The sequence below is a fragment of the Mchenga conophoros genome, linkage group LG14, assembly GCF_057382185.1.
Source record: "Mchenga conophoros isolate Kocher_MC1m ecotype Shallow Benthic linkage group LG14, M_conophoros_male_GT1.1, whole genome shotgun sequence".
Lineage (NCBI taxonomy): Eukaryota > Metazoa > Chordata > Actinopteri > Cichliformes > Cichlidae > Mchenga > Mchenga conophoros.
This window is the reverse complement of record NC_140539.1, coordinates 16,699,863-16,767,330: the sequence shown is the minus strand read 5'-3', so window position 1 is coordinate 16,767,330 and position 67,468 is coordinate 16,699,863. Positions and strand designations below refer to the sequence as shown.

Here is a 67,468-nt window from a genome sequence, read left to right as displayed (position 1 = left end):
AGCAAAGATGTACGATAGACTCTCATTTTGCTTTCTGGAGCTTTTTGAATCTTTTCTGTCTTTCTGTCCACACATAAGCTGTCAAAAGTCTGTTCAGTAATTTTTTTTTCTCTAAATCGTACATGACTCATAATTTTAACATCCAACTCTGATCTACTGAAGCCCATTACTTCAGCATAATTGAAACGTAAACATACTTCAATGCAGATTAAAAAGGCTAAGTTAGTGCTGCTACAGCAAAGACATGTCCCCCTGTTCAGATATTTTTAATACCCTGCTACACCACCCCCAAAACCAACTTTTTACGACCTGCTTCATAAATGAAACCATTCTCCGCAAATGTGCCTATGTCCTCTCCTGTGACCAGTAATAGCCCACAGGCTGATTGAGTGTGCCATAATGTAATTTGGACATTAGACTTGGTTAGCTGCATATGTACTGGCAGACCCTTTGGTCTCTGTGCTCAATTTGACCATGGGACTTAAGGATAATGTTTCCCTCCACCGCCATTAATTTCAATAGCTTTAAATACTGACGGGCTCTGACCAAGAAGTCATATTGGGCTACTTGGCACCTCTAGCCACTGACATTAAATTCTATTTATTATTCAATCTTTTATGCAGCCTTTTTAACGGTTTCCTTGGTAACATTGACTGTTTGGTAACATACTGACTAGAACTGTCTTTGAATCACCACTTTTCATAGGGACAGGTGTTGATAGAGTTTGGGTGGTTAGCAGCTATGCTAGTTGCATGGTCACACGAGTTTCAACGAGTTAGGCCATTGAAAAATGGGAAGCAGGATGAGCAGGAGCAACCAAATGTCAGCACTGTGCATCGTGTTTCTTGAGACGAGATTGCCAGACATCTAACATTCTGTGAAAAATGTTTAATTCAATTTTATTTTCAGCTTAATTAATTTTTCACTAGATGTGAGCGCATACTCAGTGAAGCGGTAAGGACTTTGCCGGTCTCAGTACTTCAGTATTGCCTCACACATTTAACCGTTGCCACTGTCTTGATTGAGCATATTGTGTTGTGACGAGCTGTTTCTGATAAAGTGATAAACATTTCACACAACAAAAAACAATTTAACTGTTTCATATCTTCGATGCTTTATCTCTTACATCATTGAACTTGTAAAATTTCCTCTTGTGAATGCACCCTGCAATCAGCATTCCTGGTTGCTGTGTAAACAGTTCCATTTCAGATGTGTGATTCATTTGATTGGTACTGTGCAATTCAGATTTGGAGTAGCCCTGCTTTAAACAATACTAGCCACCTTTCATGACAGCCGGATGCATTATGTGGGCATTATAACACCATAATTAAATTACTAAGGACAAAAAAACAGAAGGTGGAAGTTGTTTCACACCCATAATCCCCACCTTGCATCTTTTTATTTTCTCCAGGTCTGCATGCCACAGCAATCAGATTTGTCATTTAGCGTTTATGGAGAATGCACGGTTGACGCAAAGGTGTATAATTTATGAGGTGTGTGTTGATTTATTGCTTTGAGGATTGATGGTTTGATTGAATAGAGCACTGGTTGGCCTTTTGAATGGCATTATTGACAGTAACGAGTAATGTTTTTGCAATGTTTTTGTTTTGCTTGTTCCTTTCAGTTATGGGTTTCAGTTATGCAGTGGGGCTATGGTGACAAGGACAGCAGGTCTTAGACATACTAAACAGGTTACGATTTGAGACTGTGAACATTTAGGAACAGTCAAGAGTGAAACTAGGACCTGGCACCGGGAGACATGGGCGGAAAAGTGAGACAGAAAGCATTCTAATAGGTTGATAGCTACAGGCTTCATTGGGTTTTTGAAGAAAAATAGGAGAAGAAGTCAGTGATTGTTATAGTTCACCTGCTGCAAAGTTCCCCCCACCCCACCCACCCACCCACACACACACACACACACACACACCCACCCCAAAAACAAAGCTTCTCTCTAAACTCCTGCAGCTTGCTGAACTACTTAACCCACTATTACATCATCCTGGATGTATGCCAGACAATACTTGGCTACCAGCCAAGCTACGTTTTTTCTTCCATTCTCTCTCTTTTTTTTCTAGCACCACACACGGGATGAAAACAGCACTTTTAGTTCTTCTTATATACTTTGTGCTTTTCAACACCCGGCGTGCACGGCGCTTTGCCACTAGTTGCTGACAGCTGTTCTGTCCTCCTGGTAAGGTTGGCAGGTTTTCCTTTATTTATGCCACTGCTCACCTCGTGTATGCCACTTGAGAGACAGATGGACGTGTGGAACAACAGATTCTCCTGGATGGCAAATTGTATGTTTCTCCAAGTAATCCCTGCAGGAGAATGCATGCTGAAAGATTGCCTCCTCCTTATCAGTCAATGGGCATTAAGTCTATCAACAGCTAAGGCCTGCAGGAAAGTTGTTTTTTTTTTTTTTTTAAGTTAAAGTCATTCTTCATTTTATTTTTTTCATTAACCCTCTTCCCCAAGGCAGGTGCCCTTAAATCTCTGTCTGATGACCAGAACCAGCACTCCTAAGACAGAAGGACTGAGAGAAATAAACCTGCGTAAGAAACTATGAAATACTAAGCATTTCAGTGTTTTACTTAGTTTTGAATGCTGAAAGGCATCTTTGAAGGTCTTTGGACTCCACTGCTGCTTTTGACTTTCAGCTGCAAACATGGCTAAAACCCCCCAAAACAGATCATGCAAAGCATATCTGTAAAGTGCAATAAATTCTTTCTTTCTTACTACAGCAAAAGCATGTATTGATAATACAGTATTAATGATATTTCATATAGCCCTGAATTAGGCACTTTGCTAAGTATGACACAGTAAAATCTGGCAAACTACAAAAAAAAATAATGTTCAAAAGTCCTCTTTTGCAAATATTACTAAAGTTAGTAACTAAAATTAGCTACTTTCTCATTATTCCATAAAGTCACCTGAAACGAACTGTCTCGTAGTTACCAGTTAATGACATAAAACTCTAGGCTTCAGTCACACACACCAACCCAAATCCCTATGCTAATGAGGACACACAAAGTCGACTTGGCTAGCTTTTTGTTAGCATGCTGTCTGTGAAGCTTGCAAAAAGCCTTAGTTATGTTAGGAGTAAAATGCAGTTGTTTATGTGTCAGATACAGTTTGCACTTTAAAATTGTGTTCATGTCCTTTTGTGCCATAAAAATAAAAGTAATGTCCCTATCGCTGCTGCAGACTGCACCAGCATTTTCCTTCCCATCTGTGTTTTTTTCTCTCCATCTGCCCGACCTGCAGATAACTGAAGAACCTTTGTAATGTAAGTAATGATACAGTTACAACTGTAATATTGTTACTATACAGTAATGCTTTATATCACTGTGGTACTTAAAAAATGTAGTGTGATTACAGTGATGCATTACTTTGTAATGTTTTACACCGAACACTTCACACAAGTGTGCTCCCCTGGAAAAAATGTAATAGCATATTAAGTAAAAGTACTCATAATGTAGCAGAATGACAAGTGATTGTGATATCACAGAATTAATCAGTCTAGTATTGGAACAAAGAAATATTCAAAGGAATTAGTCTCAAGAATGTAAGTGGAAAAGTTTTCTTCTGCCTGATCCAGTAAGGGACTGGAAATTCTATAACTGGACCTTTTCCATTAATATGAAAAGTATATAATACATTTTTACAGCGATACTTAATACCATGTGTTTATTTAATCACTGTTATGCTTTTATTTTATCTGGTATTTACCAGTCACTTTTATTCATTCTAACAACCATTATAAATTATTCACTGTATTGTATTGTAAAGCAGTGTGATGATAAATGTCACTGCTGACTGCTGCAGTCTTTACTGTACACTGTTTGTATAGTTAGATGCATAAGTATAAATCTGTCCTCAATGGATCATTGAAACTTACCGTGAAATACATTTTAACTCTATCTACACTGGTATCAGAGAGTTCTAGTTATTCTCAACTATGCATATCTGTGCAAGGCAAATACTACACATTGTTTAGACAGGACCCCACTTAGGTCATATTTGTAAGTTTTCTTAACTTGTCAAGAAAAACAATGCCTGATGGCTCCAAGTGGAAATACTTGCAATGCTTGATTTATTAGCAATAACTCCTAAATTCCCATCACTCTTCCTGTCTTAAAAAGAAATGAGTGATGTGTATTAACGGGGAAAGATGGGATCCTGTGAATGCACTGGGAAAATTGGCATCACAGTAACAGTGAAAAATAACACTGAGCAGTGGAAAAAGACACAGTATACCTCTCTTGTAAAATAAAGACAACCTCTAATTCACCTGGTGAGAAAAGCATGTCCAGTCCTGAGTGTCAATGCCAATGCGGTGATCTCACCAGTCTGATCGAGCTTGTGGAAAACAGTTTATACTTGATAATAGGTGCCATAAGTGCCATAATCTTAATCTTTATTGATTTGAGATCAATTAAAAAGAAGTGAGGGATTACTGTAACTGTAAAGGAGGGAGAAAACAAGGGCAGCAGGAGTTCTTCCGTGCTAATATTTTGTAGGTGTCGTGAGGCAAAGCTCTGCCGTAAGCACAGAGAGGTTGATTTACAAACTGCTGCTCACACCCAGCATGATGTGTTGACAGCCATGTCAAAATGTCAAGCTTCGCACAGATGCACAAACCCTGTGTTTTGTCAACCAGTCGTATACTTGTTATTTAATTTATAGACATGCAATGCCTCAGAGGCAAGGCTGAAGCTGCAAACGCAGGCTGCAAGGAGCTTACAGACAGAATTTGACAAGGGGTTTTATGCATGACATTTTGCACGTATCACCCCAGCTGGGGATGACGGATGCTCCTGCTCATGTAGAAAACATATATATATATATGCGTATATCACATTACATTCAGGACAGGTGTATCCATCCCACTGATTACATCACATCAACATTTTTGTGCTGCTTAAGGAATTCATCCTAGGTCCTCAGACACATTTCTTTCTGTATATTTATGGGGGAGTCACCTGGAGGCCAAACAGTAATGCCACATTACAACTCTTACATTTTGTTTTGCATCGCTTTCAGTGTTAATATTTGCATTACTACACCCAAAACTAATTTAGCTTTGTTTTTGAGTAAAATGTGCATGATTATAGTCAATACACTGTGTATTTGTGTGTTTAGTAACTTCTGATCAAATATGATATGACTTAAGAACACAGTAGAAAATCTGCACCTGAACTTACCGTGTTCAGCAGAGCAGTTGCATGTGCTAGAGACACTTCAAGGACCCTGCAGAGGAGCTCAGCGAGCAGCGAAAGCTCCATTTGAAGGATACACCTGGGCCTTTAGGAAAGACTTGTCAACGATTTTCAAGTAGAGCCATGAAATCTCAAGGGACACTCTCTCGTCTGAATGGCTTTATTAGTGCCTCTGCAGTCATTTCGGCTTCTCTTAAATGGAGCAACACTTAGAAGTGCGATGAAGTAACTCGGGGCCCATTAGCTCACTTCGCAGCACAGCACCATGCCGCTGGTGCCGAGTGATATTGCCAGCAGCTGGGTTAACAACATCCAGCTCACATGAGGTTAGGAGTGATATGGAAAGAAAAGCAAGCGGCACACTTCCTTTTCTTGGTTTTTGAACACAGAGATATTAAAGTGTGACTTGTAACAGGTTAATTGAATTGATAAACAAACATGTATTCATGTCTGGGCTTGACTTTTTCTTTAACGTTTCCTGCACACCAGCTTTGATAAAAATCTTTTTGCTTCCCAGCCTATAAATAGCACACATTATCAGTGAGCATGCTTTTGTGATCACTAGAACCACGCGTTAGTTTGTAATCTGAGACTTAACTTCTTTGAAGTTTTATCTGTAAATGGGCAGATTCAAGATCAGAAAACAAAGTTGTTGTTTTTATTTTACAGTTGAAGATGACCCAGTTGAATATATTTGGATGTTAATACATGAAGTATAAGTTTCTTTTACTGACGTTATATAAGTGGTGGTTAATAAAGCATCTGTGTTTCAATGCAAAGAGGTGTGTGTGGTCATTTATGAACGCCTGTCACACTGTCACGATCCACATGTACTGTTTGTAAAAAAGAAAAAAAAACAGCCACTAAGCCTCCTCGAGGCCTTAACCATCTCTTCGTGCACATTTCACAGCTTAACATGTCAAGAGAAGAAACACATTACGAGATCTTGCTGCCTCTGTGGGTATAAATTAAGCTTGTGACAGGGGTGTGTGCAAGTATGTTTAAGAGTGCCCTGTTCATTTGAGGAATGTCCCCAGTCCATCCGGTCGAGCGGAACTCTCCAGCGAAACTGGAGAACAAGTATCACTTAAGTTGAGCAGAGATACCGAGAGGTTAAGAGCAGACACCTACACGTCGCGTGCTTTTCACTTTACCCGTTCAACTCTTCTGTCATCTGCTGGCGCAAGTTAAGCGAAAAGAAAATTACATGCTGCGAGATAAGAGCTGATGACTCGCGCAAAGTTCATGCGTTCTGCTGCGAGGCCGTTCTCAAATTTAAAAAGGATATCATATAGTTGTTTGAAGGGGTCAAATGAAATTGTTAACCTCCCACGTGCCGACGTGAAATGGTTTTGCTTTTAAACGCCCCAGAACGGGCTAAGTGAACAATAATTAAGATTTATGATTAAAATATGACAGGCTAATTTCAAGCTGCCACATTTCTTGAAGAAAGATTATTGCTGGAAAATAACTACATGGATTGGATGACTATATTTAGAAGCAAAACCCATCCCTTAATTGCACAGGCACATCATAAACTGCACTGTGCATCTTTTCCACTGATAAACTATTAAAAGTTTACACCCTCAAGCCAGCATGGGGGAAGTGATTAAGGACTCTTTTCCATAAACCACATTTTAAAAATATCAAATAAATGAAACTTATCATTACAGAAAAAATTGAAGAAATAATTATGCACTCTCATTTATAAGAGGAAATGATAACAAAGACTGATGGATATCAAGAAAAAGAGAACAATGGTGAGAAAGAAACAGGAAGAAATACTCAGCTAGGCCTTCCTTGAAACTGGCTCACTGCTTCAGTGACTGGGCCCTTGTCCCTTCAGGCTGATTTACACCCAACCACCTTTTGACTATGCTCTGTTTGTTTGCCAGTTCCTTAGCAACTGCCGGTTGTTTTCAGTATGTACTATTACCTGTCCTGTTTGTCTTTTGACAAGCAAGCTGGAATGTTTCATTTTATTTATTGCCCAATATCATTGTTGTTTGTGGGGACAGGACGACTGGTTACATCTCAGTGAAGAAAAAGCTTTTGTCTTTCTGCACTCGGACCATTTCTTTTAAAACACCCTTCCTAAACACTACATGTATTACAAGTGCACTTCTATTTAAGTAGTTGTTTGATTTGGGGTAATTGCAGTATTTCAGTTAACATATACCTTGTAATTTCGTGTTTTTATAAGCTTTAACGCTCAAATAACTGTGTCATATGCTTTTACTTCCTTATCAAAACAACGTAAAAAGAGCAGCTACGCTCTGATTGACAGGCTGTGGGGCTCGCTGATTCAGCCGCAGTGCTTTTGTGTTAAACCATTACGTGCTTGCACAACTCATCTTGGCATGAGTTAACCGTTGTCCATGTAAATACTTGGTTGGAGAGTAAAGTTTTTGCTAGGGGTAGGTGCGGTCATTCTGAGGTTGTGAAATCTACATTTGTAGAGAAGGAAGAAAGCATAAGGGTGTGTTCAGTGGCTTTACTTCTTGATCCTTTAATGCTGTTATTGTCTTGTTATTTAATCGCTAAATCTAATTTTTTATTCCAGCCATTAATTATCCTCTCTTCACCAAGCTCTCAGTGAGTAAGCACAACGTGAGTCCACTGAGTTAAGTCTGCTTTTCAGCGCTGATGTCGTTGATAGCCCACCGGCAGGAAGTTTTTGAAAACACGTTGAAATGAAACTGAAAAGATATTGAAGACTACTTGTGTTCTTAAAAAGTGAAAGGTTGTTGAAACATAGTTTTGATTATGCAGACGCCTGTACAAATAAGCTACCCGTGCAACACACAATGAAACACAACACAATGAGATGCATAATTTAAATGTAGACAGTCGGTGAGATAATGATTTGATTCTTTGAAGTTTACTTTGATAGGAACTATAAATGGACCATTAATTGCCCTCGGTCTGGAGCTCCATGCAAGATCTTCGCTCGTGCAATGAGGTTGATCATGAGAAAGACACTGGATCCCAAAATTACATGGGAGGAGCTTGTTAGTGATTTGAAGACAGTTCAGACCACAGTCACCAAGAATACGAGTGCTAACGCATCAAACCGTAATGGATTTGGAGCGAAAGGTTTTCCCTACACAAAAAGGCACATGTACAGGCCTGTTTACAGTTTTCGTTGAAAATCTAAATGATTCAGAGAAAGCTTGAGAGAAAGCACTGTGGTCAGAGGAAACCAAAACTGAGCTCTTTGGCATCGACTCAACTCGCTGTGTTTGGAGATGGAGAAATGCAGAGTATAACCCAAAGAACACCATCTCCACAGTTAAGCATGGTGGAAACATGCTTTGGGGCCGATAAGGGTACCCGAGGACTTGAGGAGCCAGTGCACGGGATTATATACCATAAAATCTTGGACTAGAACAGGGGTGGGAAACTCCAGGCCTCGAGGGCCGGTGTCCCTGCAGGTTTTAGATGTGTCCTTGAAACAACACAGCTGATTTAAATGGCTAAATTAGCTCCTGCAGTTCTCCGGAGGCCTAGTAATGAACTAATCATGTGATTCAGGTGTGTTGACCCAAGGTGAGATCTAAAACCTGCAGGACACCGGCCCTCGAGGCCTGGAATTGCCCACCCCTGGACTAGAACCTCCTTCCCTCTGAACACTGAAGATGGATCTCCCAGCAAGAAAATGGCCCGGAACCAAGACAATAAAAATTGAGACAGAGGAAGAAGCACATTAGCGTCATGGAGTGGCCTAGCCAGGCCATCCATCAGCTATCCATCAGCCAAGACACTTAAAAGATTTAGAGAATTTCTGTAAAGAGGAGTGTGCCAAAATCCATCCTGAGATGTGTGCAAACTTGACCATCTACAAGAAACATCTTTCCACTGTGTTTGCCAAGGGTTTTCTTGTCCAACTACCAAGTCACTTTTTCTCTGGGATCACATATTTATTTTAGTACGGGCATTCAAATCTTATACTTTTTTAATGAGTTTTTTTTCTGGAATTTTGGTTAACATTCTGTCTATGTCGGTTAATTCTGTTCATCTGGACGCAGTGTTTTAATCACTCATCCAAGTGACTTCTTCAGTCTCAGCTGACTGCAGGTTACTCCAACCTTCTAAACACTACATTGCACAATGACTGAAACTAGCACCACTGAATGAACAATGGGCTGTGAGGTCAGTTCTCCCACTGAAAACGTTACGTCCAAATGAACAGAATCAACCTTTCGGGATTTACTTACCTGGATGATTGAGCATGCATCAAGACATTCTGTCCCTCTCCATTAAAAGGAAACTGCCATGAAAAATTAGAGACTGGGGATCAAATAATTTTCCCCCTACTCTACATGACCCTTCTCTTCTTCTTCCCTTTCACCTGACTGATAGCTCCCTCTTGAGCATGCTTTGTCCAATATATCCACTATCCCTCCTTTGTACATTTCTTAACCTCCCCAACCTTTGCACTCTTAATTTGTCTTTGAAACGCTTGACCCGAGCTGTCCCTCTTATATACTAATTTCTTATCTTGTCTATCCTGGTTACTCCCAGTGAAAATCCTAGCATCTTCAACTTTGCCACCTTCAGCTCTATATTTATACAATGCCATCTGTGTCTGTGTACATGGAGTGAATGGACTGATCATGGCTAATTAAAATGTCAATCAAAGGTCATATTGGAAAGAATTCACATAGAACATAGAAAAGTAATGTGTGAGGTAAACATCTAATAAACTTAAATATAAATAAACTTTTTTCCTGAAGTTTTTTACTTTTTGATTTAAAAGGGGCACGTTTTTAAAGACCTTGACTGGCAGGCCAACGTCCATGGTCATGTGGTGCTTGATGGGTGGTACAAGATCAACTATTTCACGTACACAGTAATATGCCATTTTTCTTTATTCCCCAAAGATGCACGCATTTATAGGGCTTTGCGTGTTGCAAGTGCAAGTCGGCAGCACTTTTAAGAGAAGTAGTTAATCGTGAGCGCTTGCCACCGCCTCCCTTCCATTACAGCAGCATTAGCAGTCGTTATCCATGTAAATAACTCCTATTTTTATTAACTTTTCTTGACACCATTTTCTTGAAATTGCCTTTTTTATGGGCCTCTTTTTCAAGATAATTGCATTCAAGTGAATTACTGCACATACAGCTGGTTTTAAAGTGCTTGCAGGGACAATAAAGAACCTCTTGGGCCATGCACACATTCACATACTCTTGGAGGCATCTTTTGCCAGGGAATGAAGTAATGTTATAAAATCCAAAACACGTTTTGCATACAGCGTATTAAAGTACAATTGCTCCTTTGGAGAGGAAATATAAAAGGTTAAAGCAACACAGAATTTTATTATATGAATAATAAATTGAGGTTTTCTTGCTTTAAAATGTCCACAATATTTCCCAAAAATGGGACCTAAACTGTCCCTTTCCATATGGCTGTTGGGCAACAGGTGCGGCCCAGTGTCTCCACTGATGGATATGATAGCTGCTCTCTGGCTGGGATTCTTAGAGGCGGCATAATCCAAGCCTAATCTCCCTATAATTCAGGGAGTATTGGGTTCTTCAGATGAGCAAGTGGAAACCTTTGCCTGTGTGTGAGAGCTGAATGTCTAAACTGAGCTTAAATGAAAACCTGGCACAAGTTTTCTTTTTTCTTTCATGTCTTTATGGGTTGTTTTTAATCTGCTTTAGTCATGTTCGCTCAAAAGCCACATATGGGACTTTAGGTGTCAACTGCTGCTGTGTTGTTGCTACTTTCTTTGTCCTACTTCCTTCTTTTTCAGCCAATGCTCATATGTAAATATGCACTGATGAAAACGTCAGTGTCAATGATATAACTGAAAAACAAAAACTCCATGTTACAAACTCTATGTTAAACTCCAACTACATTTAATGGAAATGTTTTTTAATCTAATTACAACAGTAATAAAACTTTTTTCTTGTAGCAATTTTCAAAACAAGTAAACATAGTAAAAGAAAAAGTAAATAAAAACATGGCATAAAACAGCGAGAGAGAGAAAATATCGCTACAGGTAAAATAAAAAAAATTAAATTAGTAAAAATAAAGATAGATAAGGGAGGATGGAAGGATTTAGAGTAAAAATATGTTCAATTTAATTCAGTTATATATATATCACAAATCACAACAATCATTGCCTCAAACAATCATGTGACCACCTTTGAGCAAGCACTTTGGGGACTGTTTCCACAGAAGAAGGGGCTTGAAAGCTGAGGGCTCTACCTCCCATTCAACTTTTAAATACATTAGAAATTAAAAGTATTCACTGAGCAGCTACTCAGTTGCTCTGATAAAGAGGTCCACAGTTTTGGAGCATTTACCAAAAATGTCTGCCTTACTTTTATAAAGAGGTGGGATGTGTGAACCTTTAGGAGAGTATGAGGCGTAATCCTAAATATTGAATGTTATTGGGCAGCAAGCAAGATTGACAGCGCACAATGTGCTTTGAGGTAGCAGCCAAGAAGGGTGTAGTTTGTGTCTGTGAACACCCGTGTGTACATCTGTGTGGGGTGTGTGGGGAGCCATAGACCCCCGTACCCCCAGGGCATGAAGCAGGCATGGAGGAGATCCAGGCACCAGACATCCAAAGTCCCCAGAGAGTGAGAACCCAAGGAGGATCATCGGAGGAGGGGCAACTGTGCCACCCTCCTGGGAGGAGCTGAGGAGAGCCCCAGACGGGCCATGTAAGGCTTTAATGTAATACAAGTTTAAAATCAATTTTACATCTAAGAGGTAGGAAGTTTTTGCATTGAGAGTTATGTGGACTTAGACCTTTGAATTTATTATGAGGTCTAGAGACTGATGAAGGATTTTTGTCTGTGAACCAAGTAGAGGGAATTACAAAAGTCCAAAAGCGATGAGATGAAGGCATGGCTGACTTTTCTCCAAGATCAAATCAAATCAAATCAAATCACTTTTTATTGTCACATCACATGTGCAGGCACACTGGCACAGCACATGCGAGTGAAATTCTTGTGTGCGAGCCCCACAAGCAACAGAGATGTGCAAACACAACAACACAAACGAGCAAAATACAAGAATGGCCAACCTGAAACTAATAAATATATGTACAATATATAATAGTGTATGCATTTCTGGATGTGTATACTAAATATTTTCCTACGTGTGTGTGTGTGTGTGTGTGTGTGTGTGTGTGTACACATTTTTACAAATTAAATAGTAAAAAAATAAAATAAAATAATAATAATAATAATAATAATAATAATAAAATATATAAAATATACAGAGTTGAATATGTGCAAAAGATCTGCTTGATATTAGAAGTTTTAAACATAAATACATTATTCCAGCAATTTCGTTGCCACAGCAAAGCTTCGAGTCAAAGATGTCGTCCAGATCACAGATCATTTTTCCTTTGTTTTCCTTCCAAATTACAGATCAGTTTGATCTTCTTTCATTTTCTGAATAAAAGGAAATCAAATTTGGAATCATTGTGCTAACAGAGGTTTTGTGACACTTAACATCAGAATAGACAAACCAAATCTCCTTCTATAGCAACATCACTGCAGAGTTCAACTCTAGTTCATGTTTACTTTTTTATTTTATGTTTCATGTACTACTTGTTCGCTGTGATCTTCAAGAAATTATTTTTTGGATCAACATTTCACTATCACTGTGATAGTGAAACTGTAGCTATCTGGTTTAAAATTGTGAAATGATTTTGTTGGAACAAACATCTTTGTCATTCTAAGTATGTGCTACTTATGCCCAACTGTATGTTCAACCTCCTCAGTATGTGTCAGTAAGTCTTTACATAGTCGTAATGAATGCTGACGGAACAGGATGCTTTCAGCTGACATGTGTCACAGTGTCATCGGTGCTACTCACCCAGCAGGTTGCTGTCGGCACACAGGTGCCCAAACTAATTTCACGCTAACAAACACCAACATACAGCAAACGCATACACCTAAGTACACACACACACACACACACACAAACACTCAGATCAGCAAGGATTACTGTCAGAGCTGTTCGTACATCATGACTGAGCAATCCATGGACATGTGCCAACAATTTCCTTTCACCTGGGAAAGGAGAGGGGAGGAGAAGTAAGATAAAAAAAAATTACAGAAGATGATGGGGACGATACCATTTGTTTATTTATATGGAACATCTTTACTGAGGGGAAACGAGTGAAAGAAAAAAGGCTTGTATACCCTTCTGTATTGTAGAGATGATAGATTTACTGCCTCAATAAAATAAAGAATTTGTAACAAGGATCCCTTTCTAATAGCTATTGAGAAACTGAAGACCTTAAGAGATGGAAATCTGCAATGATACAGCTTGCTTTTTCCATTGCTTGGATGTGGGAGGTCTCCAAACTCACTTTGAGGTTTTAATCCAATTAAGAATACAATGATTTATGTCTGCATTGTACCAGGAAAGTCTGCAGGACCTTTGTTCTCAATAACTCAAGCCTAATGCTTCTTTTGCTCCTTTTATAAATCTTGACTGATTAAACTGCTGGAAAAAAAACACTTAAGCAACTGAACACAGTGTTGACTTATTCCTAGAATCCAGATACGAAGAGAAATTCAAGACAATCAAATATATTCAAATCTCGACAGTAAATAAAGAAATTTTGCTCTCTGTGTGGAAAGTGTGGAGTGTCAAGATGACGGTTAATGGAAAACGCAGAGGAGTCGGGTGTTTTTGTACTGTATCTTTTGGCTGCTGCTCTGTTTGTATAACCCCTGTGCATGGATAAAGACCTGCAATGACATGCATGGCTCCTCTATAAAGCCATAATACCAAATATGTACATTGAATATAATGCATGTGTTTGTTAATGCATATGCCTAGTGCGCATCATTAAAGGTCTGTTTGTGAAAAGCACGTACATCAGTCTGTACACAGTCGTACTGATTCAGAAAGTATATACAGAAATTTGCATAATATATATCTAGTAATGATGTGCAGATTTGTAAATGCAGACACAGTCTATTAAATCCACTGCGGTGTACTAAGAAAACAGCAAATTAGTTGGTCACAAATGAGCCAATCGGGTGAGAGAGAGAGCAATCTGCTAGCAAAAATAATGCGGAGCAGTGGTCGGCTTTGCTATTGTCTATAACAGCTATAGGATCCATAGAAGAAGAAAACGTTATTTACCGTCAGATCCTGGCTGATCCACCTGTTTGTGTGGCTGCTGCTGCTGTGCCTCATACTGCTCTCATTGTGTTCTGCATGTGGTGTGATAGTGAAGGGATTGATTAGAGTCCAAGAAAAGAAAATCTGTCTCACATTCAATTATATTCAGTTACACTGGAACAATATACACTACATGGACAAAAGTACTGGGCCACATACTCATTACACCTAAAGGAGCTTCTCGGCCATGAAAAAACATGCCATGAAGCTCCCGACACACAGTTTTTGTGCTGATGTTAATGGTAGAGGAACCTTGGATCTCTGCAGTTATTGAATCAGCTGAGCCAGTTTCTAAATGTTTCCATTTTCCAGTAATACTGCTTATAGTTGATGGGGGAATATCTAGGAGGGAAGACATTTCACACAAGTGCACGTTGAAATCTTATTACAATACCATGTGCTTTAGAATTAGAGGTGTGGCCTACCTTTGTCCGTATCGTGTATGTCCTTAACAGAAAAGCTTTTGGTTTAGGCATGTACACACACCCTGACCTGCCTCACTTAGCTCTTTCAAGCAGTGAACTATGACACAGAGGCATTAATTCATACTGTTACTTATGTTCAGAATTAGAACTTACACACTGTATATCCAAAAAAGAGGTTTATAAAGTAAGATGCACTGCAATAACGTTTTAACAATACAATAATGTGTATAATCCAATAGGCCACCTTTACAGGCTGCTTCAAACTACATCAAGGAGAGGTGAGGTGAGCATAATTAAAACCATAAGTGCATACTTGTGGCAATAGGACTGAAAAGACCTGAATTAAAAGATTAAGAGGTGTTACCCAATGCTTTTGTTCACATGGTTTATCACAGGATCCAGACATTTATTCTGACATGATTCAGATCTGCTTCAGTCATATTGATAGATGACACTGACATTTCAATATGTCATGTAATTGATCGTTCAACAGAAGTGAAAACCTCATTAAATAAATAACATCTTCGTGAGCTCACTGCTAAGTAAAACACAAGTGTTTGTGATCGCTGCGATTTCATTAAGGGTGCACCTCTGTGTAAAAATGCAGCTGATGCTGCAAAACACCCAGCTCACTGTAAAGCAACCTTTTTGTGTTCATAGCTTGAATGGATCTTGAATTGCTGAAGTATCCTGCCCTTGGTTTGAGATACAAATATACCAGTAGGACCAGAAATGTATGTGCCTGTCCTCTAAACATTAACGACTCAGTAAAGAACTATAGGTCAGTAGTCAGTCAAAGCGCCGAGGCATCCACCCATGTTTATGCACTCCTTCTTGTCCAAAACATAGGAAAGCTATGTTTGCATGATTAATTAAAATGCTGTTCACCAACAAATGTCCCTCATGAGGAAAAATCTTACACATGTATATACAACAGCACCATATTTAAAAGTAAGTCTCCCCACACATACCAGTCACCAAGCTGTCACTGCGTCATCAGACATGAATGAAACTACATTCATAAACTCTAACCGAGGAATGAGGCTACATTTTTCCCCGAAATATCTAGTCTGTTTGCATTACGATAGTAGCGGTGGAGAGCTTGTTGCACATGGGGAGAGCAGACGATGGTCCTAAATCTTCCATAGATATTTAATTGTACTGACATACTCATGAATCCATTCAATGAACCCTCAGGCCCTGTGGATGGGTTATCAGGGTCACCACTGTGTTGACCCTAACAATCACAGCAGTATAGCAGTTCAGGGTTCCAGTTTTCCCTTCAATTTTTCACTTAGCAGCATGAAAAGGTTACTCACTTCAATTGTTTTGCTGGTTTGTTACACTGCACAACTAGGGGTGCCCTGCCCTGGTATTTAAAGCTAAGTAAATCATTTATGTCTTACATATTTTGTCAGTCAACACAGAACATTGCCTTTCTTTGTGTGCGACCACTCAAGCTAACAGAAACTTACCAGTTGTGTTTTGAGGTATTGTTGATAAAAAATAGCAACCATTAGTCTGTATCCAAGGGCATCTTTGAACAATAGTCTCCATTGTGCGTACGACAGTCATCATGAGAGCCAGATAAAATGATGCATTATGACTGACAAGATGTAATGCTAAATTTGTTTGAATATCTTAGCAGATTAAATAAACATTAAATTATGACAATCAAACCAAAAGCGTAATTCTGACTACCAGGCCAGGCCACCTGTAGCGTACAGTTACAGTATTACAATGAGCATAAATCCATGTTTGCAGAATTAGGCAATTCTTTTTTCAGACCAGCCTTAGGATTGTTTTTAATTACTTACGCAAGCTAAACTGTGGTTGAAACTAAAATTATTTTATATGCAATCTTCACAAAGCATAGAAAAATAGATGAGGATTATGAAGAATATGATCGTCAATGACTGTCAGATGCAGTTCCTTTCTTATATGTGCATTAACTGAATTTGTTATGAGGTCTTGTTTGCATATCATTCACTGCTCCTGATGCAATAACAGTCTGCATAGAAATTTGCAGTTCTTTGTCTCATTATCTTTACTATGTATCAGCAACTGTGCTTATCTGGATGAAAGGGTGTGAGCCACAGAAACTGCGGTGTTGACAGCTAAACAGCAGGAAGTAGAGAGAAAAGAGATTCAAATACCAGGGGTTAAGAAATGTAAGAAAAGAAGAGACTTTTGTCCCCCTTTGGATAAACCTAAAAGTTGCAAATCCATCCATCAAAAACAAAAATGGGTATTTATTTTCAGACTCAGTGAAAAACAACCACAGTAGAGGTGAAGAGGGGTCAAAGCCACATTTAGACAACTACAAGTGACAAGCTGACCTTTGACTTGAGCACCCCGTAACTTCAACTGCTGGATGAGAAGTAAACCTAAGAAAACACTGTCCCCTACACCTTTCTGTTATTTTTGATCTCATTCTTCAGTCTAGCATGAAATCAGTTTGCCCCAGAGCCAACAGTCACAAATGCCTCTTGGATGAATCGTTGTGCATGTGTGTGTGCGTGTGCAAAGTTTTGTGTGTATACACTGGAGGGCCTGAAGGGTCATCGGTGTCTGCAGTCCCCTTTCTTCCCTCTCCGACATCCCAGAATGCCGTAGCACATGAGAGGACTGAGGATTAGAGAAAGTGTCCTCTCAGATGACTCGTCCATCTGTGCCCAGGATCGAGTTATAAGGAGTTGTGATATTGGGCCGATGCATTTCAATCAACAGCAGATCCAATTCAAATAAGCCCCTCAACTCCAAGGAAAATCCCTCCTGAGGCTGTGTTGCCGTGTTCCCTTAGTGGAAGAAAAATGTTGCAGTGACTTATTTTCTTCTCCCTTTCAAGCACTTTTTGTTTTTCATTTGTTGATTGGGTTGTGGATCAACAAGCCTGGTTCTGTCTTTGCTGTCTTTGCTTCCTCATTCTCACCCCCCCCCCCCCCCCACACACACACACACACACACACACACACACATCCCCACCCCCTCCAGTTTACTCACTAATCAGGAAGCACTTGGTCCCTATTTATCACGTAAATTGAATCATTACCACCCACACCACAGGAAAGAAAAACATCATCATCGCCTAATGCATTTTGTGGCTGCATTTATAGTGATTGCCATAATGCATTATAACAGATGTGAAGGTTTAATGATAATGTTTTGATCTTCTTCAAACGAGATGGCTTGTGATTTGACCTTTGAACTCTTTCATCATTTAACCCAAAAAACAGGGAAATCCCTGCATAGTATTATATCCTTCCAAACATGTGAAGAAAACTAATAAAAGGTATTATATAATATATTTATTATCCCTTATCACATGAAGCTCATTTGAATGTATAGCTTGTACGATCGGGGAGGTTTGTCTTCTTGTATCCTGAGCGGAAAATACTGTTTGTAACTGACCCCATTGATTCTTTAAACTATACATTACAAGAAAGACAAAATCAATAGAGACAATTAATTTTAGAGGCAGAAAGAAAGAAAGGTTCTGTATTCCTGACCAACAACAATTGATTCTGCATCTGAAACAGCAACTGTGTGGGACAGATGTTATCACCTATTTTGAAACAATTTCACACACTATTTAAAATGACTTACACGTGTCTTAAAATTATTTACAGCTTAATTAAATCTTCCCCCCCTGACTTACAGTAATCATTTACAGTATTATTTATGTTTTCTCTCGGACACTGTACACTCTTAAAATTACTTATGTACAATTTAAAAGTATTAACAGCCTAATTATATCTTATCTTGGTATCATTGTGGGGTCTTTACCTCACAATATAAATCGCCTTGAGACAATTGTTGTTGTGATTTGGCGCTATGTAAATAAAATTTAATTTTACTTCATCACCTATAAAAAGTTGAATCAATACCCCCTGATTGTAGTGTATGTACAAACATATACTTAGCTAAAAACTTACAGGTAAATGTAACTACATTGTAATTACACCCTTAGACATGAGCTGTCTTATAAAGTGTTACCAATATGTTTTAATATTATTGAAAAGTATGCTTATTTCAGGGTTTTACCTGTTTGTTTGTGGTTGGAAAATTCTGTGTGAAATATTATGTAACACTTCTCTCTGCCTTCCTTGCATTAGAAAAAATGAATACTTGGTGTCTTGGTCTTGTATTAACTGCCCATCACCATGTCTACTAAATGAAATCAGCACCAATTACTAGTATTTCAATGAGGAGTGACTCTTGGGAGCAGTGCTGTGGCTTTGTCTGGTGTAAAGCATGATTAAGTATATAAAACAGACAGATGAGCTAAAATTTGCTTGAGGCGACTTTAGGCTCCTCTGGGGGTCCACTGCTGATTCTACACTGGCTGTCAAGTGCAAGTCTTGGACCTTTGACGGATGTTTTCGTTCCTTCTGCCCAGTGCTGGGATGGGCCTCATCTCTAATGGTGGATTAAGGGGATTGACAGGGGAAAAAAATGAATGAACAAAAGGATTAAGCAAGTAGAAACTATGAATGAATGACTGCTGAACAGAGAATCGACACAGCCCAATACAGCAGTGTAGCAGCCTATATGAGGCTGCAAAAAAATAAAAAGAAAACAAAGCTGAAACACAAAGTAGGGGAGATTAGACCAACATATATATATATATAAAAAGAAGTAGTATTGTTTGGAGATGTGTTGAGTATTGTCAAGGTTTTTCTTTCACTTGCTTTTCCTTTTGGCACGAGTTGACACTATGATAAAGTGTGTCTGTCTTTATGTCAGTTACACCCCTATGTGTCTCTCTTCAAACTGCCATGCCCTCATGTTTCATCACCTTTAAGTGCTTATGAAATTATCTATATTCAGTGATGGCTCAGAGCCCGTTCCCTTTGCTTCACCAGCTAGCAATGTTGTTTGTTCAGTCAGTCCTGGGGGCAAAGAGAGCTCACCTTGTCAGAGCCAAGGACAGAGATACCACCTCTTCATCCATGCTGCACTCCCCCCATCGTATTTTCCGACTTTTCCCTCCACCTTCTTATGTACGCTTCCAACTCGCGAATGTACATTTTTTGCATGTCCGTGATGAAGTGCTCGTGAGTTTCAGCTTGTGCTTACAAACCCGTGTCCGTGGCGCAGCGCCAGATTCAGGCAGATAGCATCTCGAAGAAATTACAGTATTGCATACTCAATTCAAATTACTCAGATGTTTATAGCAACCAGTGCCACAACAGGTGGAGAGGGATGAACCTTTGGCAGGCTGGCAGGTCTTTTTCTTCATGGAGCTGTGGTTTCTGATGCCTTATGACAGCAAGTCGAGAAGAACTGACTCACCTGAGTGTAGCACGTATAAAGAAGTTTTTGTCTGCAGCAGAAAGAGAGAGAGAACTGAATGTGCACAATAAACTTGCCTTAATGCACACTCCCATATTACTTATGTATAATTTGTGTTTGCGAGCTTGTATTTATGCTCAAAACCGCACCTTGTAAAACAAATTGCACGTTGCTGTTGTTAAAACATCATTTTCATTGTTGTTTCGTCCGTTTCCTTCTTATTTGCCACTTGTTACTCATGGTGCATGCCTGGCTTTAAAAAAAAACTTATTACAGAACTTATGAAAACATCTAAGTGTGAATAATTTAACTTAAACTAATCATGATTTGTAATTTGCACTTGTCGTTTCTGACAGTCATGAGTAATATGTGGTATTATTTCTCTTTGAATAACCCACAGATTAGTCATGCCTGCTTCTGCCTTGCAAGTAGCTGCGTGTATGCGCCTTGCCATAAGCGCAGATGTTTTGGAACGTCTTGCCACAGCTCCGCAATTACCTCCACTGAATATAACTGATAATTAACAAGTAGATTTCATGAAATTATTTTGTTTTGTTTTGTTTTTATTTCATTCATAAAGCCACGTGTGTGATTCAGTAGCACTTAGCAAAAAGATGCCACTTTAACAGAGTAAATGAGGGGGCTCCACTCCTAGAGTTGACAGCTGACCCCTAGCTGCTCCCTGACATCAGCCAAGGCAGAAAAGCAGAGAGCCACTTCTCAGCATCACTGGCATGCTTTGCTGTCAGAGCGACTGACAGAGGAGAAGCTAAACATATTGAGAAAATAGCAGCTCCTCACAGCATGCCAATCACCAATACCATCATCTCTTGCTTTATTTATTTTTTCCCCAAGTGGAAATATTTGACGAGAGAACAGATCCCTCACCTGAGCTCATCGCCTGCCTGCCTGCGGTCCAACATTGCTCAGATAAAGTGACACTAAGTCCTTTTACAAACACACACACACATACACACACACACACACACACACACTTTTCTATGTATTAAAAGGACCTAAATATGAGCATTTAGATAGAAAAGAAAATCTGACTCTGTCAGCACAGGAAAGTGTGTGTTTTCTTGTTTTCTTGAGTCTTGTTTAAAGAAATTTGAACAGGGAGGAAGTTTTCCTTGCTGCTCTGTCAAAGAAGAAAAAGACAAACATGAGCCAGATAAACAGTGTCACAAAAAAAAGAATCGAACCAACTGCAGACACACACACACACACACACACACACACACATTTCCTTGGTTAACTTCATTTTACTTTGGTCAGGCACAGGCCTATGAAATGAGCTTTCAGCAAATACGTAATTGCTCAGTCATTCTGCCACTCGGCTGATCCCACATTACACAGCGACCGCTGTTGCACTTTTTCCCCCCAACTCTCGTTGACATTTCCTTGGCTTTCAGAGCGCCTTCCTTCATAAACTCCAGTCTTGGTGTAAAATGTGGATTACAAGCATACTGAGCTCAGTTTGTCATGTAGCCGAGATTAAAGTGCATTGAAATCTGCTTTTTATGAACAGGGGGCACACCGAGGGTGCAGGACGAGAGGGGAGAAAGGAGAGAAATGTAAAAGAAAGGTCGGAATAAGTAGGAAATGATCTTTTTGATCAAGAGGTCCTTACATATACAATATGTACAAAGAGGTCTGTGAAATACTTTTACATACTATTACTTACTATTACTTCATTGGTTGTGCAACAAACTAAATACCAGTCAGGTTCAAATCTTCCACATCGCTATTGAATTTTATTTCGGATAGTTTCAGCTTTCAAGTGACCGTTAAATCTGGGAGGTATGGAACAAAAAAACTCATATTCAGCATCAGAGTCACTCCCAGCTGTAAACAATCTCTCCTCTAAGCCATTTTTTTTTTAATCTGAAAGGTCTGATTTGTTACTGTAAAGCAAAGCAAGGAACAGCACCATAAAATCCCCTGTCTAAATGGCAAATGAGAGTATATCTCTCAAAGGCCAGACCAGGTCACAGTGGGGGGAAAAAGAGAGAGAGAAAAAAAAAGAACAGCAGGCTTTGCTGGATTTTGTATGGATGACTCCCATGTTCTCAGCTGTGCCTGAGAATGAGTTATGATCACAGTGAGAAACTCTGACAGTACCCACCACCCACATGGTGGCCCTCACTTTTTTTTTGTTTTTTTATTTGGCTTTTGATGTTTGCTTATATCTTGTCATGAATAAAATATAGAGAGACATGCTGTAAGTAAGGGAAAAATATGGCAACTGAAAAAACCTCGGGCACCAAGTTTATTGCTGATATATATCTGGAAAGCAGCAAACAACAGAGCATTTACAATATGTGGTTGGATGATGACAAATATCTGTGACAGTTTGATACACTGCTATCTAAATCTTTATTCTGATTATGATTGATTCTGATTATTACGTGAATCTGAAGAAACAAAATCTATAAATTCCCATGTACGTTGTGTGACTTTAGCCATTTTTAAAGAGCACATAGGGGATTAGTTAAAGACATTATCCAAAGTTGCCTTTTCTCTTAGGAGCTGGCCCACTGCTTTTTCTTGAGGGTGCTGCCTGTATAGATGTTAGTGCTGGAGGCGAGAAAAGCATCCACTCGGTCACTGTGAGTTCATCTGACTGTTACCTGTTCTATTAGGCACAATTGGACACACAGACTTTGCACTGTGTGAGTGAAGACCGTTAACGTTTATGTTGCGCAATTCCATTCTGATGTACCCGAGTCGGGTAATTTTTTTACAAAGGTTTCAGGGCAGAAGTGCATGCATAAAATGGCTCTGATCAAGTGGGAGTGGACGATTGTGCAAGATAATAAATAACATACAGTGACAGTATGTAATCCAAAGGATTCTATAAATCTTTCTCTCTATGGTGTGTGCACCTTGCATCAGCTGTATGGCTAAGATGTGGCTTTAGCTCGGCTTAGATATGAAAAACGTAGTTATTTTGCTGCTGGACCATTCACCAGCTTGTGCTTACCACAACCTTTATTTTTGTAGCACAGAGAGCACACTTCCTGCACGGGCATGCATTACTGGACGTAAACCAAGATGTGCACAACATTTCAACACAACTTCTTGGGAAAAAAGGTTGGTTTGAAAGCTCTGAATCATTAGTAGGTGAACACTTCACATAAACTGTCTTTAGTTTAAAAAGCTAAAAAAAGAAAAAAGAAAAAAAGAAAAAAAAAGAAATGTCGACATGCATTTGAAAATTTTTCAGCACAAAGCCAGTGGTTACAGGTTAACTCAGGTTTTCTTGAGTTTAACTATTCCACAGTGCAAAGTCCCCCAAATCCACACATTTCTAGGCTGTTTTCGGTGCTCATTATTGACGAGGATCTTCTCCAGGGCTTTTGGGCTAGTTTGCAGTCAGTTGGATATGGCAGCACTCAACAGCTCCTGGCCAAACCTGACAGTTCTATTACCATCTATTTCCTCAGTAGGCGGATATACAACACTGAGCCAGTGATTATGACTTCTATAACAGGCCCCTCAATATCCTTGCAGCAAAACACATATACGCACATGCTCAAAGGCTGATTTATGAGCTTGAGAGCCTGGAGGTGGGAGGCAGTGTGTCGTTACCCCAGACATGTTGACCAGAGCATGAGCTATTGAAAAGACAGGGAGGCGGGCAGCACTGTAATTAAGTCACTAAATACATTAGGCTGAAAGATCCCACAGTACATCAACAGGGGATGCATTGAGAAATGATTTCGGGCACTTATTCTTCTAGAATCTTTCTTACGGATGATTGTACAAATGACGGAAGTGATTTAAAGAAGAATTCTGACTCACGAGGTCCTGGCAACATTTGAAAGCTTCTTTGGGTCGTTTCCCAGTTTTGAATGCGGATGCTTTGAGGATGCTTCACTATCACAACAGATTTAGAGCGTTGTTGAAATCATCATTTATGATTTAAAAATGATTCATATCACCAGTTCTCTTAATGCACATTTGTGTGCACAAATGATGAAACAGGCTCTCGTGAAGTGCACGCACGTTGAGTCTTTTACTGACTGACACAACTCCACAGATCTAACATAGCAAAGCTCTCAAAGGCATCTAGATGTATAATCAGAGTCACGTCAAAGGAATGACAAGTGAAATGGAAAAAGCAAACAAGCAAAGAGCACACAATGCTCACTCAGTCCTTGTCCTTGCTGCGTATTGTATTTCTGAGAGGTGTGTGGCAAAAAAAATAAAAAATTTAAGTCAAACTTTGCCCCAACACAAAGTAGCATCTGCAGTAAGGCGGGGCAGCTGTCAGTCAACTAAGTCCTGGCACATAGTTGTGCTCCTACCGCCCATATTTCTTCAATTGTTGTGGCCAAAAGAAAAATCACTGACAACTTTAAGGTTAGAACAATCAACCGAGAAGTGTTTTTTATGTTTGATCAGCCTTTAGGTTCATAGATGTATCAATTAAAAAGGGTGTACTGAATGTTGTCTTCATAATGGGTTGGTCTGCTTTGTAAGAGATGTGTATGAGAGCATGTAATCATTAATACTTTCACATGGAAACATTACAGAGTTTCATAAATACAATTAATTTACTCATTTCTAAGCAAAGCATGTCTTTGGAAAATTGCTAACCCCTTTTTTACTCATCGGCGTTTCCAACGTGTTTTTATGTTGCTGGTGATTCTTCCTCTTTCTGTTACTGTTATTGAAATCCAGATACAAGATTAACTTTGAGAATTACACTGTAAAAACAATTACGTACTGAAGCATTTGTTTCCTTTTGTTTTCTATGAGAAGTAATTTGTGACACAAATGCAATAGCTTCTTACACAATATGAATCATAGCAGCAGCTACAGCTGTCTCTCGTGTGCACCTTAGAGAGGGAGGTGTCCTTCATCGCTGCAGAGGATGACTGGTTCTCTTCAACTGTTATGGAAGACAATGGGGAGCATTGTGCATGTCATATAAAGCATCCGCCTTTATTGACTTAGGTAAGTCTCGCTGTTGTTGCAAGCACTCAGCGTTCAGAGATAACTTCCTCTGTCAAAACACAAACGCTATGCCCACTCCACGTCTCACATCAGCTCGTGCTAATTACCTGAGCATACCCTGAGCTGACAGGTGAAGGTGTGCGATGGATGTCTTAGTGGGTGGGGGGGAAAGGGGCTGGTTAAGGTTGACACCACTCCGGTGACCTACAGCTGAACTTGGACCTGTGAGAAAATAACAGGTTTTCCAATTAGGCCCAAAGTGTCTCACCTCAGGCATTTTCTTTTCTGGAAGTCTTTCTTACCTCTCCACACAACAATTAGGACCGAGGAGCTCCCCAGCCTGTGGAGACCTGCATCCCTGCCTGCCTACCCGCCGGGGCCTCTGCTTTCACAAAGATATTCAACAGGAAAATGTTTCATACTCATACACTGCAATTAACGCAGTACCTGTTCCAAAAGCTTTTGTTGTTTTAGTCATAATTTAACCAGGTGGAGAAGCTGAGTCACAGCCCATTCCACATAGGCCTAGAAACTGGTATGACAAATTCTGAATGATCAGCACTGAGTTCATTCTGAACAAGTAACCATTGTGTGCACCAGCAGTTGTTTTCAGTTAATTAATTCTGACAGACTTAATGCAAGACTGGTTACCTCAACCATGCAGCTTGACTTGTTCAGTTAAAAATAAGCAATGATGGCGATTAAAGGCTAATAACAAATAAGACTAAAAAACAAAAATACAAAATAGAAATGGATTTTTTAGGGAAATCTATGCCCACTGTTTTCTTCTATTATTTTAGACATTCAGGAAGCTTTTTGTTTCAGTTACAGAGCTCATTAATAGTGGTAGTAATACTGATTAGCATGTTAACACATCCAAACTACTTTTTGCAGTGTTGATCTCTAATAAAGTTTGTAGTACTCCTAGAAAGACTATTATACCTGACAGATGTTTTAATTGATCCTAATTATCTTACATGTTGTTTAATCAGATTGCTTTGTTATTCTTGGATGAAAAGTAAATGAATATATAATCAATAATCATTTCTAAAATGTCAAAAAATAATGTGTAAGTATGAGTCATTTCCAAGGAAATGAAAGAAAACATTCACAGGAATGAAAAGAACTTGAGGTGTGTGTTTTGTGCTTAACTGACAAACAGCAGGAAAAACATGAATGATGAACCAAACAGAAACAGGAAGTTTCTATAACCATTGATTTTTTTTTAATCTTGTCTCTGATTTATGCAAATACTGCAAAAGTTACAAAGAAATTCAACAATACTTCCTTCTTCCATACTTCCTTGCCTTCTATAGATTAATAAGTACTATATGAAGCATGCTTAAGAGTGTTTACACAAGGCGTAAAAACCCAGTGTACATTACTCAATGTTAACCTGTGCTGTTGGCTTAAGAAATCACCCATGTCCGGTATCAGTCACTAAAAATACACTTAAGACTGTTCCTGACTCGCTCAGCGACAGAGAGGAGCCCTTAGGTGCACTACGGGCCATCGTGTTCTCTGTACAGATAAAAGATGATAAATGTCACAACACAGCGTTTAAATGCTTTGTTCGCTTGACTGTGATTTATGATGAACTTTGACTGCTTTTAATATATCTTCAAAAGCTCCAACAGTAATGGATCTGCCTGAACTTCAGTCTGACAAAGCTACTGTAACTGCTTGATTTAGACGTGCTTAACATGACGTGACGGTACGTTTAGAAACCGGATCCTCTGGGTGATTTTCATTTGTTTGATTTAACTTTATAAGAGATGCACCAAAACAAACAGCAGAACTCGTTTGTGGTTGCAAATATGTAAATAGAATAAAAACTTTAAAAGTGCATTACATTGTGCTGTTCTGGACTTTGGAATTGAAGGTTTAATCAAAAGATAAAAAATTTATTTTAAAACCCTTATAGCCCCACACGTGGGAAATTTTTGTAGCCCTCTGCATTTGATCCATTCACTCAATGAAACAGTGGGCAGCTGCCAAACTAGCACCCGGGGAGCAGTGTGTAGAGATGGCACCTTGCTCAAGGGCACCTCAGGGTAGCTGTTCGGTGGATTCAAACCCCTGACCTTCCTGTCATGGGGCAACCTCTCTACCTACAGAGCTCTCACCACCCATAATTATAAAAAACCTGTACCTCAGTAAGACCACACAAAGCTTGAACGATAGCTATTTTATTAAGTGCATTTACGTACATAAACACACACTTGTATATAGTAAAAATAATTTTACACAAACCTAAAAAAAAAACAAAAACAAACAACAAACAAGTTTACCAAACAAGCATTATATACATCGGAAAAATACTGCATGTTTCATCTTAAACAATGACAAATAAACGTAAATCTGCAAAACTCAACAGTCGAAACTCTGAAACATTTGAGATCTGTAACAGAACAGCGCAGAGTTTGATGTACATGGAGAAGTCACAGGCAGTTTAAAACTGTTATTTTAATTCAGGTCTAACGTACCAATTGGGGTAATCATGCAGAGCCTGCAGGCTGAAGACATATTGGAGACTTTATATGTGTGACGGGTATTGACGTGTGAGTCTAAACTGCTTTAGAGTTGTGGTTTCCTTGTGGTTGAAAATCATATGTACTTTCATTGAAAAAAAAAATCAGGAACAGCTGAAACATCACATATATATATATATATATATATATATATATATATATATATATATATATATACTATTTTTCATCCAATCCAATTAAAAAACAGCAGTTTATATACTTGTTCATACGTGTATATATTTGAAAGACCATATGTTTTCTACATGTTTCTATTGCATGATACAGTGTATGGCTTGGCAGAAACATTTCCTTTGATCTTTGAAAAAACAAAATAAAAATGCAAGCTTATATGAGCAAATAATAACCAGAGCTCTACAATCTGACTCCAAACTAAAAAATAGAGGTCTTCTTGTCTAAACTTTACAAATCCGTCTCGAAATATGGCACTTACAGTTAGAAATGATTATAAAAAATATACTGCATTTGATATTATTTTATTTAAAAAGCTTTCCTCTGAGACCAAGAAGGCACTGTAACCGTTTCATATTACAGAGTTTTGGCAGTGAAGTAATGTATAATACAAAGATTCATAGACACCTTTTTAATAAGGCATTGGTTGATATTTTGGCACCAACGATGACTGCTGAGATACACGTTAAGGCCAGACCGACCTTTTTTTTTTTTTTGATTACTACTCCTTACGCTGCAGGCTGAAGGCAAAAGGTTTACCAGTGCAATCAGTATTTATGGAGATTTGCTCTCAGTATGGCACAATTTCCAGTGAACGAAAAACTCAATGCTACACTGGGTAAAAGCTCTAGGCCACTAACGTGAAGCCGACGATATAGCTAAAGCAACTGGCTCTTAACACCACACAGGCTTTTTTACAGTGATCCTGAGGCACTATCTGTTTTCAGGTTGGCATTAGTCTTTGGTTTGTTCTTGCTTAGCTGGCTGTGTGAGTTTCTGACACAAGGAGTGGCAGCTCTCGCTCGGATCCCTCCACTGCTCCGGCTGGATTGTGACTTTCCGAACTGAGATCTTGAGGTTCCAGTTGGGGTGCTTCTCCTCCACTCTGCACCACCGCCGCTTTCTCAGCTAATCTCCTCATCCTCTCCTCTTCTTCAATTTTCAGTCGCCGCTCTTCAGCCTCTATTTCCTCCGTGGTGGGAATGGAGTTCTTCTTGGGTCTTCCCTTGGGCTTAGTCGGAGCCTCGTGACCTCCTTTGAGCACCTAGGATAACACACAGGCGGTCTTAGTGGACTCCTCTGGTGATAAATGGCAGCAGAAGTCAAAGGCAATGCTTGCTATTATAGTAATTAAGTGAAGACATATCGCTACTGGCTCCGCCTTGTGCACTCATTTATCTTTAACGATTTCAGGTCTTTTTTGTTCTCTCAGTTGTTGACCCTTCTACAAAAAGTGTTTGCTCTCGCTGCCGTCATCATCAGTCACACTACACTCTGCCTCTCCGCACCCTCCACTTCCTTCCATGTTGCTATATTTACTTAATATTGTAGCATAAAATAGTAGCAGCAAACATTTCTAAAACGGTGGTGTACAATGAAAACAAAATAATCCAAAATGAAAAGGAAGCAAAAAACAAATATTACTGGCCTGCATGCAAAAAGCATTCATAATAACACATTCAGTTTTTGTACTTAATTACAGATAATCCTTTTTCTCATAAAAGAATCAAACAACATTTAATCAAAATGCTTTTGTCCAAATAATCTGAATTTAGATTTGATTTACCCAAAACTAACATTGCCTTTGGCTTCAGTATTATTACTTTATTGGCTCATTTTGGCAAAGAAGATCATACACATTATTGCCAGTTGCAGTGTTAGTATAAGACGTTGTCATTTTTCCAATTCCACTACCGACGGCCTTTCCAGTTAAGAATATTTGTTGAATCTGACTTGTACAACTAAAAACACGTCAAGCTTTACTTCAGAACTTACCATTTTCTTCCACTTCATACGCCTGTTTTGATACCATGTCTTCACCTGAAGCTGTGTGAGACCAAGCGACTGTGCCAGGTCTAACCTGCAGAAGCACAAAAAAAACAAGATAAAGTTTACTTATGTATATATTTTAGTGTGCTTGTTCCAGTACAGTCCTGGAACCTATCCAGGACATATATCATTACTGTTGGCATGCTTTAAACATCAGTTTCTCTTCACACGAACACAAAAATGAAGAAATCTTGACACTAATTGTGCTCTGTGAATTATAGACTATGATTTCAACTATATAATGCAATTTCATGCCTAAAGGTTCGCAACACTGAAAACTTAAAAAGAGCATTAGGCCACACTCTGTTTAAGCATCTCACGCCAGAGATTATATGCCAGGAACTCCAGTCTGACACTGTACACCTGCAGCCATCTATGCCAACATCGGTAATCCCATCATAGCGCTCGTAGCTGGATAATTGAGACCGTCGGAGAAAATTCAGAATGCATCCACCACATGTGGTGATCCATGACTAATAGGGCTATTTGTTGGTGTGTAATATAAAACCTCAGGAAGGGCCAGATAAAGTGGACAAGGCATCCATTAGTAGAAAGAAAAGTTCTTTTTTTTCTTAAATGAGATTTCCTCTTCCCTGATCTTACTCCAGGTCTTTAACAGCCAGATGAAGGATTTTTCACGACCAGCACCCCCCAGGGACAGGAGCTGACTTTCATTTGATGGTGATAGTGAAAACCAAGACAGCAAAAAAGAGAGAACAAAATCTAAAAAACAGAGCTACAGAAAAACAAATCCCTGAGATTCATGGATCTATCTGCATTACCTTATACTAGACAAGAAGCATGTGTGTCCGTGCGTGCCAGTGTGTCTAAAAAGACAAGACATGAGGGCAATTGAGCTGTCCATCAGATTTCTATAGATGTAGAGTAAAAACTGGAGGCTAGAAACAGTAATTGCAAAAAAAGCAAAACACCCCAATTATTTATAGTCATTAGTTCTCAATGGGGAAAAACCACACGCACACAGCAGTACAAACAGTATCTGAGTCACTCCCTCCAGGCCACTGCAAGGCCGCCATTTTGTTCTGTTCTCACACTTTTCACGGGACTCCTGGGTGAAACTGAATACCTCTTAACAAGGGCGATGATGATAAAGATGACGATCATTAGAACACTTGTAATAATACTCGGAAGTGTAACAAAATCATTACCGCTCCGCGATATAAATACTTTAAAGTCGTTTTTTTTTTCAGGAATATTTTTGGTTTTGCTTCTGTCCGCCCCCGCGCATACTCTCAGTTCGAGACCGCAGAGATTCTCGGCCAAGAAAAGGGAAGAGGGAAGCTAAGTTGTCTTTGGATCATAACAAACCTAAGTGAGGCGCATGCCACACCTTTGATGTGGGGTTTTAAAAGGGGATTTTCTCTGTTGATGTTTTTCCACTACCTGGGTGTTTAATTAATTTTCAACACAGTGTCAGAATCGGATATTTTGACAGGACACAGTATTTTGGCACAGTATTTCATACGGGTAGTTGGTTTTTGATCACTCAGTTGTACTCTGCCTCGGGGCCTCTGCTTAAGATGAGGCATGGCACCTTTCCAGCAGCTCCAGGCAGGCAAAGATGTGATACATTAAATAATGCATCGTGGGAGTTTTCCCCATGGAGAGGATGTAAATGGAATGACAAATAAATCTGGTTTAATCCAGAAATGCTAATTTATTTTTAGATCGCACGTAGCACACAGTTACACTGCAATGAGTGCAACGAGGACGATGCGTTTGCAACATGTTCCTGCAAAGAGGAGCTATGTCAGTGTGTAAACAGGTGAACATGTTGCAGCAGTTATTTACGTTTTTATCACCACTCTCTATGCATATTAAAAAATGAATAAGGGGGAATAAGGGGGTACAGAGGTGCACGAAATCTCTACGTGAAGGTTCACAAGCAGCTTAAAATTCCTGCTGCACATGTGAAGCTGCTTGGAGCGCTTTAAACAACATTTATGGCAAAATGCTCTTCTGGCTTATAATGGAAAAGCAGCCTGCAGGCCAAATATAAAGTCGAGCTCTACAGTTTTAACTGGAAAAAATACGGTCCCAAAAATGACCCGTAGAATGGAACTTAAGACACAGATATTACTTCATCTTATTGTAGAAAGCTTAATGCACTTTATGTACACCTGCAGATGTGTGAAATGATTGGCAGTAAATCAGTGTAATACATTTCTGTTTGCTTGTGTTGGCCACTGTCCCTGTTTCACTGAATAAGGCAGTGTTTGGTTGCTGGGGCCTTTTGCTGTTCTAGAGCTCAGGGTTAAAACGTTACTCGTGTCTCAACTAGAACGCTGAGGTAATGCTTTGGCTTTGACGAATTCACATTACATGAGACATGCCCCACAGGATAAATCAAAACTTATGATGCTGGGTTAACCGCCACTTGATAATTGCATCTGTGGCTTTGTGGATGTGCTCGAGGGTGCGCACGTTATGCACTTTCAAATTTTGCTTCGTGTAAGTTCGCATGCAGGTTGTCAAAATGCTATGGCTGAGTTGCACTTATATCACACTTGCTGCTGGTGCATTCTCGTCAACTGCATGTAGAGGTTACCTCTGACGCTTCAGAGGTTTGATTTCTTTTATGCAAAATGTTGGTGCGGATGAGGCGAAATCGTGACTTTGTTTCGTTTATGGGCTTTTATGTTGTGTGTCGTTTCAGTCAGATTTTAGTGTCTGCACCATACTGACCTATCAGGAGTGGACAAGTACTTCTGCTTCTGGAACTTCTTCTCCAGGCCCATCAGTTGCAGCTCAGTAAAAATAGTACGGCTGCGACGTGGCTTCTTCAGGCGGGGTGTGCTGCGCTCAGTCTCCGACTCGCTGCTGATACTGAGGGGCGTCTGGCTGGGTGACAGCTCGGAGCCTCTGGGATGCTGTGGGGAAAGCAGTGGCAGATGTGGATGGGCAGCGCCCGGAGAGGACGGCTGCGGGACGTGAGCAGGCAGGTTGGGCGGCTGCCTCGTGATCACTGAGAGGAGCGGGTAGGCACGTAGTGACGAGGAGCCTGGACACAAACATAGAGAAATGCATTAAAGTCCAGTAGTTAGAATACACATCCTTCTGAATCACCGCAGCTTTCAAAGAGAGCTATTTTGGACTGCTCAGTCACCTCGGTTATACCATTATCGACCGCCTGTAATTGCTTAGACAGGTTCGTTTTTAATTGGCCAGCGTTTGCCGTGAAAAGTGTTTTGGTTGTGACCTTCCTCATGTAGAGGGCTGTGATCCCAATGACGCAGGCTGTGTTTTACACTGATCCTCTGAACCGCTCAAATGACTGATTATTTTTCAGAGGTTGTTAAGCGCTAACTGCTTCCCAACACAAAACAACCACATGCACACCCACACACAGAGACGAGTGCAGGCACAATAAGCTGTAATAAAATCTAAAAACTAAATCGGACACCACTCAAATAATAAACTTTTCCCCTCTCTTATGTTCTCTCCCACTCTTGCAAACTACACACACACACACTTTTGCTCTCTATCAGAGAAGACAGAAGCAGCAGACGCCAGAATCAATAAAAGCAGCACTTGTCTGGAGCCTATGGGGGAGAGATGGAGACCTGGAGGTTAGCACAGAGGATGCAGTGGGTCACGCAAAGCAAATATAATATCCGCCAGAGAAAAAAAATCTACACAGCTTTAAAGAGTAAAACCATTCCCTTAACCAGAAATCACACTCAATCTGAGCATGGTGCAGGCTGTAATGCACGGGCTGATAAGGAACAGTGGAAAGGGCACAAGTGGTATTATGGGAGTAGATGAGGAAGATACGGAGAGGGATAAAATGCTCCAGTGGCAAGGAAAAAATAGCCAGTTGTCACACACGGAAACGCCCAGCATGTGTGTTTCTGGGTGCCTGTGGCAGATTTGTCTTCTTTAGCTTCTCGTTAACCAATAGACAACCTCAACGCAGTGAAATATATATGCCAGAGCTGACAGAAAACATACTGTCTGAACTTTTTCTGTATGTTTTTTCAAGGTAGGTGAGAACAACATGAACCCAGAAAGAAAATGGAGCACACTTTCTGAATCTTATGGTTAAATGAGTCATACATACAGAGACTTAAGCTATAAAATGTGCATCAATTCAGTTAAACCTCTCTGTTTAATTATTAATTAACAGCAAGCATGCCACATTTAAATGCATATACGCACAGCCACTGTTGCCTTCCAAACGAAGAAAGGCACATACACACATGACACTCTGCCTCAGGCTCATCGTGACATCATGGTAAGACACTGAGGTCATCGCTAATCCTCCAATGTTAGATTGGTGGTATTGCAACAAGTCTAGACAAGAAGACCTCTCTTCTGTCCTTGTATGAGCTTGCCATATATTCATGTTTCTTTTACATGGTTTCTGTCTTTCGCTCTGTATCATATCTATGTTTGTTTGAGTGACTCATCAGAGATAATAAATACATCATACATATTTACTGAACTATAATTTACAGGAAAAGTGGACCGTGTCAGTCACGGCTGTCCGACAAAAGAACACACTTTTGTTTGTCTTCACAACTAAAGAAAATCTTGTGTCAACAAAACTAAACGGTGTCTACCGAGAGTCCCCCAGAGGTGAGACGACTAACAAAGAATGGAGCAAAGAATGCTAGCCCTCATGGTGACTTTCCACTGACAGTAAAGCCATCCCTCTGACATGCTGTTGACAAGTGCCAGTGTCCTGTCAATAGTCTACAAATAAACTGTTTGAGTAGTTGCAAGAGCGCAGTTCAGCTCCATGCAAAAGCACACTGATACTCTTGATAATCACAGTTGGAATGCAGGCACTGGTACAAATGCTTGTAGTAACCATTACAGAAGACATACTTGCTAAGAATAGATCAAGAAGAGCAGTTTGTTAAGCACTCCTTTTGATACCAGCTGTTTTCTCTATTGATAACATGGTTATTATGACATAACACTTACTGAAAAAAAACTTTATTTTGCACTCATTTTCATTGAGTGAAGAGCAAGCGTGTTATTTTTAGAACTACACGGAAAATAGTTTTAATGCCACAATTTTAATGTCACAACCTGGAACTGCCTGATGCCTATCATAACATCTACACTCCTTCTGTCACTTGTTTTCTTTCCTCAATGGTGAGGAAGTATGGGTGAGTCATTGCTTTGCTATGACAAGTGTACGTGAACATTTGACATGTTCTGCATATAAACTATCTGATGACATCTAGGATGTTGCTCAATTAATTGCCTTTCTTTTTTGCTTGTTTGCTTTTGTCCTCGCTCCTTGAAAACAAATCAAACACTGCTGGGACAACCTGATGTAGTTTCTCTGTTTTTCCTCAGCCACAAATATTTAATTTCCGTTAAATTCCTCTAATCCTGACTGATCATAGGAATTTAATGGTCCTTCTCGGAATGTACCAGAGAAAAAATTTCTTGTATCTTATTGAGCGTAACTGTGTAAAAGTGTTTTTGCTCTAAGAGAGTCAGCCCATCTATCAAAAAGCATCGCGTTAAACGTGCTAAGCATTTAGCCTGAAACCCGATCTACAGAGGTGGCAGCAGAAATTAGCCCGTAGCATCAACTACTTTTAGAGACAACTTATTACTTATCCTTTTTAGAAACAGAAAAATCTCATGGCTATGCAGGAATGACAAGGAGATGACAAGCTGTCAAACATTATCCTTAACGGAAAATTGAAGACGTGTGTGCATTTTCTCTTTGTGTGTATGCATACTCGCCTGTGTGTGCCGACATGGGTGTAATCATACTGCTTAACTTGACTTTATGCTTAATGGGAGACTTTATTGTCTGCAGCAGATTAAGTTTTAAGATGGGATAAAAACCCTTTTGCTCACTTGGATTTCTCCTATAAGCCCTCAGCCAGTGCTAAACCAGTATGCAGCAGCCCTTGGGCTTCACACTACTCTTTTTTTCATTATGTTGTCAGGTGAGATTACACCACAGTTGATCTTAATCTCTCTCACCTCTTCCAGAAAACACCACTAAAAGCCCTACCCTAGGTCCTGCTGAGAGATGGAAAGCCAAATGAAATATTGTAAGCTGCCATTCTGCTGCTCACTGCTCAGCACCAGGTCAAGGCTCATTATCTCAGATCCCTCTGTAACTCACATGGAACAAATTCTATGAATACTGTACACCATTAAAAGCTCAGTTTATTTAACATTGGGAGGGGGGGTGAAGATAAAAACAACAACAACTCTCAGAATAAATGCACTGAGAACATTAAGGTGGTATGTTTAACTAACACTGGAGCAATTAGAAAAACAAAAAAAACACAGTAAACTAACATCTCATTTGTCATCCTGCAGTCAACATTGATGGCATCACTGTCTTTCAGCGGCCTCAACTGGCAGCAGGAGGCTATAACATCTTTTCCTTCACAGAATGAAGAAATCAACTTTCACTGTTAGGGGGCCATTCAGCAGCCAGCCACCTCTCTTTGGCCCAGGACCTCTAAGCCTGCCAGCTTCCATATCAAGCTCTAAAAGCCATTGATGTTGGAGAATATACTGTGTCTAACACCCCCACAGCTACAAATAAGTAGTGGGCACAGTGTTCTGATATGCAGGGCGGGTTACACTATCCATCCGAACAGAGGGGTGCCAAAGCCCAGTCATAGTGCCTTCTAGCATACACCAACCATATCAGAGGGATGAGGGAATCGTTCCCCCTATTTTTATCCCCCCCATCGCTGTCATCATCAAATTGCAGTGGCTATTATTTCAGGCTCTAGAGCAATTATCCTAATGGTTACCAGAGCGTGCAGTAGCCTTTGAGTTGTTGTGATTCAGTGGAAAATACAAGTTAAGAGTCAACAAAAAAGTTGTGTTTTTGTGAAAGGTAACATGGTGTACCATGAGATCTGTCAAACTGTAGTTTGGTTCAGCGACTACAAGACACATTTAAGGGGCTGTTTTCAAACTGACTTCAAATCAATGGTCTGTCTATCTATCTATCTATCTATCTATCTATCTATCTATCTATCTATCTATCTATCTATCTATCTATCTATCTATCTATCTATCTATCTATCTATCTATCATCTATCTATCTATCTATCTATCTATCTATCTATCTATCTATCTATCTCATTTCAGCAGCATGAGCATGAAATACTAAAACACACTAAATAACCTCAAAAAGAGCCACGGTTATTCGTTTAAGTCATATAATTTAGCTCTATATTTCCTTCAGTATTGGTCTAAACACACCAGTACACTGTATTATTATTATTATTATTATTATTATTATTATTATTATTATTATTATTATTATTATTATCATCATTAGTGTTTTGTTTCCTACAACTTTTTCCATGTTACTACATCTATATTTCTAGCAACACATAATCATTTATCATCATTTAATCTGTAAATACCCACCGCGTAAGGGACATTGAGGGCAGCATTTGGCAAGCCAGAAAACTCATATTCATCAAAACAAATGAGATAAAATAGACTGAAGGTTGGCGCTTAGTTATGACGGGTTTCTAGCGTTAGATTTTTCTTTATCGTTTACTTTATCTGCTGCGCTCTTCGTTGACCTATCAGTTCAATCATTTATCCGCTCGATAAAAAAAAGTTCTTAAGCATCATTGAAATTCACTGACGAATGGACTTGAGTTTCAACACCAAACACTTAGCTGATATGAAACGATTTATCATGTAAAGTTTAGAATGATGAAGATGAAGTCACTGTTGTAGCAATAATAGAAAGTCCAGACTAACTGTGATTAAACGACACTAGAAAACAAATATGCAAGCCTTCAAAGAGATATGAAATCTGGCAATGCAATAATGTTTATATATATTTTTTTATTTGTACTATCGTATCAAATCAATTATCTATCTATCTATGATCATTAAAATAATAATAGAGTAACTGAACACAATGTGGAGCTACGTTACCATATTGTTCTGTCAACACAGACGCATAATCCTCATCACCATTGAGTGTATGTCGAGTTGTACCTGCCTAATATACCTCAGCCTGTGTACAGGAAATAACAATTCACCAATCACGCGACATTTAAATATATCATATTATTCTGATTATTATTTAAATTTAAAAAATCGATTACAGTACTGAAATACTATGTAAGTGTTTCCATTTTATGCGTAAAATTATCTGCAACCTACTAATGAGTGCGTCTCACATATATTTTAAAAATATCTGTTTACTTTATTTCTTTCCCAAGTAGACGGGAGAAACGTCTTACCCGAACACGAATGAAGAGGCTTTGGTCGAACAATGAGTGAAGGACACACCGAGTAGAGAGAGAGTTTCTCAAAATAATCACATGTCTCCTTCGAGAGGATCTCGTCAATCATGAAAGTCTTGTAGCGCCGCCTGGCAGCTTTCAGCTGCCCAGGGGAGGAGAGCCTCAACTCGGCTTGACAGTGCATGATCTGTCCCTGTGCGTCGTGCGCAATCGTCGCTGCACAAAGTCTTCAGTAATTTCTAAGCATATGAAGCTTCAACCGTCTTTAAAGCCGACTGTTGGAGTTCATGCGTTAAAACAGCTCATTGCTTATCTTTAAAAATGAAGTTTAGCTTTCCCTGAAGTGTCCCGGTGAGGATCGCTAGCCTTTAACTTGAGCTGCGCAGAGCGGTGCAGCGGTAATGAACTCACTACAATCTGTGCTCACACCCACTGCTATATAAACCATCCCTTAACACAACTCTGCTGCTCTCTCTCTCTCTCTGTCTCTCTCTCTCTCTCTCTCACACACACACACACACACACACACACGTACTGTACATACAATACCTCATGCCCGCATAAAAACTTGTTTCTCTCTCAGCTTTATTTTGCGGACTAGCCCACAACTTAGAGCGCAAGAGTAAAACCACAGTTTCCAGAACAGAAACTAATATTATCATTAGAGCTATACTATTAAAATAATATTAATATACCTATCAAACTCATACATTTAATATTATTAGCAGTGTTTCAGGTCAAGTAGACCTCGGTTTTCAGGCTAAGATTATTTATTAACACAAAACTGGTGGCGCTTCATGATTCACATGAAATCATTTGTAATTGTCTTTAGCTGTAGACTAGTGCGTAAGGATCTGTCCGAGAAACCGCATGCGGTGTAGTCTATTCGATAGTTTGTTTTATTCACTCTATCACAGGCTATAACCTCGGAGAACCATAAGTTCATTTATGTGGGAATGTCGGGATAACTTCTTTCTTTCTTTCTTTCTTTCTACATTATACGTTTTATACAACATACAGTTATGTGGTTTGTTATTTCTTTAAAACTATTTAATTATTTATATACACCGCAAAATCATTTTAATTTTTAACAAAACAACAGCATCAACAACAACCGTAATAATAATAATAATAATAATAATAATAATAATAATGATAATAGCACATAAAAGATATTTTACTTTAAAACGGTAAACACAAGAATTTATGCTATAACGGACCCCAAATCTTTTGTGGTTACAGGCCATGTCAGTTGACTTATAGTCATTATTCATATCGCAAACAAGCTGCGGCAGGTGTAATTTATCACAAATCAGCATGCATGGCAGGATCATACACAAAAAGTCTTATTAACAGTCACTTTTCAACAAAATTGGCTTCCACAGAATAAAAACATCCTTGTTCCTGCTTGGCACAGAATTCGTTTGGTTCAACGGTGAAATCTATTTTAAGAGAAGTATCTGTCATTAAGCTCGAATAAAGGTAGGATGAGTGTCAGCCACGAGCTGACAGCTCTGGCATTAATGCGTGGAAGGCTATAGGCACGTCCAACTCGCACAAACTAATCTCTGTATATTTTCTCAGTGTTTTATTTCCCTGTAATCTTCATTTTAGAATTGTTATCACACAGAAAAGAAAAGACAAAATCTAATTTTTGGCTACTCTTTTGTTTTTAAGTCCACTAACGAATAACTGTTTAAAAGAAATAAGTTTAAGAGTGCTTGCTGCATAATTTGATTTGGTTTTTATTTTCATTTTTTTTTTTTTTGTGTGTGTGTACGTTATGATTGTAATAAAGTGAACAACAGTCTTCTGGCGAGAAAGGCTAGTACAGATAGTTTCAAACTGTCCGAAAAACGTCGAAAAGTCGGTGTCCGGGGGAAACAATTATCACAACAGGAAATAAACTGAACCCGGTGGCAACTCGCACCTCCACAGCCGCCGTGTCCAAAGTGTGGAGGGGGGAAATGTGGGACCTCTGCACGGGAAGCTCAGCTTTCTTTTTCAGAGGGTTGATGGCTTGATCAAAGAGGAGATGGAAACAACTGCTGAGGTGTCCGCAGAACACGTTTTACTTTTTAAGTCGTTGATGCACGAAAGAAAGAAGAAAAGTATTCTCTGGTGATATAATTTCTGAATATTTAAATGTATTTAACTTTACTTGTGATTGCAAATAACAACAGTAATATTAAAGTCAAATGAGATTCAATACATTGAAGGGAGTGGAGGTAGATTTAGTCCCCGGTGAACCCAGCAACCTGAGGTGGTGCCAAGCTCCTGCAGTCACGGCTGCAGGCATCTTGTCAGATGAGGCGGGGCACGGCTACAGGGGAGGCAGAGTCCCTTGGTGTTTGCAAGCGGATCATTTCAGGAGGCACGCTTCTATATAAGTCCACACAGCAGCGGCTACCGAGCGGCCTCTAATCCGCCCGCTCCAGAGCTGGAGACGCCAGGCAGATCAACCAATTAGAAGAGTTATGCCGCAGCCCGAAGCGTAATAAAGGCCTTCCTAGTACTGACACCGAACAGAGGATACTCTCTATTAGAGCGATTTGGGAGCATCAGGATGCAATCAGACGATAGGTAGATTACAAGCAAGTCAGAGCTTAGTTCAGAGGGTGCAAATACAGCTCTACTTTTGGACTCTGGGAGATTTACTGAGGGATCTAGTTGTCGATATTGCACGGGAGCCGCTGTTAGTGGCATAAGCGCTTTCGGAAGGGTAATTATGACATCTATACAGACATTAAGTGATTTGACGACCTCTGCACGAGAAACAGACCGGGACACAAAGCCTGATCGCACCGTAAGATGGTAGGGATCGAAGTCCTGCTAATTTTAAGTTGGAACAATGAACTACCTTTCGTTTCTGCGAAGTCGCACAAACCTAAACCTGTGCCACTTGCTAACGGTGAACAAGAACCGGTTACGTGGGACTCTAGCGAATAAGCAGTAAACCCAAACATAACTGAATGTAGTCAAGAGTACAGAATGAGTGTCAAACCTATGTATAGACTTGAAAGCATCATGAACTGAAAGGTCAAATAGGAGCTGATCATGTGGCTCAGTTATATTTACCACCTTAATTGATTCAATAAAAGGATGTGTGTGGCGCCACCTGTAGATTACTTCATAACCCACTGCACAAGCATATTAGTTACACGAGGTCCATTTATAGGTGCAGATAAGGCCTTGTGTGCATTCATTACAGCATGTAGCATCAACATACAATAGCCTACTTACTTAACTTAGCTGCATACACAAAGAGCTGTAAATAGGTTCACGATGTAGAGCCAAGAGCCTAAAGTATTTGAGTTGTAGCCAGATGAAAGACAAGGCAGCAGTCAAATGAAAAGGGCTTTATAATAATAATGCAAATGTTCATTTTAAAACAGTCTTACACATAAGAGTAAAAAAAAATTCTGGAAAAGAGCAAGGTTAGACGATGTTACAATCAGAAAAAGTCAGTGCCCTGTTGTAGTAAGTGGTGCTGGTGGAATCTGAAAGTTATTGTTCTTTTTTTGCAAAGTACCTGAAGATTTTCGTTTTTAACTATGGCAGCACCGTTTAAATATTATCTGCATAACATAAAAAAACTGCCCAATTTCTTTTTTTAATACTTTCCCCCCTCGTATTCTAAAAATCGCTACTAATTATAGCTTTTGTCCTTGCTCTCATGACAAAATGACACCCTACAAAATATCTGCAACGTCTGTGATGAAAAGCTCACACGAAAGAAGAGTACAAATTTTAAAATGCCTTAAAAGTAAAATAAAAATAATTAAAAAAATGTGTCTAAGGCATGAGTTATTAAATCTTAAAACTGATAGGATCATTACAAACAACCTGAGTATACACAATAATGTTTTTCTACATAGTTCATCATCTTTAGAAAAGTGTCCTCAAATCTGAAGAACTTAAGTCTGTACAGAATTTTTTTTTTTTTTTTTTACATCTCAGTATCGTTGCCATCTACTGTCTTGGTAGCCACGGTTGCTACCCCTATCATCATATGGTCTATTGCCGCCTCTGTTGTCATAGTGACGGTTGCCACTCCTGTTGCTCTGGTGTTGATGATGGTGGTGGTGGCTCTCTCGGCCGTGGCCGTGTTGCTGATGACGGCCAGAGCCCGGCTCCTCCGCGTAGCGCTGGCTTCTGCCAGTGCTGTTATTCTGGGATGCGTGATGCCGATAGGGAGTATTGTCATGATGCCGTGAGTCACCACTGGTGGACTTTCCACCTCCAAACGTCTGCCGCTGCGGAGGTTTTAAGGAGCCGTTTAACTGGTCCATTTGCTTCATGTGAGTCTGCCACATCATGTTGTTCATCTACAAATGGAGGGAAAATAAAAAGTCCTGTTTTACACACGGCTTACATATTGACTTATTTGTTACACAATAACAGAGCTAGTTGAACATAAAAGAAGCCAAGTGCAATCCTTGAATAACGCATATGAATTCTGTCCATTATGGCAATACAGTATTGTTTTTTGAAATAGAAACTTACCATGGCATGCTTCTGCAGATTATCGGGAGAAGAAAAGGATCTCTGTATTTGGTGTGGAGGAGTATATGGTGGAGAGCTGAATTGGGCTGGGGTTCTGTAGGAGTGTGGAAATAGCAATTTATAAGGGTCTTCAAATAAGATCAACATTAAGTTTTTATTAGAACTTTTTCTATTTTGCTTTTCTACTTTGAGCACTTAAAGCCCTTTTTACTACAAGCCTCATTCACCTATTCACACACAAATTCATGAGTGCTTTGGTCCTAACTAAGCAACACACACTCTGGATGCATTGGGGGAAGCTCAGTGCTTAGTGTTTTGCCCAAGGACACTTGAAGACTTGAGTAGCTGGTGATTGAACCGTCGACCTTTGGATTTCCAGATGACCCGCTCTATCTCCTAATCCACAGCTGCCCCAACAACTTACAGTAACTATTGTAGTTGAAGGGACCAGTGACTGAGGAGAGCTTCAGTGTCTACGTAAACTTCAAACTACTAGAAGGTTCTACCAAAGCTGCTAGTTACTGCAAGGCTATAGGACAGCACCCATGACCACATAAGTTATTTTTAACATCATTATATTATATTATTATAATTTATTATAACTAGTTTTGCAGGATGAGCCAAAAATTATATTGGAGTACTTCACTGACACACTAATATAAAAATCAATCTACCTCTAACAACAAAATAACAAAAAAAACCTACAAAACATTTCGCAATTTATAATTTACTTTTCTTTTAGAAAAAGATTGCGGAAAGAAAATTTCACTAGTTGACTAATTTTAAATTAACAAAATATTTAAATTGAAAATTGAAATTAACAAAATATTTCAAATTGACCAAAATCTGATGCATGAGGTTAAAAACTGGTTTTAAAAGTAGTGCAAAAGTATGCAACAGCCATTTGAAACAGCTAGCTTCCTTCTTTAATGATTACATCACACTTCAAATGCTGCCGAAGTGTGTGACACTTTGTGCCACAATACACACCCACAATATCGGATTAATTTGCCAAGTGTGGGTAATGTTGGCAGTGCCAGCACCAGCCCCTCCCATTGCACACTAGCACTGACACACCTGTGCAGAATATCATTAAACATCACTCCAGTTTAGTGGCTATGCCTGCTTACTCAGATGCAGCCTGCATACAAACATTTTCACTCATTTTCTATGTAATCCAGACGTACACCAGTTTGCTCAGCTGTCATCTGTGTACTTTGCACCTTGCTTATTAACAACATCTCATAGAGAGACAGATGGGGAGAGAGAGAGGCTGATGTCTAATGGGAATCAAAGCAAATGACACAGTACGTTGATTAAATAAGAACATACTTGTTTCTGGCACCAACAGCAATATGTAAATGTCTACTAACTTAGTCGTGTGCACTCCTGTTTTCGTCTTCTCCAAGTGTAATAAAAATTATAAAGTTATGTGACTGGCTGGGACAATTCTCAGAATATTTGGGTCATTTTCTCATTTCCATTATCTACTCACAAACGTGTTTTCCTGAAGTGATGTAATGGAATAAGGCAACAACGACCAGTTCATGGTTTCCATGTGTTTACATCTGCACTTTGACAGACCTGTGCCAATGACTATATTCGTGTCACATGGACCACGGGGCATACATTTAGAGTTTAAATATGACTATTATCTTGAGGAAATTTTCGCCTCTACTACCATGGAAGGATATATTTGTGACAGATTAGAAATTATCTGGTGACTGTGATATCCAAAAGAACTAGGCATCACAAACATGAGCTTAACTCCATTTTCATTTCACTTTACAACTGAAAGATGCTGCTTTCACCAAACTAGCTTTAACTTGCTAATCAGCATAGGAAGAAATTTTAATGACTATTATTCATTCCATTTTACAGCCATACAAAAAGCAAAAGGGTCGTAAATCTTATATACACTTATGATTGGATAATGTTTTTGAATTCTTTAGTCCAACAGTCAGCCTGTTTTGAACAGCCTACACAATTTTTATTCATTTATTCATTAACTTTATAATTCAAAGCTCAGGTGCTATAGTAATGGTGACTTGAAGCACCTGACTTAATTCTACTACATCACAACTGTAGTTAAGTGTGACTCCAAAGTACTGATTTGTTTTGGGGGGGTTTGGTGACATATTACCACAGTCTCAATGGACTTTATTTTTTTAATGAATATTTTAATACTTCACAGTGAAACTTGTTAGTCTTTCCTCTTATTAACAGCATGTGAGCATCTTAATTGGTACAATAAGATGATAACTTTTGATGCTGTGAGACACTCTCTTACCTCTGGCCATGGGGATTTGGGGTACTTGCAGGACTTGAATTCTGTGAGTTCCCTGGATTGCTGCAATGACTGCTGCCTATGAGCGAGCAAAACAAAATTTATATTAAAAAGAAGAAAGCATATATATACTTGATCCATACCAAATGATATGACAAACACACACTCTTTAAGAAAAAGAAATATCATTGCAGTAATCTTAATATATTAGTAATATAGCAAATGCATGTATGCCATTAGGTTACTATTGTTGTTTTGTTGCTATATAAAAAAAATTAAACTTAAAATGAATTGAATTAAACTCTTTCCCCTAGCTCCTCCTACAAGTGTTAATTAATCTAGATGAAAATGATAAGAAAAACTACCAAGGATACCAAGACTATAAACATCTATATAGCCGTTGGGAATTATTTTTAAAATACTTAAATCCTTACAAATCATATATATTACATATAGTAGCTGACTCAAAATGAATGGCTAAATTATGGCTATGTTACGTGCATGTTTTTGTTTGTAAATCAATTTTAAGTGCAGTGACATTTTTGAGGTCACTGGAACGTGTTATTACGCATATATGTAAATAACTGTTGATCAAAATGTGACACCTATAGTGTCTGCAATTGACTACTTTGTCTTATACAATGACTCACAAAGCAGAAGAGCAATAAATATATAGGATATAATTCACATAGAATTAATAATATTGATCATAATAAAAATATAAAGTTAACATATGTCTGTGTTTTCATACATGAGCAAAGCACCAGACACTAGTTGACACTAATTCATGCAATTATATAAAAATCATTTTAAATGACCCTAAACACTGACAAGCACAGAAAACTAACTATACTTTATACACACACTACCCCGTAGCTTTTAATGATATAGCATATTGTATTACTAGATTTACAATTAAATTATGTGAACACCTAACTCTCCAAAATACTTAACCAAAGCTTTAAAATAAATCTTTGTGGTGTAAATGCCACTAACATTTTCTTTTTTGTCATCAGCCTTTTAACGAGTGTTGGGGAGTAACAGAATACATGTACTGGCATTATGTATTTAAAATACAAAATATGAGTAACTGTATTGCGTTACAGTTACCGTTTAAAAGGGTGGTATTCAGAATACATTTACTTTGTTGAAATAAATGGATTACACAGCGGTCTTTTCCTGTTTCATATGTTAGGCTATGCCCTCTCTAGTTTTGCTAATTCCACACCGGCGGAAACCCAAACAAAACATGCATTAAGAGGCTCTAATGTCTGTGTCTCAATCCCGCGGCCCATGTCACCTCTACTTGCTGCCCGCACAATAGGGCTGTCACGATTAGTTGACTAGTCATGATTACGTCGACTATCAAAATCGTCGACGACTAATTTAATAGTCGACGCGTCGTTTGAAGCTTTGTAAGATCACAAAAGGCGCAGGAATAAGTAGTAGGATTTAAGAGTGGCAGCACGGTGGCAAGGTGGTTAGCACTGTTGCCGCACAGCAAGAAGGTCCTGAGTTCAATTCCACCATCAGGCCGGGGTCTTTCTGTGTGGAGTTTGCATGTTCTCCCCGTGTTTGCGTGGGTTCTCTCCGGGTACTCCGGCTTCCTCCCACAGTCCAAAGACATGCACAGCTTGTGGGGATAGGTTAATCGGATAATCCAAATTGCCACTAGGTGTGAATGTGCGAGTGAATGTGAGTGCGAATGGTTGTCTGTCCCTGTGTGTAAGCCCTGCGACAGACTGGCGACCTGTCCAGGGTGTACCCCGCCTCTCGCCCTATGACAGCTGAGATAGGCTCCAGCGCCCCCCGCGACCCTGAAAAAGGATAAGCGGAAGCGGATGGATGGATTTAAGAGTGTAATAACGGACTGAAACAGAAGATGGCAGCACTGCATGTACAAGGATGCCAGCTGCCGTTAAACCCCGAAGAAGAAGTAGCTCTGTCCCAGAATTCAAAGCGCAGCCCTGCTCAGTTTCTAACAATGGCGGCAGCTAGTTAGTTTTAATATTACTCTTATTATTCTTTATGGGTCACAAAATAAACGTTTAACATATTTTCAGGCGAGAATGTAGCTGTGTAAATCTCAAATATCTGCTCAGTTTATCAAGACACCACATATTTTCAAAAGCGCTCCGACGTTTTCAGAGATGTCTGTTACCCACTAGCTCGATAGCTAGCCGGGGGCAAAGCTCACTAGAGCCGGTGTGAACACCGGACTCCCGGCAAATCGTTTTCAAACCCACCACCGTCTTTCGCTACTCAGGTTAAACATATAGAAGTCACTTAGAGAACTTTAAAATGTTATTGTTTGGCTTTTTTTTAGTATTTTATTTGTTCCTGAGTAAATCGGTTTGGCTGAGATTAAAGTTGTAGTTTTTACACAGCTGAATAAACGTCAAGCAGACAACTGATTATCAGAAGCGTGAGATGCTCGAGAATATACTCCGGTGTCCCGTTATATTTTAGATAGCAAGGAGCTTATTAAACTTCACCGAAACAATCTGCAAATTTCATTAAAATTTAATAAACTATCATCTTGTCTTTATTTTAAGTTAGCACATACCTTAAACACTTAAAGCTGTAAGCTAATGATAGTTATATAAGAGCAGATGCTGCTGGTGCAATAAGCTGTACGTTTTACACCCAATGGATGCATGATCTGATTAGTCGACTAATCGCAAAAATAATCGGTGACTAGTCGACTATCAAAATAATCGTTTGTAGCAGCCCTACCGCACAATGACGTAAATATTTTAAAAAATTATTATTCAAAAAATAATTGAATATACAGGCGTAGCCATAAAGAATGTAGCCTCATGGGCAGTGTAGTCCGTGCTGCAGGGAGAATGGACTGCCGTACCCGTTATGTGTCTGTGAGCGAGGGAGGGAGAAAAAGGAGAGTCGAAAAGTACGAGTTGTCACCGAGCAGAAACGTGAAATGGAAGCATGTAAATATAATAATAACCACTGAAGCCAAAAAGAGTGCCTGACGAGCCCAGTTGTAAATAAGCTATTTAGACTCAACTGTACACTGTGTTCACATTTTCCTCCGAAACAATAAGTTCAGTTGGAGCAGCCTTTCAACGCCTCTCTCTGTCTCTCGCTAGCAAAAGTTGACGCAGACAACAAAGTAAAGATAGTTTTCGGCTACGAGCCCAACACACAACCCAACGTATTAGCCAGAGGTCCCTTTACTATGGTTTGGAGCCGCGGACCTGTTTTATATACGCGCGGAATAGTTTTCTATATGAGATTGCTACTAAAAGTGCAGCCTTACCTAATGTCCACCCTACTGTTATTCATTTTATATTAAGATTTAAATCTAGTTGGTATTGGTATGGCAAGCAACCTTCAGTAATAGTAATAAATCACACAGCAATAGTACATTGTACAGTGTAGTTGTAAAAAGCATGATAATATATTAAGTAATCCAAAGCCTGTTTGCTTTACATGTGAAATTGAAGTTATATTTGAACAGGCCCAAACGGGCTACTGGCTTGACAGCTAACATGTTTTTTTACTGGTCCTTGGCCGTCAGGCATTTGGTTAAGTCGCAAAGGTTTTGGAAAATTGGGTTGGGTCACACACTTCACTAACACTGCCAATAAATATCTGATGTGCCAAGAGGAAATACATTTTTTCCATGTGAAGTAATATTTTAAAGGGACAGGTTTGTCTTTGCTCTGGGCTTTAGAGGCAGTTACGCATCTAAATAATATTGGTTCTTGTTGCCTAGTTTTGCAGACATCTGCATAAAAAATGTATGGCTTCTTATGAGCACAATCAAAGTAAACACCACTTGAAATTGTGGTGCTTTACATGCAACATACCACATGTGGAAAGCACAGTGTGTGAGCAGTTTTAGACAGGAACTGACTCTACCTTTGCTCATTTTTTTAAACTTAAAATTTAAAAAAAATAAAGAAATAGTAAAATAGTTTACCCGCGTTTAGTCTTGTGCATTTGTATTCCTTCAATTAATTGTAATGAAACAATCACAAGTGATGTTGGCTACCATGTTTATTGCCAACTATGTTTAGAGGAGTTAACTACCCAAAATGCTACAGCTACACTATCTAGTAAAATAGTTCCATACCCAAGTGCTGATTTACATGGTTAAATATAAATGTATACTAAAAATTACTTTCTGGAGGAAAACTTTGCAAACAAGGCAGGCTGCATTTCAGAGTGAGGTAGAATTATATAAGTCAGACAATGCAGTGAAAAAGAAGTGATACAACTTTTAACTATACTGTCTCATCCTAGTACCTTGTCTGAAAAGACATATCTTTATATGTTAAAAAGTCAATGCACAATCCATTCTAAGACTGAAACCCTTTGGTTTTCCGTAGACTTGAGTGATTTAATTCAACTACTAAGTCGCTCAAGGTTTTGTCTCACTTCTATTCCTTTTGACCTACTATGCACACCGACAACTGTGCACAACACCGAAACCAAAGAATCCCTATCGGGTGTAGGGTGTGGTGGTTACTGTACATGGGTCATTGCTTTTCAGTAACACTAACAGTAGTTTACTCAAGTACTGACGTCTACTTCTTTGCGTGAAATATGATGGTCGCAGCTTTGTCTGTGATAGCTTTTTAGTTACTTATTTCTGGATAGTCAAACATTAACTGAAACGTTCAGTGTTGAAACCACATAAATGCACAAAACACGTTGAAATATTTACGTCATAATTCAAAGCAACAAAAATGCCAGCTCACCTGATCTGAACTGCACATGGATATTTCTCCCATTCAGCATGGTTCCGTTTAGTAGTTGCACGGCGTAGGGCACGGACACGTCATGTTTGTATACGGCAAAGCCAAACGTCTTCTGTCTCCCATCCGAGTCCTTTGGAATTTTGGTTTTGACAAGAGGTCCTGCCTGCAGAAAGGATCAACGAATTTCGTAAACAAAAGCTTGTGATCAACGGCTAAAGCTAACGACAGCTAACTAGCTAGCTACTGTGATTCGGGGGTGAAAAACCACTACACACAACGCATGTGTAAAACACCAAAAGACATGTAAACGAGACACATTTGTTACCGCACAATACAGCTTACAGCTCCACGTGTTAGTACATTCCGGTGACTTTATTTGTAAGCGGTTTCTGTGCCACTAGCTAGCTATTATGCTACCAACAGTTTCTAGTTTTGTGCACAAAGTGGCGAAAGCAGCACCTGTAAAAACAACTCGAACAAAAGCTCCTCCGTCACTTTAGTATCTAGGTTTCTTATGAAGACGGTGCGGTCCGTTTCCTCCTCTATTCCCATTGTATTTAAGCAAATCCCAAACCACTGTTAGCAACACAAACGCAAAAGTCCAGCCAAATTCCACTGCGACACACAAAAAGCGGAAGGCCAATCTTGCCGTAAAGTAAAACGCGTTATCCTTTCAACGGCTCTTTCACGACATCCACATACTTTTAATTTCGGGCCTTCACAACGTATATTTAAAAACATGCTATATTCTAAATTAATATACATAATAAAATTTTAAATGTAATGTATTATATGGCACTTCTCAACAAAAACACACACCAGGAGAGCTGCTGAATTAATGACAGATTTTATACAAAATTAAATCGCTGCACGTTAAATTATAATCGATTTGTTTGACAGCCAAATTTGTAGTCATGCAATATTGTCGCACGTCACTGACCACGTCACTAGGTTGGTTGTGGATTTAAAGAGGACAAGAAACACTACATGTCGCAGAAGCCTAAATTTATTTGAATATGTTTTTTTTTAATCTTTGCATGTTCAGTTACAATTATTCTTTTACTTATCTTAGAACTGTAATAGGAGGCTAGGGTTCACATTGGTATCACAAGCTAAATCCGATACATTATGTTAATAAAATGCAGAAATATAATCATCAAAACACGTGAATTTTACTGCTCACATAGTGGTTACTTAATAGCTATACTTGACCACGCAATATTAATAGTAGATGACTATTATCTAATTTTATTCATGCTTCTGTGAGACAGAATATGTTGTCAGTTTTATACCAGTTATTATTAATATTATTATAAGTAGTATTTACTTTAAATCTTGAGATAAAAAAAAAAAAAACTAAGCTGTTTAAATTCTAATCTGCAGTTGCAGGACCTCCTAAAATTGAAAAACCTTTATTAAAAAACAGATATGGTGGTGTGCTGTTCAACCCTTTTTTTCTGAGCCGACTTTGGGACTTATGACGGCAGGAGAAACACAGCTATCACTGACAGTGTTGACACTGTTAATAGAGAACCAGCATGAAAAATGACCTTGAAAGTGTGACATTAAAATTAGTTATTTAATTAGCTAAATATTTAATTAACTGCTATTAATAGGCCTTTGTCACAGTAGGAACAACATTGACATTCATTATTGAGTTATTCACATACTGTGACATATTCAATTTTCTTCAGTGAAATCGACAGAATACTGAATACTAAGAATACAGTTGGCCTGCAGATTGAAATGATTAGCTCCCACAAATGACTATCATATTTGCAGACATCATTTTCACCTGTTCTTTTTACCAAATCATTTTAAGTCTTTCTAACTAATTTATTTTTTTTATTAAAAAATCTGTAGGTCATTGGTACATGCTCTCGAAATAAGTGCATCTGATGGTGGTGATCTTGTTATAGTGGAGGTCAGGCAAGCAGCATGACAGGCTTTACTCTCATCTTAATCAGATAATTTTACAGTCAATGCCAGTCCTCCATATTAATTAGACCAGTTTAAAATATAATGACTTTCTCCTTCATGCCCCGGGAAGCTTTTCACAATTTCTGGTATGATTAAGCTTGAGTGGCAGAAGCAGGGATGGTCTATCATTCGCAATTGGAAAAGCAGCCACCCACCCACCTTTTGATTTTGTATATAGGAAATTTGTGGACTGCACACTAAAAAAAAATAATAATCCATACCTCCATTCATGTATCTGTGAGACATTGTATGTAAGGTGGTGTTTCCATCACTTCTGTTACTCATTTGGCAATAAACACTGCAATTTAACACCAAATCTTGGCTGTCATCGGGTCTCGGGGGATCAGTGCTGTGTTGCATAGCTGTAAATGCTTGATGTGTTCGGTACACTCCAACAAAATGCTTATGATTTATAGTACTGCAAGGTTGCAATGGAAGCAATAAAAAAGAGCCTAGACCATAAAACTACACCTGTGCAGTATGCTATTTGATGACTAAAGCCCTTGAATCTATTTTTGGATCCAACATTGCCATTACCCCATACATCTCCCTGATGCTATCCCACCCCTACCCAACACTATTGGAAGGAATTCAAGAAACCACTGCAAGAATAAAACACAGGACAAAGTGCGCAGTGATGAGGGAAATGGATAAATGAAGAGCAAGATGAAACAGGCACACCCGCTAAATCTGTAAAAAAGCTCATTAGAAACCCAGTGGGAAAAAATGCATGCTTTCTAAACCGAATTAGATATGATTTAAATAATTAACATTGCCTGAAAACAACCATTTCAGTAATTAGACAGCACTAAATACTGTAATGAGCTGTATCCTGACAAGTGTGGAAGTGTAGCAGTAGATGGCAGCATTGATCCAGTGATAGTGGGTTGACAGAGCTGCTTTTTATCTGCAGGCATGTGAGAGGGTTCCTGTGCTTCATAGAAAGGAAGGAAAAAAAGAAAGGGGAAAAAACAATGCCAAGAGAGTTTCTTTTTCTTTTTTAAGTGGAGGACTTTAAATCTATTGTCATAGGAATACTCTCTTTTATGTTTCTCCTTTAGCCTGCAGCCCACTTTCAGGTTTCTTCTAACTTTAAAGGTTTCTAAATGGGCTGATATTTCCATCACAGAAGCATTTTTCTACATTTTCAGGAACGTTGCATTATGTGGATACCAGAAGACTTTTTCTATTGTTGATTTAAGTATAAGAAAGGTTCACTATCGTGTTTGCCAGTCTGTACATATGGCATGATGGTCAGCAAAACTAAAATTTAAAATCAGGAAAGCAAGGTCCCAATTTGAAATCATGATATTTAACTTAAATCCATCACCTCATACCTTTACCAACATTAAGGTTAATGCATTCATTTCTTTTTATATGACTAGGTTTATGCCTTTATGTTAGACTTGGCTGCATTGGTTTAATTAATAGGGGAAGAAGAAAAACATGACAAAATGGGAACAATGCTCAAGGGCAAGACAAAATCCAAATGTGCAGTTGCCAAGGGGGAAAGTCACAGCAGGATCCCAGAAATAGGCCATCAGCAGCCACCCATGGTCTGGTCATATATGGGTGAAATCTTAAGGCCATTTAGCCACACAAGGCTAATTCTGCATCTGACCTCTGCCCTGGAGCGTTTGTTGTGACTGTGAAGCGATTGACTGGTGGCTGCGCACATCCTTGTGTAACACCAATCTTTCCTTTAGGCAGAGCATATACACAGCACACCCTTTCGCTGCCCTTCCCCCTGTTCATTAATATTCATAATTCATGTGGAATAAAGTGATTCTGGATAATTAAATAGGCATGAATATTTGTGGGATGAAAGTTTAGCTGAGCCATCCCTCTTCGGCAGCGTGATGTCACAGAGCGGCTTCAATGGATTCAGCACACACACACACACACACACACACACACACACACACACACACACACACACACACACACACACACACACACACAGCTTAATGGCCTCTACCTTTTAAAGTGCAACTCAGAGCTTATCCAGCAGTAGCTCCCACCTATATGTAATCTTATTTTACACCTCCTGATCCGAGATTTAGCAGAATCAATGGACAGAGATGGTGTTTGTGTGACTCCTGTACTGCCAGTAACAATGTATGGATCAATTACACTTAAATCCACAGAGCAAGGAGAACCGGTTTTGTGCTAGATGCCATTTATTATTCAGGAGTGCAGAACAACAGTAGTGGTGCTGTACTTTGTGGAGACCACGTAGAATGCAAATGTGCTATGCGTGTATGATCCTGCATGGAGGTGACTCAAAGATTGATGGATTACAGCACATTAGAGCGGCAGAAAAGCTGCAGTGCGTATAGTCAGCCAAACAAGTTAAGCATTAGTCAGTCTATTCATTTCTGCAGGATTGTTTCAAGTATTAGGTGCAAGTCTTCGGGTATCCTGTCCTTACCTTGAGACATGCATCTGAGTCTCTCTGTTACACACACGCAGAGAAGATCTGAAAACTGGCAGCATGCCACCCCGTTTCAGCAGCCTTCTAAAACAAATGGATTCAAAAAGCTTTGGATGGGGTGTCCAAGCCGCTTTGTTACTTCACAGCTTTCTCTGTCTCTGCAACATGCTTGTTATCGCAATATCAGAGCTGCATGTTGCTGCCGCCCTGACATGCTGCGACATCATTTTCATTTCTGTGATTCCCTACTCATGGTCTCCCTCTCTCTCTCTCTCTCTCTCAAATAGGCCCACATTAAGGGAGATCCATCCCTTTGCTACAGTGCTGCAGTGCTGAGAAACAGTATCAGAAAAAAGGAAATGTCTAGCAACCCACACACACACACACACACACACACACACACACACACACACACACACACACACACACACACACACACAAAGTGCTGTGGAAGGGCATCCAAAATTCTTTTTCCATTTCCACTGCTTCATTCAAAAAGCCCCTCTTATTCTTCAGTTTCCCGCATTATGATGACTAATATTAACTTACAGTATATTATTAAGTGCAGAAACAACCCTCTGTTTTATTAAAGGGGAAAAAGCGGGACATTTCATTTGGATCCACTAATCATTCAACCCCAATCCCATCATTACCACTATTTCCTTTAACTGTTCCAGGAAGTGAGGTGTCAGCACATTTCAGATAGCAAGGGTCACCCTGAAGCCTGTCTGTTGGGGAGCAGAATAATTCTCTTTGCTAAAGGTACCATATGTAGGGCGTTTATTAGCTAGGGAACTGAGGAAAATATGGTCCTGGTGGAATAATTAAGAAATGGATCACTACTGTTAAGTTCTTCACAAATATCCAACCTTTCTATATATCCCATCGCCAACTCCTCCCCTTCTTCTTCTCTCTCGGCTGCTGCTTTTTAAAGCTTCGAACACCTTCAGAGAGGATAATGAGCTCTGTCAGAAAGAGACTGCTTCTTTTTTCCCCCTCTTCCCAAAGTAAGCTTTTGCCTTTTTCCCCCCCGCAACTTCATTATAATCAACAGTGGAGTGTTCCATATTCCTGCTGCTGAGCAGAACATGCCCTCAGAGACAGTCAATATTGCAGCTTATAACCTGTAACTCTGAGTTCAACCCCCCCGAAGAAGAAAGTTTTCCCTTTGAAGAGTCTCATCACTATGGTAATCAGCTGATCAGAGGATGCTATGCCAACTCCTTGTGATGCAAATATTTGTTTTACATGCAAAACTGCCAGATTAAAACCCTTTCTCTAATTCGCACTTGAGTTTTAGGCTAACAATCTGGCTCTTGTCACTGATGTAATTTTGCTGAGGGAATTACACTCACTGGATAAAGAACCCAGCAGTCAGTCAGACCACCATCTGTAATGTCCGTATATTTAAGAAATTATACTGATTTGAATTCATAAGGAAATTCCTCCACTTAGACAAGATAACACAGCTGTTCTGAAACAGGACTTCTGCTCTATCAAACGGCACTCGAGATCCCATAACTCCGCCGTAACGACGCTGGCATCGTTCTTGTATATTTACTATGGGTTTAAAAAAACTGCAGAAAGTAGACTGTATAAACCACGCATGGCTGTCACACAGTTAAGAGGCTGTTTAACTAGCCAAGGCTTGGGCTAAAATTGCCACCCTCCATGAAGCCAATGATGCAAATGAAATAAAATTTAATTTAGCCTTGTCATTTCATGGATAAGCTTTGCGAGTGGTTACAGAGAGCAAAGGAAGGTCAATTCTTTTTCAGTGCAATGCTCAGGGTGTTCATTAATTGCTTGCTGTGGCTTTGTGGACCACTTGAAGCAAATGCCAGCCTTACATTGGCATAAAACTGTGGCGCTAACCTTCATATTCACAGAAAGCTCTCTGGAGACCTGCGCGTTGTTTATCCACCCCCCAACCCCCACCAAGCCCAGGCCCTTTATCGTCACTGTCAGGGTAAAGCACATTACTTCAAACCCATGCAGGAGCTGCTCTAGGCGGTACTGTGTTCCTCACCACAAAATAATAGAAAGAAAAGTTCAAGAGGAGTTTGACAGATCTGGCAAGAAGGGACCATGTCAAATCTATTGAAGGCCGTTCCAGGGGTTTGGATCTGTCATTGTCACAACTAATATTATGCAGTCCTTCTGTCCTTGGCTTGTGGGTTTTCTCTGTGCAAAAACATGCAGCATTTGCATTGGCATTCAGCTAATTGATAACGATGACAGAGAATTTTAGCTATGAAACTACGAACTGAGAAAAACAAAATGACGGGCAGGTATTGTGTGGCTGCTTATGTGTAAATATGCTTGAAACTTTTCTGTCTCTGTAACTTGTGACAGAAAGGAAACGAGCCTGAGTGGGATTTTTGTGATTAAAAATGGCCAGAAAATACCATATTTCATTTGTAAGTATAGTCAGCTGATTTTAGTAAGTGTGTTCTCCAAGTGCAAAACTAATTTACATTTGCTTTAGTCTTCTCCTTTTAAAAAACACTAATTAAAAACACATTTTCCTGGTCAGCTTTTAGATCTTTGCCTTTTCTGTAATTGTCCATTTTGAGTGTCCATTCTGGATTCCATGGATGGTTGTGGGCCTCCAGGCAACCCTCTGGGCACATGCCCCAGGACCTGCAGGTAGAAGACAAATGTCACAGAGGCACAGAGAGCTCATGGTAATTTCTGCTCATTAATCTTTAAAAACATGGTCTTTGTACATCTTAATTACAGAATTGAGTAAAAACCAGCTGGAGCTCGGCTGAAATCCTTTTCAAAATCTGGGTGTGAAATTCTGTTATATTCCAAATTAGGCTACACACAGTTTAGTTAGGAATTGGTTGCATTCACCTGTCAGCCACAGCTGACAAATGTAAATAACTAATAATACTGATAATCTCTTTACAATATTAAATGATCAGTCCTGTAATGGAACCCAATCTGAAACATATTGAATTGATACAGCAAAATCTTCATAATCTAACTAGTAGCTGAAAGAGATTCACTGCACTTCTCAACTAATTTGCAGTCAGTTCTCTTCCACATATAATTTTGATGCTGTATGATAGGTTTAGATAAATACTTGTGCTGATTAAACACAGTCATGTGCATGTTAGATGTGGTCATACACACACTGATACACAGCAAAATGGGACATTACGCTCTTTTGCTTTCACCGCACTGACGCATGCAACACTGCATTAGCTGGCTGCCCCATAGATTAGAAGAAATAACTAACAGTAAAACAGTATCAACACTCCCGCCAGCTGCTTCATGCTCCACCCGGGGACATCATATTCCATCAATCTTTCAACCATTTATTGACGGAACGTCTACATAAATTTGTCTGACAGGTTTGGAGCACTATGAAATATTAATTTTAGATTCTCTGCTCTGGGCCTCTGGCAACAAAAAGCAAAGGTTCATACATTAACTAGTAGATAAAGTTGATGAAATAGCTAACAATAGACAATGGACTGATGGCACTGCTCATATTCCATATATGCACACAGTCTAGCACAGGGACTAATTACAAGAACGTCACATTGTAATACGGGCAAAGGGGTGACCTAGTTATTTGAGAGACTGAATTATACAGTCATACATTCAATCCCCACAAAAGCAAATGTGCATTCACACTGCTGAAAGGTTCTTGATAAAGACACTGAATCCCTACCAGCACACTTATTGTATTACTTTAGCTAAAATCCCTCAAAAGGCTAGATATCTTTACTTCCCTGTATTCTCTAATTCAATGAACATGTCTTCATGAGTCATGCAATTTAGGTGTGAGCATGTATCTCGCACAGTTTAAACAACTTACACTGATGTTAGATTAATGCAAAATGAAAGCAGCTAACTGTGACCCTTGCATGGACAATTGAAAAGAACAGAAATGTACATTTCCACACTTTGCTTTCTTCAGAGCAGCAGCCTTGTAGCCGCACTTGCATCAAGGTTACTCAATGGTTTGATGCTTCCTATTTAAAATCTGTCACAAAGTAAATAAATTGTGCAATCAATCCATGCAGCAAGTGTAGGGAAAAAATGCAGTTGAGTACAGTAATAGTAGTGGATATGAGGGCTGATGGTGTTCCATAAATCAAATCTGTACAGCCAAGCTTTGCATGCATGTGGCTGTCGTGTTGCTGCAGTCCTGCCTCACAGCCACTGCGAGAACATCATATTGCAGGATATTACATAAATACTCGGTTTATTGTTTTCTTTATCATCCTTTACAGAGTCTGGAGGAAGTCATAAAGAGTGAGGCTGTGGGGGTTGAAAAATAGATAACTGACTGGTACAGACGGAAATTCAAATTCAACAGATTCAGGGAGATGGTGAGTAGAGTGAGGAGAATTGAATGACAGAGCACAGATCCCAAAGCAATCCTTTATTCATCAGTGGGGTCAGGAATGTGTGTCAGGAAGATGGTTTGAGGCAACTACAGTGAAAGGCAAGAATGAGAGAATAAGCAGTCCTTAGAATGATATGAGACTTTATTAATAGTAGATATTGGGAAAGAAAAAAAAAGTTGGGATAATTTCCGCTCTTGTAGCTTGCGCTTCTGCTTCTAATGCTTTAATTCCATTATGATACAGAGACAAGATAAGCAAGCTGTCGAAGTTAAAGACCAGCAACTCTGAAATCAATGCAGCCATCCACAAAGCTGCCCAAAGCTGTGATTTAGTCATTTTAAAGGACATCAGCATTATTTAGCAGGCTAGAGTAATTTTTTTTTCAAGCTGAAATCAAAAAATTAACAAGCGTTAAAGCACAGAAAGAAAGTAAGTCAAATATAATAAGTTTGTAAGTTGTTTACGTTCTCAAATTGGAATTGTGTGCTTGTGAGATAAACAGTTTTTTCCTTCTTATGAATATTCGTTGTTAATGTTCGTCTGTGGTAAATAAAAGCAACATATTTAACTTTTTCACCCCCGCACAGCCGTGCACTGAGGGAGGTCTTCTTATTATCTTATTTTAATAATTTCCATCTGGCTAATGAGGGCTTATTTTCATTGTGCCTGGAGGCTCACTTGTTTGTATTGTTGTATTTCATCACTTGGTTAAATGTTAATTGAGTTTTTTTCATAGCATTTGTGCTGAGTTAATGTCTCACTCAAAGGATTTCTCCCAAATTAGCTTTAAGGGTCTCTGCAGGTGTTGCAATTCCACTCGCAGTGCTAGGTTCTGTGTATAATCGTTTGTTGTTAAAACATGTTTCTTCTGTTAATGAGCCGTCTGTTAGGTTTGAAAGAGTGAATGGGAGTGACCGACCGACTATTCTGTAAGTTCAGGCCCTTGTGTTGACCAAGCATGGCATCCCATGTCTACTCACTGCAATCAGGGATTTTAAACCTTGTAATGTTGGAATTGCTGCTCCCTATTATGTCATTGGTGAATACAGCAAGTCATGGATTTCATCTTTTCTTCTTTCTTGTGGCATTATCTGTCCAAACAATTTCACCTGTAGCCAGCTTCAGCAAATACAAAACCACAAAGACACATCTGAGTTGTGTAAACTCCTGACTTTTAATGCGCAGGCTTAAGAATGTAGTATCCACAAACTCCTGATTTATTCTATGGATGCTGCTACGGGGCATACAGTTAACTACACAGAAATAGCAAAGAGCACTTTGGGAAAAACAAGGCACGTTCTGAAACAGAAGACATTGTATATTTTACTCTGTTCAATGGTTTTATCATACTTCAATTACTATGTAGAGACATATATATATATTTAATATATATATATATATATATATATATATATATATATATATATATATATATATATATATACATATATATATATATATATATATATATATATATATATATATAAAAATATATATATATATATATATACATATATATATATATATATATATATATATATATATATATATATATATATATATATATAATATATATATATATATATACATATATATATATATATACATATATATATATATACATATATATATATATATATATATATATATATATCGGTGGGCAAGAGACGAAAACAGGGCGTTGTTGGAATGCTACTACGCAAGTAACCCCGGCGGCAGGGGCTACATGAATAGGATGACGGACCTATGGATTCTTCGATATATATATATATATATATATATATATATATATATATATATATATAAAAAACACCCAGCACGCCCCTGCGGGCGGTTTATCCTTCAAGCTCGGGTCCTCTACCAGAGGCCTGGGAGCTTGAGGGTCCTGCGCAGTATCTTAGCTGTTCCCAGGACTGCGCTCTTCTGGACAGAGATTTCCGATGTTGTTCCCGGGATCTGCTGGAGCCACTCGCCTAGCTTGGGAGTCACCGCACCTAGTGCTCCGATTACCACGGGGACCACCGTTACCTTCACCCTCCACATCCTCTTGAGCTCTTCTCTGAGCCCTTGGTATTTCTCCAGCTTCTCGTGTTCCTTCTTCCTGATATTGCTGTCATTCGGAACCGCTACATCGATCACTACGGCCGTCTTCTTCTGTTTGTCTACCACCACTATGTCCGGTTGGTTAGCCACCACCATTTTGTCCGTCTGTATCTGGAAGTCCCACAGGATCTTAGCTCGGTCATTCTCCACCACCCTTGGGGGCATCTCCCATTTTGACCTCGGGACTTCCAGGTTATACTCGGCACAGATGTTCCTGTACACTATGCCGGCCACTTGGTTATGGCGTTCCATGTATGCCTTGCCTGCTAGCATCTTGCACCCTGCTGTTATGTGCTGGATTGTCTCTGGGGCATCTTTACACAGCCTGCACCTGGGGTCTTGCCTGGTGTGATAGACCCCAGCCTCTATGGATCTTGTGCTCAGAGCTTGTTCTTGTGCTGCCATGATTAGTGCCTCTGTGCTGTCTTTCAGTCCAGCTTTGTCCAGCCACTGGTAGGATTTCTGGATATCAGCCACCTCCTCTATCTGCCGGTGGTACATACCGTGCAGGGGCCTGTCCTTCCATGATGGTTCCTCGTCTCCCTCCTCTTTCTTGGGTTTCTGCTGCCTGAGGTATTCACTGAGCACTCGGTCAGTTGGGGCCATCTTCCCAATGTATTCTTGGATGTTCCTTGTCTCATCCTGGACTGTGGTGCTGACACTCACCAGTCCCCGGCCCCCTTCCTTCCGCTTATCGTACAGCCTCAGGGTGCTGGACTTGGGGTGAAATCCTCCATGCATGGTAAGGAGCTTTCTTGTCTTTATGTCAGTGGTTTCTATCTCCTCCTTTGGCCAGCTTATTACCCCAGCAGGGTATCTGATCACGGGCAGGGCGTATGTGTTGATGGCCCGGATCTTGTTCTTACCATTCAGCTGACTCCTCAGGACTTGCCTGACCCTCTGCAGGTACTTGGTGGTTGCAGCCTTTCTAGCGGCCTCTTCATGGTTCCCATTTGCCTGCGGGATCCCCAGGTACTTGTAACTGTCCTCTATGTCTGCAATGTTGCCTTCTGGTAGATCAATCCCCTCAGTTCTGACTACCTTCCCTCTCTTTGTTACCATCCGACTACACTTCTCCAGTCCGAACGACATTCCAATGTCATTGCTGTATAGCCTGGTAGTGTGGATCAGTGAATCGATGTCTCGTTCACTCTTGGCATACAGCTTGATGTCATCCATGTACAGGAGGTGGCTGACAACTGCTCCGTTCCATAGTCGGTATCCGTAGCCAGTCTTGTTAATGATCTCACTGAGGGGGTTCAGGCCTATGCAGAACAGCAGTGGGGACAGAGCATCTCCTTGGTAGATCCCGCACTTGATGGTAACTTGTGCTATGGGCTTGGAGTTGGCCTCTAGTGTTGTACGCCACATCCCCATTGAGTTCCTGATGAAGGCTCTTAGGGTCCCATTGATCTTGTACAATTCTAGGCATTCCAGTATCCAGCTGTGGGGCATTGAGTCATAGGCCTTCTTGTAATCAATCCAGGCAGTGCACAGGTTGGTCAGTCTGGTCTTGCAGTCTCGGCTGATTGTTCTGTCTACCAGTAGCTGGTGTTTTGCACCTCTGGTATTCTTGCCAATTCCTTTCTGTGTCCCGCTCATGTATTGACCCATGTGCCTGTTCATCTTAGCCGATATGATACCTGACAGGAGCTTCCATGTAGTACTGAGGCAGGTTATTGGTCGGTAGTTGGAGGGGACCGGTCCCTTCTTGGGGTCCTTGGGGATCAGGACCGTCCGGCCTTCAGTTAGCCATTCCGGGTGTCTTTCGTTAACTAGCAGCTGGTTCATTTGTGCTGCCAGACGCTCGTGGAGTGCAGTCAGCTTCTTTAGCCAGTAGGTGTGAACCATGTCGGGCCCTGGTGCTGTCCAACTCTTCATACTGGAGACCCTTTCTTGGATATCTGCCACTGTGATGGTTACTGGACCCTGTTCAGGGAGGTCGCTGTGGTCTGCCCTCAGATCCTCTAGCCACTGAGCATTGCCGTTATGGGTTGCATCCTTCTCCCATATGCTCTTCCAGTATTGTTCCGTCTCCAGCCTTGGTGGTGCTGTTCTCTTATTGTTCCCTTGCCACTGAGAGTACACCTTTGCTGGTTCTGTGGAGAACAGCTGGTTTATTCTCCTGCCTTCTATCTCTCTGGTGTACCTCCTCAAGCGGCTGGCCAAGGCTGTGAGTCTTTGCTTGGCAGTTTCCAAGGCCTCAGGTATGGACAGCTTGCTGTATTTCTTAGGCACCTTATTTGTCGCACCTTTCTGCAACTCCGTTAGTTGGCTAACCTCCCTCCGTGCTACTTTGATCTTGCCCTCTAGCCTCCTTCTCCATGGAGGGTACTGCCCCTTGTGGCTGTTCAACTTGTAGCCAAGCATCTCACTGATCACTGCTGCCGTATTGTAGATCAGCTTGTTAGTGTCGGTAACCGTGGTTGTAGGTATTGTCCGTAGTGCTGCATTAACATCATCTAGCAGACCTTCTGAGGGTACTTCACGTAATCTTGGTAACCGGCTACGGGGGATCCAGGTTTCAAGCTTGGCCATGATCCTATTTTTCAGGTCAGTTCCTCTCGCACTCAACGATCCTTCTCCTATCGCACTTGGGGCTATGTACCCAATCTCGGGTGGGGGTGATGATATCTCCCCCCTGACCTGGCGTCCTGACTCCTCCTTGCCGTAGCATTTGTGTTGTACCTCGTCAATCTCTATATATATATATATATATATATATATATATATATATATATATAAATCAGTCTTAGAAAATTAGATCACACTTCTAAAGCAGTATATGGATGAGCCAGGGTGTTAAAATATTAAACATTTTGACACTGAATGGATGGGTTGCATACACTGAGGGTGAAAAAGGTTACTCTGTGTGTTAAATATGGATAATTGTTATATTATACAATATTTTTAGATAAGTATAGTTAAATAATCCTAGTTCAATATGTGATATAAATATGTATATATCGATGTAACAAGGGACTGTGTATTAGACAATGACTATTAAATTGTATAGTACCAAGAAAAAGAAATATATGATGAGTTAAATAGGGATCAGAAACGTTTGTTTCTTCCTGCTCCTTTTCAAACAGGGCATGGTCAGTATTTCAGTACTTAATCTACAGAGTTTGGCTGAAAGGTTTTTGTTCATGTTGTCAACATATAGAAAGTATTATATAAAGATTTCAAACATTATTTCACATCTGACCTCTGACCTTACCTTCAATGGCAATAGACTGAGCTGAAGATCAAAGTGATAATAATGCTATAAAAAGATATTTAAAATTATATTTCTTGCTGCCATTGTTTGTATTGACAACATATAGGCATAAAGGGAATGAAGTATCACGTTACTTTGGATCTCTGGGCTCTTCTTTAAGGTCAAATAAGGTCAAACTTGAATAAAATGTCTTTTTTCTTAATGCTGCGTTTGTTTGTATTTAGGAAATTACACTGGCATATGGGGATTCTAAACATCACATTATAGTCTGCATCCAAACATCAGGTCACATTTGACCCCTGACCTCACTTCTACATTTCACAGCTGCGTTTCTTTCAATTTGACCCAAAAATGTGTTTTATCTTCACAGAAAGTTTTGCTAAGAGAAAGAGAATGAGATGTCTGGTTAGTAACAAATATACTGTAGTATAATATTACACAGTTATTTTCATATCAACATCTATTTTTCATTACCTACTCCTACATAACATTTGTGTAATTAAAGTATATGTGAGTTTTACTGCACCACAAGCTTCTGAAAATACTTTTGAAAAGAAAAAAGTATAAAAATATAGAAAATGCAAAACTGTTCACTTAAAAGCAAAATACCAAAAATACCATGAATATCATAATTAAAATACACTTGTTAGTAGCAGTGCTACTTGGCACAGGTAAAGAGTGAATGGGAATCCCTTGGAAGCTTGTGCGAAGAATGATAAACAACCACAACCCATGGCAGACATTGACGAGAGCAGTAACAGACAGGGAGAAGAGTGTTGATTGAAGAGTTGCCCTGAGCACTGCCTAAGTAGTGCTCAGGGCTATGAACATGTGGCTGAGGCAGTGTAGGTATTGCAGTGGCAGCAGTTGGTAATTACCACTATATCAGCAACACGTCCTCCGTGTCATCCATTTCATTAGGTGCGCATCGGCTCCCGATATATGGTGGTGAAAACATTATTACCGTCTCCCCTCCCCTCCTCTTTTCTTTTGTTACATCTGAAATAACAAGAGGTGAATAAAGAACACAGCAAATTTTAGAGGCTTAAAAAGGTAAGGGGGTTTGTTTAGTGGTATGGGCCTCAGAGTGGGATATCCCACTGTAAATGCTATAGTATGTGTATTTAGGTGATCCTTGTCTTCTCAGGTACACTAACTTACCAAAAAGTGCCTCGTTGATGTTCTTTCCCACTGAGTTGTCCTGTGTTTTTCTGTTATGCTTATTCTCTTGTTCAGGTTTTAACTGCCATAAATGTTAATTATGTCAATTTGTTTAATTTATTGTGTTTATGTATGTTATTTATTGTTGTTCCTTTTGGGGTAAGAACTAAGTTACATTCTGTGTTGCACACAGGCCCTTTTAAGTGACGCAAAGGGTAGTCAAGAAAGCATGTGCAAAGAAGCTAAGCTATAAGTTAACTTAGTCACAATAAGGATTAAATAAGCTGTTTCAAAGTAAAAGGAAGCTGTAAAGAAGAAGAAGTTGTGAATTATTTTTAAGTTTTTGTTTCTGAAGTGGTTCATTCCCTCACGGTTATGTGCAGCCAGCGAGGTATGTTAACTGTATTTTGTTTATCGCGCATTTGCTAACTTTGGTTTAAATGTTTATTTGTAACATTTATGTGTGGTCATTCTGTACATTTATGTAATCACAGTTTGACGGTGGATTTTATGGTGGTTTGGAGGAGAACTGTGATGGAAGAATAAATCCACTGGAGGGAGTGATACAGGTTAAATTTTAGTTACCTTCATGAGTAGCAGTGTTCAGCTGGGTTGATGATAAATAAATAAGAAACTTCAGTTGCACTCTTCCTGTTGATCTTTGAGTGATTCTCCGGCACAAATTGTCCCATTGTCATTTGTCTTGTGTTTTTTATTCATTTATTTTAATTTAAGGAAAATTGTTGTGCTGGAACCAAAGGGATTAAAACTGCACATCAGTCTCAAACTCCCACCTTGTTAACAATTCTACTTTTCCAATAAAATGAAGTCATTTATACCAGGACTGCATTTCTTGAGTTACACCACAATTCTGTGCAAAAAAGCAAAAAAAAATTTGTTTAGATCAAGCTCAGCATTTTATCATTGTAGCAAGTCACAGCACTTGCTTCATTAAAGTATTCAAAGACCTTCCTAGTTTAGTTGCCTGCAGAGCTGAATAAATCAAAAGCCTTTTGTGGATATATTTTTAAAGCTTCCCTAATGCTGCCATCTCTTCCTTATGCATGGAAGTACACCAGTGCAGCAAGCACTCCTTCACTCTTTACAGTTAGACATGGTGAGAATTTTTGCTCAAACAAGACCTCTCCTAGGACCTTCCTCTGAGGTGAAAAGTGCATCTACCTGAAATATGAGTAGGTTGCATTTTGCCACAAGCAGAATCTCACTGCAGGCAGAAGTGTGTAAAATACTACTAACTAAAGAAAAAAAAAATCAAGAATGCAAATGGAAGTGTAAACATAGATCAGCACTCTAAGTTGAGTCAAAATTCAGAGATATGAGGAATTATATGGAGCAGAGCAGAAGATGAGCATACCGTATGAGTTAGTTAATCAAAGTTGAGTCATACTTGAATAAAAAGAGAGTTCAGATTCAGACTTGATCGAGGCTCCCTGCACTCCAGGCATTTTTTCTTATGACATTTATTGATGTGTTTAATTATTTATTGTGTTTATTTCTTTTGGAAGAACAAAAGAAAATTCTGGACAAGGAACCAAGGAAATAGGGACTATCTGCTCGGCATGTTGTGAATGTTAAGTCCAGGTACATAATACTTTTGCACTGATAAGAACAGAAATCCAGAATGTAGAGCTTTAGACTTTAGGATATACGTGCAGATAGCAGATATTAGGCAAAACTAGAAAAGCCACAGGCTTTAGTTGTGGAACAATCTCATAACAAATGGCTTTTGAGCTTTGCAATGACTTGACACAATCATTTGCAAATAAAAACATCAGTCATGATAACATAGAACTCACTTGATTTAAAACTGTAGAATTACTGTATATGGCATATGCAAGAGAAAGGCTTTGAGTCTGGTGGTGTGTGTTGTGTGTGTGGTAAAGTAGATTAGGTGTCCCTCTCATCATTTCTCCCTACCAGGTATAAATCACTTTCATCCAATTATGATAAAGTCTGTAGTCTAGATTACGTAGTTTTAGGATGGGGCAGGAAAGAGATCATTCTTTACAGACATCTCCTCCGGTGAATAAAGGTGAGATTTAATTTGAGCTTCAACAGGGCATGTCCTTTTAATTAATGGCCTCGATTGGCTGCGCAAGAGACAGCGCAGCTATTTAAAATGCCAAATTGGGTTGGGTTTTTTTTTTTTCTCTTTTTCGTGCAACAGGATCAGCAAACACATACACCTATTCACTATGTCCCTCTCTCTGCTGTCAGTCTCACGGTGGCATCTGTTATTAGCTTTTCCACTGCTGATGAGAATGTAAGGCAGGCCAAAGCATTGGCAGCTTGATAGATTGATGCCTAATGTTAGCTGCAATGTGCTATTAACCTTTTAAGACCTGCACCATGAAATAATTGCCAGAAAATTCAAACGTTTTTTTTAACATAATCAGTTTTTTAAATTGAGCATTTATTGAACATTCTGAGAATTCAACAATTTACTACATACATATGTGCATTAAGCGCATGCAGCGGTACTGTTCAGGGAATATTGGAGGCCGAAACATGACAGAAATTAGCATCCACAGTTACCATCTGTTGTCCTGGAGGAAGGAAAGGACACAGAAGTGACAGATGGAGGGTTAAAAATGTGAGCTGGTGACAGTTTAAATGTGAAAGAATATGATTTTTTTTTTTTTAATAAATGGAAAACACAAACAAAACACATGTGACACAAATGAGCTTGACTGTGACTGTACTAGAGAGCTCATAACCATGAAGACAAGGACCTGAATTATTGAAAGGTCATTATATGTCTGAACAGTACAAAGTACAAACTGGCTCGTGGAGGACATTATTTGACGCACAA

At 39.4% G+C, this 67,468-nt stretch overlaps 2 protein-coding genes across 2 annotated transcripts; both read right to left on the bottom strand.

Moving 5' to 3' along the window:
- Nucleotides 1-27,764: 27,764 nt before the first annotated feature.
- barx2 (BARX homeobox 2) lies at nt 27,765-38,252 on the bottom strand. Its single transcript, XM_085245570.1, has 4 exons — nt 37,848-38,252; nt 32,323-32,638; nt 29,563-29,647; nt 27,765-28,831 (listed from the first exon to the last, which is right to left on the bottom strand). The coding sequence occupies exons 1-4, from the start codon at nt 38,032-38,034 to the stop codon at nt 28,544-28,546; spliced, it is 876 nt and encodes a 291-aa protein (XP_085101696.1). The 5' UTR covers nt 38,035-38,252; the 3' UTR covers nt 27,765-28,543.
- A 2,942-nt stretch (nt 38,253-41,194) lies between these two features.
- On the bottom strand, nt 41,195-50,041 carry rbm7 (RNA binding motif protein 7). The gene is made up of 5 exons (XM_085245569.1): nt 49,830-50,041; nt 49,371-49,533; nt 44,647-44,722; nt 42,357-42,450; nt 41,195-42,178 (listed from the first exon to the last, which is right to left on the bottom strand). Exons 1-5 carry the CDS (start codon nt 49,920-49,922, stop codon nt 41,807-41,809), a joined length of 798 nt encoding a protein of 265 aa, XP_085101695.1. The 5' UTR covers nt 49,923-50,041; the 3' UTR covers nt 41,195-41,806.
- Nucleotides 50,042-67,468: the final 17,427 nt, after the last annotated feature.

What these genes read in the sequence shown, in the direction of transcription:
- barx2 (XM_085245570.1), bottom strand. Translation starts at nt 38,034, where the DNA reads ATGCACTGTCAAGCCGAGTTGAGGCTCTCCTCCCCTGGGCAGCTGAAA. An exon ending in TACTTGTCCACTCCTGATAG is followed by an intron (nt 29,648 to 32,322) that starts GTCAGTATGGTG and finishes GTGCTTCTGCAG; the next exon opens with GTTAGACCTGGCACAGTCGC. An exon ending in GTATGAAGTGGAAGAAAATG is followed by an intron (nt 28,832 to 29,562) that starts GTAAGTTCTGAA and finishes GTGTTATCCTAG; the next exon opens with GTGCTCAAAGGAGGTCACGA.
- rbm7 (XM_085245569.1), bottom strand. Translation starts at nt 49,922, where the DNA reads ATGGGAATAGAGGAGGAAACGGACCGCACCGTCTTCATAAGAAACCTA. An exon ending in TGTTCGAGTTGTTTTTACAG is followed by an intron (nt 49,534 to 49,829) that starts GTGCTGCTTTCG and finishes TCCTTTCTGCAG; the next exon opens with GCAGGACCTCTTGTCAAAAC. An exon ending in ATCTGCAGAAGCATGCCATG is followed by an intron (nt 42,179 to 42,356) that starts GTAAGTTTCTAT and finishes CTCCATTTGTAG; the next exon opens with ATGAACAACATGATGTGGCA.